Source organism: Tachypleus tridentatus, chromosome 4, assembly GCF_004210375.1.
Source record: "Tachypleus tridentatus isolate NWPU-2018 chromosome 4, ASM421037v1, whole genome shotgun sequence".
Taxonomy (NCBI): Eukaryota; Metazoa; Arthropoda; class Merostomata; order Xiphosura; family Limulidae; genus Tachypleus; species Tachypleus tridentatus.
The window spans coordinates 58,023,679-58,095,767 of record NC_134828.1 but is presented as its reverse complement, the minus strand read 5'-3'; the positions used below and the strand labels follow the sequence as shown (position 1 = coordinate 58,095,767).

The 72,089-nt window shown below is 32.5% G+C and overlaps 3 protein-coding genes and 1 long non-coding RNA gene across 4 annotated transcripts in view; all 4 read left to right on the top strand.

Annotated features, from left to right (window-relative positions):
* LOC143248131 (uncharacterized) overlaps positions 1 to 10,492 on the top strand; it is a 17,790-nt gene extending 7,298 nt beyond the window's left edge. Inside the window, exons 3-5 of the mRNA XM_076496564.1 lie at positions 1,631 to 1,663; positions 3,866 to 4,417; positions 9,755 to 10,492. Coding sequence (XP_076352679.1) covers positions 1,631 to 1,663; positions 3,866 to 4,417; positions 9,755 to 9,994 — 825 coding nt within the window. The 3' untranslated portion in view covers positions 9,995 to 10,492. The remainder of the gene's footprint in view (positions 1 to 1,630; positions 1,664 to 3,865; positions 4,418 to 9,754) is intronic.
* Positions 10,493 to 27,178: 16,686 nt separating this feature from the next.
* LOC143249198 (uncharacterized) lies at positions 27,179 to 44,914 on the top strand. The gene is made up of 4 exons (XR_013027624.1): positions 27,179 to 27,307; positions 38,232 to 38,363; positions 43,455 to 43,575; positions 44,232 to 44,914. It is a non-coding gene; the product is annotated as an uncharacterized LOC143249198 (long non-coding RNA).
* A 3,728-nt stretch (positions 44,915 to 48,642) lies between these two features.
* On the top strand, positions 48,643 to 59,442 carry LOC143248350 (uncharacterized). Its single transcript, XM_076496712.1, has 5 exons — positions 48,643 to 49,091; positions 50,190 to 50,277; positions 57,318 to 57,463; positions 57,907 to 58,013; positions 58,280 to 59,442. The coding sequence occupies exons 4-5, from the start codon at positions 58,007 to 58,009 to the stop codon at positions 58,579 to 58,581; spliced, it is 309 nt and encodes a 102-aa protein (XP_076352827.1). The 5' UTR covers positions 48,643 to 49,091; positions 50,190 to 50,277; positions 57,318 to 57,463; positions 57,907 to 58,006; the 3' UTR covers positions 58,582 to 59,442.
* Positions 59,443 to 64,154: 4,712 nt separating this feature from the next.
* Positions 64,155 to 72,089, top strand: part of LOC143248130 (potassium voltage-gated channel protein Shab-like) — a 14,749-nt gene continuing 6,814 nt past the window's right edge. Inside the window, exon 1 of the mRNA XM_076496563.1 lies at positions 64,155 to 64,529. The gene's annotated coding sequence lies outside the window, so the exon portion shown is untranslated. The remainder of the gene's footprint in view (positions 64,530 to 72,089) is intronic.

Genomic DNA, 72,089 nt, shown 5'->3' with positions numbered 1-72,089 from the left:
CAATAAAGGAGTTTCTTGATGTTGACTGGTTTAAAAATGATTATTAAATTATATTTTCCTTGAAATTCGCCAAGGCTGTGATGCGCGTGCCAGCTAACAAAATAAAAATTATTTTCTTTGTAAATTTTCTTTTCTTTTCTTGATTTCTTAAAAGCATTTTAATTTTAACTCTTATTATGCAAATCTTTGTAATTGCTACCAAGAAAAATACATTGGTAATTGATAATCCTAGACCTGGCATGGCCTAGCGCGTAAAGGCGTGCGCTTCGTAATTTGAGGGTCGCGGGTTCGCGCCCGAGTCGTGCCAAACATGCTCGCCCTCCTAGCCGTGGGGGCGTTATAATGTGACGGTCAATCCCACTATTCGTTGGTAAAAAAGTAGCCCAAGAGTTGGCAGTGGGTGGTGATGACTAGCCGCCTTTCCTCCACTCTTACACTGCTAAATTAGCAAGTAAAGGTTACCTACAACTAACTTGTTAACAGACAAACATTCTCGTCCTTTTAGCTGTGAGGGCGTTATAATGTTCCCTCAATCCTACTACTCGTTGATAAAAGAGCAGCAGAAAAGTAATTAGTGGTTGATGCTGATGACTTACATTACTAAATTAGGGACGGCTAACACGGCTGTTGTGTATCTTCCCGCGAAATTCAAAAAATAAACCTTTGTTACATTTTAACAACCTCACAAAAGAACTCATCGACCTATGATTTTACAAAATGTTTTAAAACTCTATAAGCTACTTAATTTAGTGCTCCCCGTGGGACAACAGTAAGTCTACGGAGTTATAACGCCAAAATCCAGGGTTATATAGCCCAACATTGTTTGCTGTAAACAAATACACAAGCAAGAAAAAGCAAACTTAGTTTTATTAAACACATACAAACATGTTTGTAAAATTCATAGCTACCTTAACGCTTAAGAATAGCATAACGTTTGTTTCTAATTTCTGCGGAAAGCTGGAAGAGGGCTATTTAAGCTAGTCGTTCTTAATTTAGCTTTGTAAGACTAGAGGGAAGACAGCTAGTCATCATCACTTATGGCCAATTCTTGGGCTATTTTCTTACCAACGAATCGTGGGATTGACCGTCACATATAACGCCCCAACGGCTGAAAGAGCGAGCATGTTTGGTATGACGGGGATTCGAACCCGCGACACTCGGATTGCAAGTCGAGTGCCTTAAACACCTTGCCATGCAGGGGCCTGCTTTTGGACAGTCGAACACTCAGATAAATACCGTGGTTTATAAGTATTAAACTTTGTTGATTTTTTTAATCTAAGTATACTGAATAAAAATGGTGAACTATTCGAAAGTGCTCACGTTTTGGGTCTCGTTTGATAACCATTACAACTTTTGTATTTGATCGTGTACATTAAATTATTAATAGAAATTGATACCGACTTGTAAAATATTAGATATTTGTGTCTTTACTCTAAATATAACACTAGCATTATTTATCAAACTTCATGAATAATACAGATATATAGTTCAATGTCGTATTTAATTTTGTAAAACCTTATCAGAAATAAGAAGTTCTAAAACTTATTATTTTGATTCGTGTATTAGTTTGTTTAATGTTTCTATTGCCTTTATTTGTTATTGATTATATTTTCATGCTTTCTTTTGGTAGCTGTTCTTTTTTACATCGGATTGTCATGAGCTGGTAAGTCATAAACTGTTTATATTTTATGTTCTTTGGATAATATAGTAATTCATACTAGAGGAGTCTTATAAAATGTTGTGTAAGTTATTGATTATTGTAATCACCGTCCTCGTTGTTAAGATATTAACGTGACAGATGTTCTTCTCATCAAATATATTATTTGTTCTCTTTGTGATTAATATTAAAAAGGAAACTCAAACAGATGTATAGATTTCCAAACACACTTGTTAAAACAATTATAAAACATTTCACTGTTCTCGAAGTTTTGTCTTATTAAAATCGTGTATATTGATAACTTTATTCGTGATATATTGTACTTTTATACTCATTGTCTCATTATATGTTACTCATGAATTAAGTATTGTACTTCTATTATACCATTCTTAATCATGAAATTACAAATATGATTTATATTTGTGTCAGTAGAGTCTCTGACACAGCAAATTCAGAGTAAGGCACTGTTACCAATTTCCTTTTCCTGCTTTTCACTGCATTTCTATTTTAAAATTTATCAGTCTATGTGTAAAAAATGTCGTGTTCAACAAATATCCTTTAGCAAACAACTGACACTTGAACACAACACAAAATTTCCATTTCTACAACATTTACATATGGCAGATGGCGACACAGATTTCATGTGTGTTTGTGACTACGTGGGGGAAAGATAGGGCCAGCAATTCAAGTTACACTTACAAATTATGTTTAATTTTTAGTAAACCAAATATCTTAAAATAATATTTCTGTATTAGAGCAGACGTTCTTAAACATTCGTTAGTAACCCATGGGATATTTATGGGAGGTTCCATAGTGGGTTTTACGGTAAAGAGGTGCAAACATCACAGACTTATAATTTGGGTACAATTAAGTCACATCTCGCCCTTCTACGTATTAATTATTCAGATTTCTAAAAGCATAGATTAATTTGAAAATGTACGTACGCTGTATGTACAGAACTGTATTATTCTAATAAAACACAGTTAATTTTCAGTTATCTGATAGATTGGTAGGTTTCGAATGTTTACATTTGCAGGGGTCTCGGAATTTTAAAATCTTGTACGAGGACAATAATTTATAATATTTTCATCAAAAGTAAGATTTGTTTGACGCCATTAAGGACTCGAACTAAACCCCGTGCGATGAGTTTGGTTTGTTTTAAATTTCACACAAAGCTACACGAGGGCTATCTACACTAATCGTCTCTCATTTAGAGGTAAAGGACTGAAAGGAAAGTAGATATTCATCACCACCCACCACCAACTCTTGAGCTGCTTTTTTTTTATCAACAAATAGTTGGATTGACTGTCAAAATATAACGCTGAAAGGGCGAACATTTTTGATGGAACGAGATTCGAACCCGTAAATCTTAGATTGCGAGTCAAGCACCTCAACCGCCTAGCCATGCTCTGTAAAGTGCGAGAGGCTAAGAATTTATAACACAATGAAAACCCATTTATATTTAACATATTTTGTTACTAAGTATACTTTCTAACAGACACCGTTAATCAAAACTCCAAATCAAGTCGCTCATATTAACATTATAATTGAAGAATGAAAATGGGGGTGGTAAGCCAAAGAATACAAATGAACTATAAATAAAGTCAAGAAACCTTATTAATAACATTTAGTTGACATGACACTATGTATTGCCCAATACTGCCAAAATTTACTCCATCTTCTTACTTTACTATAACTGATAGGGTACATTATCGTTCGCGTTATTTAACTATTTGATCACTGAAAACCAATGAAAGTATTAAGACATCGCCAGACTTACAAATTGTAGAAATAGATATTTGTTAAAGAGAAATACGAGGAAAACATCCAGAGTTTACTTGTTTTCCTTCTTACGGTAATTTTTTAAAAAAGTTGTTACAAACTGGCTTAAGAATGAAATCTAGCTTGAAAACGTTGAAGTTAGTAATTTGGTTGCTGATTTACAAAATTGGTTATTTAAACAATAGTTTATGGTCATATTTCAGTCAAAATGTGAACTCGTATATTGAGAAAAATATTAATCATTTCTTGTTGGTGAAACAAGCTGATTGTGTATAGTTTTACAATCATCTAAAGAAAATATTTTGGTTAGGTCAACAACAGTGAAAACTAAGTAAAGAGTCACACAGACGTTAAGTGTTAAAATGTAGATGAAATAAAAACTTTTCTTTTAAAAGAACTATTCATTATTATAATTTTTGTACTCAGAGTAAGAGACAGGTTTCCCGACGAGTTTCACAATATGGGAATCGAAGGAGAATCTCTAATAGGAATCAATTAGTTACGTCGACTAGGGACCCGGATTATTATTATTACTACTATGAAGATTACTATTACCAAGATGACCATGACAAAACTACCACAACCACTACCACAACGACAACACCGCCACCTAGACGACGGTTTCGAGGTCGCTTTCGTCGCCCTCGACGTCGGTTTAGAGTAAGAGTTCGTGACAACGAAAATCTAAACAGAAGGCCGTTCAGCAGGAGAAGGGGCAGGAGGCCCCCCACAAACACCACAACTACTTCTACCACCACCACAACAACAACCCCTGTCCCCACCACCACTCGCAGATATTACCCACCTAGGTATGACGGTCGATATATTGACTACCTATCCGATCCCAACCTTCCTAGAGAGCTGAACGGCGTCGACTTGAATGGATATCCTTTCTTTCCCATCCTACCAGATGACATCATTTTTGAGTGCAATGACCGTCATGATGGTTATTATGCTAGCGTTCCGCACAGATGCCAGGTAAAAATAACTTCTTACATGAAAGAAATGGTGATTATTTGATTTAATTTCTTGTTGTTTTTTCTCTTTCGTAATATATCATTAGCATTCATCTGTTTGCTGTTTCATAGTATATCATTCATGAGCATCTGTATACAGTCGTAGTAGCCATAACATTTTTATGAGACCTGGGAGTAAGGTGAAGAAAAATATGGTTTACCTTACGTAAGTACAGTATGTAATAAAAAAAGCAATATTTCGCCCCTATGAGCCTGTGATAATCTATGTATACCACTGGATGGATAGTAGACCATTATTTTATTTCATCACTTCAAAAAACAAAACAAAAAAACTTTAAGGCATAACAAAATTTGTAACATTCATATTAGTTTAGTTGTTATTGGAATTAAAAGGTTTCCAATCACTCACTGTGTAATGTTTACAAATCAATAATTATCTGAGGTTTCGTTTGTTCACACAAACACTAATATTTTGTTACTTTTCTAAATTATCAAGCTTGTTTGCTTCCGTACGAGTGTGTGTGTGTATGTTTTCCTTATAGCAAAGCCACATCGGAGTATCTGCTGAGTCCACCGATGGAAATCGAACCCCTAATTTTAGCGTTGTAAATCCGTAGACTTACCGCTCGCATTCAACCTATCTTTAAAGCTGAAGTTTTGTTCTCTCATACTTCGTTTGCTATTATTCATGCTCCGGTTTAACTTCGAATTGGCTTAAGCATATATTAGATAGGGGTTGCAAAATGTTCTTACAACAAATTTTAGCTGTTGTTACGTATTGTAATGTATTTTGGACATGTATTCAATTTATTATGTTACGTATTATAATTTGTTTCTGACGAGTTTCCGATTTATCATATTAGGTACGTTACGTATTAAGATTTCAAATAACCGAAATTTTTCATTTTCATTTAAAAACTAATTAAATATTAATATGTATAAAATTATATTTGCCAACAAGATTGATACACATAAGTTTCTTTTATAACACAAATAGATTTGAATTTACTAACAAAAAGCAATACAATTTATAATAATGATTATTACTAATATTTATTAAAAATGATATTTATATTAAACAATTTTACAAACTGTCAATCAATACTGAGTCTTATATCTGGTCTAGAACTGGATCATCAACGAGAAAATTAATTCTATGTTGATACATCTGTACACTTCTTTTGATGGCTAGCTAGTTTGAAGCATTCGTAAGTTTCTCACCGACGACAATATTTGATGTTCTCGTAGAGATACTAACGTCCGAAGTTAATTCACTGAAGTTAAATGGTTTGTAATGTTCGAAATATATAGAGATTCCCAGTCCAATTCTTTAGTTTTGCTATTAACAGGCATTAATTACAATTATAGCTTCAGAAGCCTATAGCATACTGACTGTAGCTGACGAATAATAATCTTCTTCTATTACTGTCTCTCGGTTTTTATATAAATCACGCAAGGCTCTCGAAGTTTCAACAATGTTCTAGCGCGTTTTTGTAAAACAAATGTTGTTTTTTACTGTCAAAAATCTTCTATAAATTTCGAGAACAGGCGACACTTGCGCAATACACAGTCAAGAATGTGTGTCACATGTGAAAAAGAAAACTACATTGAAACAAGCGTAGGTATTAAAATAAATGTATAACGGTAAATTCGTTACATCATAGAATATGAGAGTATTTTCAGCTGCTTGATAAAAGAATTATTTTAAATGCCTAACATATGTGAATCGTGACAGTATGTGTCAGTGGGCCCAGCATGGCCAAGCGTATTAAGACGTGCGAGTCGTAATCTGAGGGTCGCGGGTTCGCATCCCCATCTCGACAAACATGCTCGCCCTTTCAGCCGTGGGGGCGTTATAATGTGACGGTCAATCCCACTATTCGTTGGTAAAAGAGTAGCCCAAGAGTTGGCGGTGGGTGGTTATAACTTGCTGCCTTACATCTAGTCTTACACTGCTAAATTAGGGACGGCTAGCACAGATAGCACAGTAGCTTTGTGCGAAATTAAAAACAAACAAACAAACAAAACAAACAATGAGTCAGTGTTGCCACTTGTACGCTAATTTTAACCTATGTACAATCAATAACACAAAAAATAACGATAATTTTATGTCTATTTTCTACAACGTATATTAGTGTACACAAGACATTTTAATACTAGAAATGAATGACTTTACTGCACTAAATTTGTTACTTTCCATATGTTTACACTCATGTTTTGCTTTACGGCTTCTAGAGCGTTCGACTAAACACAAACGGTAACTGACAGTACAATGCTTTTAATTGTTTAAATAGTATTATTTGTTTGCTTTTGAAATTCACGCAAAGCTACACTAGGGCTATCTGCTCTAGCCATCCCTAATTTCGCAGTGTAAGATTAGAAAGAAGGCAGCTAGTCATCACCACCCACCGCCAACGCTTGGACTATTCTTTGGTGAGCATGTTTGGTGAGACGGGGATTTGAACCCGCGACCCGCGGATTACGAGTTTGAGTGTCTTAACCACCGGGCCATTTAAATAGTAAATAAAAAAAACTCCCAAATTTGGTGTTATAAGATTGTTGTTATTTATTTCTAGTATTAACTTTCCGCTATATCATTACATTTGACATATCTCCTCAAGTTGTCACAGCAAGATGCAAGGGGAATATTTAAAAAAAAAAAGTAGAGATACTCAGCTGGGTGAAATGAATTTGCTTTTGAAAAAGAAATAAACTACTTATGAACATATAAAACAACAAAGTAACTGAAATAAGTCCCGGCACAAGCACCGTCTAATAAAGTAAGTTTCGGTACTCAGTACCAGTGGGTGCCGTCAGTTCTACAAAAACACGGTCGGTAATATTATTATAATATAAACTTGGAGACAGACAAAACCAACAACCGTTCCACGCAGAACTACTTGATCGCGTGATCTATTACCTCAGTGTAGTTATGTGATGACGTTCAGTTTTAAAAGACTTTGCATGGTGTCGTATCATAAGTGCAGGGGTAAACTAGCACAGTTAACGTGTGAACGATTTCTAAAACTTCTAAGTAAAATACTATACTAGTGTTAGGTGAGATTTCAAAAGCTAAGGAAAGTCGAAAGAATAACCATACTAATCTCTCTTGTTGGTGTCAGGATTTAGTTCCTTATAGACCTGTGAGGGTCAGGTTCATCTGAACCCCTTGCTGCATTTCTTAGTTTACAGCTGTACATTACTTTAATTATAAGATGATGATCAAAAGTTGTGCTATTGCATCTATTATTACTCCTTTCAAGATCATGCCCCCAGTGGCACAGCGGCATGTCTGCGTACTCACACCGTTAGAAACCTGGTTTCAATACCCATGGTGAGCAGAGCACAGACAGCCCATTGTGTAGCTTTGTGCTTAATTTCAAACGAATTTCAAGGCCATATCCAATTATGATAATCAAGGAAATATTCTACATAAGAAACACACCTTCTCTTTGTTCGTTATTGGGTAAGAAGTCACACATATGGTGAATAGTTCCAGTTCCGTTTTACATATTTGTTTCATTAGTTTAAATACTGCGAGAGCATTATACATGAATTACCAATTTAAATGCTCTCTAAGCTAAAAAAACAAACTAACTAAAGATGGATATAGGCTTAGCTATAGATGGTCTTAACTTATATATTATTTCTCATAAAAGGCTAATTTCCTCATCTGTACAAAAACGCACTAATTCACAAAATAGGTCGTATTTATAAACCAATGTATGAGCTTATCAGGCGGTGTTTATTTGTTCACATACTTGTCTAGAAACGTAGACAACTTGGATCTTCGTACTCAGTGGGCTGTAAGTCCTGTATTTTGTATTGTTTGTGGCTTTTTTATACTTGTTTTGTGTTTATCCAAGCTGGACATGTGTATTCTAGGACTAGGCGGATATATTGCTTGAATAGTTTGAGTATACTGTTGGCTCATGTTCCATTGTTTTTGCTTGTTAGACACATTACGTAGTTCGTACGTTGCCAAACTTTTGCTTTTATGTTGTTAATATATTTAACCCTCGTTAACTTCTGATCATAGGTTTGGCCAAGAAATTTAGCCAATGTTTTCCTTTGTAGAAGTATAACATTCATGTAAAGTTTAAAGGGAAGTTTTGTAAGTTTTTAAAACTGCAAATTGATTTTTGGAACAAATATCTTGATGCGGTTCTTTTGATAGTATTTTAAGTATTCTATTCAATTGTGGTTTTAGACTGATGGCAGATATTGCTGGAGTCTGTGCATTCTTTCAGATGGAAACGTCATCTGCAAATAGTGATGCATGTTCATAATTTTTGTCGTCTAGGAGCATATTACTAACACATATAATGAATAAAATAACTACTCTTTCTTAAGTGACGCCTGCCTCAGGAGTGACTGCTCCGACTTTACGTTTTCTATCTTCCAGAATACTAGATAGCCAGCGAATAATATCGCAGTAGTTCTAATTCTGAAATTATAAACCTTAAATCATTATACCATACAGTGCAAAAATGCTTTCTCAACATCGAGAAAGCATGCAATAGTACATTCTTTTTCATTGAAGCTGTTTACTGTGGATTCAGTTACTCTAACTAAGTGATATGTTATTTGTCTGGATTTTCTTAGTTCGTTTTGGATTTCCATTAATTTTGATGTGACCTAAATAACACAGTCTGTTACTTATTATTCATTCCAGAATTTTTCCGAAGCATCTGTTCAAGCTGTTAGGACAAAAACTAGTTGGTTTATTGTTGGCTTTTCCTCTTTAAGAAACATTAATACATTTCCTTGTTTTCGAATGGGATGTATCCAGAATTTAATGATAAGTTAAAAAGAGACGTCCCTAAATTAGCAGTGAAGACCACTGCTACTTTTTTACAAACGAATAATGAGTAGAATTGACCGTTACGTTATAACGCCCATACGGCTGAAAGGGCGTGGATGTTTGGTGTGAAAGGAATTCGAACCCGCAACTTACAGAATGGGAATCAAGATCCCTAATTACCTGACCGTGATAGATCTTATTCCCAGAGTACAGGTTTAAAAAAGCGTGATAGTGGGCAAAATCGAACAGTTTTGCTCTTTACAGTACAGTAAAAGCTAATTAGATGTTATTAAAAATTACATATTTGTAAATATTTGCAATGTACAATTTTTAAAACGGAATAATTTTAAGGTTCCAATACGATAACGTCGTATCTTAGCTCTGGCAACACTGCTTATTATTTCGTTGAAACAGTTTTGCAATGTAAAATTGTAAGTTTAGTGATAATGTTTAAAATGTTTTAGTTGATGAAAGTCACAGACTCAATATATACTATTTTTACTTTTAGATAAATAACTTTATTCATTTTTCCAGCTTTTCCATTACTGTTTCGGCGGTCAAAGATTCGACTTTCTCTGTCCTAATTATACACTTTACGATCAACAAACGTTCACATGTAGATTTGTAAACAAAGTCGACTGTGCTTCGTCTGAACTGTTTTACCATAAAAACGATGCTCTGTATGTGGAAACAACAACATTATCTGACGAAGACCAGGAAAGCAAAAAGAAAGAAAACAAAGATGATGATTACGAATATTATTACGATGAGTGATTGTTTTGTTGTTGTTATTCACAGAGTGAAGTCAAGATCGACAGCCTTTAACCGTAAAGTGCTTCTTGTAAAATTATGTCGTATAATAACACACTGAAAGGAAAATATTACATGCCATTTAGATATTTTTAATCGTTTTATTGTGTCAGTGCAGCACCTAATAAAGCTGATATTCATCCATATTTCACTTTTATCCACCACTGAAACACTAGGAACATAATTTAAAGTTAGTATTACTTATCAAATCCGTGCCTATTGGTATACCCGAGAAAACAGAAGGGACATCCGAGTCTTCGTTTTTTGTATTAAACCTAAATGAGTTAAAATTGCGACTGAGTACTTGTTCATATCTTGACGCAAGTATTAGTTCCAGTGGTTATCAGGGAACCGAAGAATTGTAACCTGGTGAAGAAAATATCTTACTAATGTTTAGTTTTTTATCGTTGTTTGCACTTAATCTTTTCAAAGATATAGCTACATTAAATATTTGGTAGTGCACTTCCCATTGTTCTTTATTTCACGCAGGTCAACAACTGTACAAAACTTAAACGTATTAGTCAAATATTATACTTAGTAATTTTATTATTGTCACAAACGTATGTGTGAATTCTATAAATTTATTGACCTAAAAATCATAGAGTAAGCACTTTATTTAAGTGAAAAATATAAAACGATTTAATAGTCGTAAAAAGACAATTCGATGATAATAGAAATGAACTCAATATTTTAATTCACCACATCAGACAGTCAGACACTACTCTGACAGCACCCTCAGTAACATTCCCTACAAAACTAAACAAAATGATGTCCCAATAATGAAATGTCAGGTGGAGGTAATACTCGTTGTTGAATACCTATTTTTGTCAAAAGTAACTTTCAGACAATTGATTCAGTCAGAGAGGCTTTCACTTTAAAAAAAAAAAATGAACGTATTTGTGTTTATTACAGTAATTTACATGTTTTATTATGAACGAGCCAGAATTAAATAAAACATTGATAATAATTACTGATAACCGAACGATAAATTTTGACACCACTAAGTCAGTAGTGGATTTGGACGATATATATATATATCATGTATATTATTTCTTCTAATAATTACTAGTTGCTGTTACTTTTAAAAATTTCTCTCACAAGAGGAAAACAAACAGACAATCTGACTGTGAGATTTCATTACATTACAAAAATTTTCATAAAACATTTGATACCATATGTTTGTGTGTGATATTCAGATGCTTTGAATTTCAGCAAAAAAGTATTAAGTATCTGAAATATACAACAAATTTAGGAAGTGTGAAGCAGAGAGTAAAATTAATAAAAACATAACATAACCATGCGGATAACAAGGATTTTCAAGGCTGTCCTTACACACATACATCCCTTGAGAGAAGAAAATTGTAAATTCACCTGTCAAAACATTGTCGATCCTCATTTAATAAACACCTGTAAAGTTCTGCTATCCACTACAGCCGACGACAACTCATTCCACAAACCGTTCACCCTCTTCAAAAATAAAACTCTCTTAACTGGAGTCTAATTTGAAACTTGTGTCCTATCGCCCTATTATCTTTGGATTATAGCACACAGAAAATATACTGGTAAGTTTCTAAATTCCAATAAGATATTACCTTTCTTTTTCAAAAGAAAATAAGCTAAGAGATTTTTACTTTTCCCCATAACTAACCTTCCATCCCTTCCCCCAAGTCATTTTTGTAGCCTTCATCAAAATTATTTCCAGTAAATCAATAACATCTTTCAGATAATGAGACCGAAACTGTTAAAACAATATTCCAAATGAGGCCTGACTATTGATTTTGTATAGAGAGATAATTACGTGTTTTTACTTGTAATCAATATGTCAATACATAACTCTAAAATTACATTAACTTTACAATTAGCAACTGAGCATTGCTTAAATCCTTTAAGTTATTTATCTAACATTGTGCCAAAAGACATTTCTTTAGCCACATTAATGAAAATGTGCCCATGTACATTAAACATGTGATCCAAATTATGATAGCCCAAAAAAATATCTATCATTTTCTATAATTAAATGTCACTTGCCAAATGTTTGACAAATTACATAATGCTCCACTTTATTACTTAAGCAGCTGAATTCCTAATACAGCTAGAAATACAAAAAAAAGTTTAGTATAATCAGTAAACACTAGTAACGTATTAATTATGTTCCTATCAATAAGAAAAGCAAGGTTCCACGCCGTAATACCTCAGACACTACATTAGTAAAAAGATCCTAGTTTAGCTGAACTCCACTAATAACAACTACCCCACAATTCAACCTCCCTGCAATCTAATTAACTAATCTTTCTACAACCCCTTCTAGTGGAATTTTATTAATTAAATTTATGTGTGTCACAATGGCGCTGGAAATACAACAGAATTTGGTAGTGAGAGGTGGGAAAAGCAGTCATGTAAAAAAATGTGAAACATTTCTAAGTAAGTCAAATACGACAGCCATAACCTCAATAAACACCTGAACTATTTCATATCGAATGAAGCGAAAAATGTGCGATATCATAACACCAGCTTGTGAAAAATTATTTGTAATGTATCCCAACAAATTTTACCTAAAATAACGGCATAACTGAAAGGTTGAGACTTTAATTTTTTGAATTATTTTATTAAGATTTGTTTTTGATGAAATTATTATTAAAGAAATCGAACATTAGTCACAATTGTAGATTTTTGTTTTCCATTATAATTTTTACTTTGATCTTGGCAATAAATATATATTTGGAAATTCGTTCAAACATACGCTTACACTGTTAAAAGTTTCGTTAAAATTATCTCTCTTCCAGTTAAAAGTAGAATGGCCACGGATCCCTTTTTTAAAAATAGAAGGACAATGACCTTTTGCCCCACTCTTGCTCTAGTGTCCCTATGATATGGCACCTATCAGAAGCTTTTTGATTGTTTTGAATTTCGCGTAAAGCTACTCAAGGGCTATCTGTGCTAGCCGTTCCAAATTTAGTAGTGTAAGACTAGAGGGAAGGCAGCTAGTCCTCACCACCCACCGCCAACTTTTGGGGTACTCTTTTACCAACGAATAGTGGGATTGACCATCACATTATAATGCTCTCACGGCTGAAATGGTGAGCATGTTTGGTGTGACGGGGATTCGTCAGGTCTTGTATGGCCAAGTGGGTTAAGGCGTTCGATTCGTAACCTGAAGTTTTTGAAAATCTATGTACACCAAGACCACACTCTTCCAGAAGACAACAAATAATATCCAGAAGAAATGGTAAAACCTGGTTTTTAGCTGTAAAATCCTTCAGGCTTGCCACTGGGAGATGAGAGCTCAGCAGAAATGATTGAGAATAAACTAAAATAAAGTAGTAACTAACATTAAGCAAAATACACTGAAGTAACAAAAGAGGATTTTCTACATTTCAAAAAACAGTTAAAGATAATAACAAAATATGGATAGTTAATATTGAAGATATTAGTTCATGGTAACAAAATACAGAAGATTAAATAAGAGGTGCGTTGAAACACATTAAAAGCCTAGTTTTTCACCTTATGAAAAGGAATCTAGTAGATACTTTTCAGAGTATAATACAATTTTTGAAAAAACGAAAAATATTTAAATTTTTTCTTAGTGCACTCTTTCAAACCCTTCGTACTCTTTTCTCTTTATATAAGTATTTTGTGATATAGCTGACATTTTGATTTCTTAAAGAATATTCAATTAAACTTTAGAATCTTAAGAGAAAGTGATGTTCAGGTATAATGATTTACGAAATGGAAAGAAGTAAGACTCCAGTTGAAAACAAGCCCTAATGTAGATAGTACAGTTGAAATTTAACGGTAGGATTTAACAGGATAGTCGTAATAGTTACGCATTTCGTACAGAGAAATTAAACTTTTCCTAAACTACTGATAAGTTAAGTCCCCATAGAAATTGAAATACTTTATTCAAAGAGAAACTATGGTAAATTTGGATCCGGTAACAGGGGCTACCTGCATTAGCTATTTCTAGTTTAGCTCAGTAAGGCTAGAGGGAAGGCAGCTAGTCATCACCACCTACCGCCAACTCTTGAGCTATTCTTTTACCAGCGAATAATGGGATTGACGGTCACATTATAACACACCCACGACTGAAAAGGTAAGCGTGTTTAGTGGGACAGGGAATCGAACCCGCGACCCTCAAATTGTCTAGTGATTTCCACTGTTTATGAGTCATGTGTTTTCACAGTCATTGCGCTGTTGACACAGTTACAGGTGAATCTTAACTTGATATAGGTATACAACAACAACTTTATGCCATGTCGCTTAGCAACACAAGTATAACCTGATATTCTTGTTAATCTTTGTACTCAAAGTATAAAGTAAAATGTATGAACAACAAAATTGTAAAAATTACATATTTTTTACTGTATTAACATTTGGAAAGATATATGAAAGATAATTCTAATATGGCCATTTTAAAACGGTTCCACTTGGATAGAAGCTGTTTCAAATTATGGTTCTAAGCCCGCTACGGGGAAAGGAAGGCGTTTTATCAGTATTTTATCTCATGGTTTTCATGATCTGGTCACATATAAGGGAGACAATTCTTCATGTCGTTAGATATCTTTTCATTAATTATGAATTTACGTAAATTTCGTCCAGGGGACTAGTACTTGCGCTAGTATATAATAATATTTTCTTCATTACCATTCAAGCCGTCTCCAAACCTTTAGTAAATGTTTTTTCTATAGATTTGTACTGCATGACTCTATTTATGAGTCATTACCTCGTAAAGTTGGCTCTCACTCATTCCATTTAGTAGTCGAGAGACATATATGCATATGATGTAGAATGTGAGGACTTCCATCCTTCATATATTACAATTGCTAATTTAGTAGTGTAAGACTAGAGATAAGGCAGCTAGTCATCACCACCCACCGCCAACTCTTGAGCTATTATTTTGCCAACGAATAGTGGGATTGACCCTCACATTATAATGCTCCTACGGCTGAAAGGGCGACCATGTTCGGTGTGACGGGGATTCGAACCCATGACCTTCAAATTACGAGCCGAGCGCCTTAACCGCCTGGCCATGCCCGTACATTTATATTTGCTTATTTTCTTTTGCTGTTTAACAAACCGGCATTCGCCAAATTTACTTTGCTTGGATAACTGTAGAACTTTGATGTATCTTATCTGATGTTCAAACACCCCTTTCGTTATGCCAAAACTTTAAACAGCAGAAATTCTCTAACAAGTTTACATTTATGCTAGCTAGAAACTTTCTAATTAAAAACACTGGACTCATTTTCGCACCACATAGAGTTAAAAATGTATTTTATTTTACTTTTTATGAAACATTATTATTATCGTGTTTGTATTCTTCTTGCGCTTTAGTTCAAATCGATATTGATGAATTTCGCAGCGCCATCTCGATGTTAAACTGCTTCCAAACAAATATTAAAATATTCGAATTTTTAATACAAAGGCACCTATAGATTAAGGATATCTGGTGTAGCCCAGTAATGAGACCGAATACTTATAACTCTAATAATCTGGTATTAATGCTCTTGGTGAGCAGACACAGATAGTCCGTTTTGCAGTGTTCTGATAAAAAATAACCAACAAAAACAACGTAGAGTGAAATTCTCGATAATTGTAGCAACTAAATTAAAATATACATCACGCAATTTATCATTCTCAAAAGTATAGTTGTTAGTACCAACGTTTTTTTATTTCAATTTCTTTTTTAGTTTGATTATTTTTGAAATTCTCAAATTTCTAATAACGCTTGTTAGTAACTGATACTTTTTACAGAGTTTTCCCCGAAGTAAAGTTGTAAATTATTTCGATATGCATAAGATAAACATTCCCTTCCCTTTTTACTTATTAGAAATCAATTTATAGAGTCAATTAGTTTGCTCAAAATTTGGATATTTCAATAAAAGTGTTGTTCGAAAACGTATTTTAATTGATATCCACTAAATTGATATAGCCCAGTTATCGGTAGTTTCATTGTATTAATTTCCAAGAGGTAATTTCTATATAATGATAACTAACATCAACTTATCCTGATTCTTGTTATTTTTAGAAAGAAACAAAGGCGAATGTTTTTACCAATAAGAAGGACATCCAAAATAGTCATGCCTCAAATAAAATAACAAACATGATGACGAGTCTTGAAGGATCACATACAAAATATTTTATACCAACACAGACTCATAAATATCAACCAATAATCTCATATATATCAGAAACTCTTTTAACTGAAAGGAAGAAGGTATCTTCACATTGTAGACGTTACAACAAATTTAAGAAATATAAATCAATGAGACCACCTTACTTCAAAGAACTGCGGGATTTGTTTCACGAAAGGAAATCATCAGAATCAGAGTGTTCCGAGGACTAGAGTAGATAGAAAAATTGAGAAAAGTAAGCTCCTGAAACATATTTAGATCCACAAGAAGATTTTAACTAGTGTTTAACTGAATTAGAAAGCCAGATGCAAGACAACAATAGAAGAACTTCTATGATCGGACGATTTTCTTCACTAATAAGAGACAGTGGAACTCGATTTATGTTTTCTTGTCCCGAATTTTCACAAACTTCACATCGATAAAAAAATTAAAATAAAATCTATGTAAATAGAAAATAAAAAGTTATAGAGTATTTAAAAATTGCCTGTTTTATCGCGTTAAAAATCCATATTTGTTTCAAAGAAAATGATTATTTATTACAGAAGCTTTATAAATTATAACTTCACTGTAGACACACAAGTTGGGGAAAGAATGATTTCAAATTAGTAATTAATATTTTTTGGATATACAAAACTGTTTAGTTTAAGAGTTATTATTCACTTTATTTGGTGAGTTAATATTTAATGATTTAAAAAAATTAATAGCAAGAGTGTTGAAAGTGATTATTTAAGTTTGGTTGTATAACGTGGCAAACAAACAAACTTGCCACGTTATACAACCAAACTTAAATAATCACTTTTAACGCTCTTGCTATGATTTTTTGATAGCCCTCGAGTAGCTTTGTGCTAGCCGTTCCTAATTTAGTAGTGTAAGACAAGATGGAAGGCAGCTAGTCATCACCACCAACCGCCAACTCTTTTACCAACGAATAGTGGGATTGACCGTCACATTATAACGCCCCCACGGCTGAAAGGGCAAGCATGTTTGGCGCGAAGGAGATGCGAACCCGCGACCCTCAGATTACGAGTCGCACGCCTTAACACGCTTGGCCATGCCGGGTCCAACGTGGTAAGAGTCATACATTGTGTGAGTCAATTATTGACGCCAAGTTACTGTATTTTTTATGTTTCCTCAAGTTTATATTGTTACACTCAAACGTCACTGCGTAGTTTACAGAAAGTTTGAGGCCTCAATGAACAATTTATAAATATATGGGCGACCAACCAACTGTGAGCTAGGTTGAGAAAAATTGTTCTTTTCTCAGAAAATTAGTCAGTGAAAGAAAACGTGAAGTTAGCTGGTGTGAGAATAATTAACCATATCGAGCGATATGATAAAGTTAGTTTCAAAGTTTAATAAATATAATAATTTGTATTGTAAAAGGGGGATCAATAGAAATTGAACCATTCTCTGTGGATTTTGATGAGAAGTAGACAATTTTTTAAAGTTATGATTCAACTGTTGTAACCCATGGGGTACTTACTAAGTGAAAAATTTACTAATAGTACTGTGAGTAAAAGTAAGTACTGTGAGAAAAACAGTTTATATTGTCAATTATATTCTAAAGTAATTGAATCAGCCTAAGTGGATATTTGAAAATAAAGATTAATTATTTAGAGTTTTGAATATAACTGTGATATTTGATGGTGTAAATAATTTTTGTACATACGTTTGTCTTAATTTGAAGAGATTATTATTTAAAACAAAAACTGGTAGTTGACTAGAAACAGGAGTCTACCAAAGGTTACATGGGGTTAACAGACAAATGGGTAAAGAAATGTTATATTTGTTATAAAATATGTAACGTTGCGAAGGAATGGAATTCCATTACAAACAAGCAACAGCAAAAATCTCATTATAAAGCTGCTATAGCAACTTCTATAGATGGTGTTGTTAAGAAACTAGAAAAGTTTGACTGTCAGCATAGATGCTGCTACCAAATGAAACAGAATCAATAAAAGACGCCAGATTTACTATGAAAAGGAAGTTCCATTTCCATGGTTAATCAGTAAACGACTAACAATCGACTTAAGTTAACAAATGGATCAACAGTGCCAATAGTGATTGGAGCATGTTACAGATATTCAGAAGTACCAACAAATCACAACATGCCAGTGAGTGAAGAATATGTTGGGGACAAAAGAGTGAAGTGCCTACAAGAAATTGTTTGCAGTAGTGAGAACCAGTCTAATATATTATGACCAAATGAGAGGCAAACTACACATGTGAGTGTGTGTGTGTACTTATTGATGGGACAATGAGAAAGTGTCCCATAAGAAAATAAAGATAAATGCACTATATTATGTGGGAGACCTGGAGACAACAGTATAAAACATCCATATTTGACCAAATTGTTTAAAACATACCAGCTAGTAGAAACTCAGATACCAGACTGAAAGAAGATTGATGAACCATTGGTGGTCACCACTAGTGGTCAAGAAAAGAAGAGCAAGCAAGACATCAAGACCTTACAAGTGTCAAAAAGGGGACATCCCGAATGTAGGTTTGTAGGAACTGAAGGAATTATGAAAGAAAGTCCCTCCATTGCAGAAACTTTGGGACAATGCCTGGGAGAAAATTTAACAGACGACAAAGGAGACAGTACCAACAGAATAGAGAAAAAAAAGGAAGTGCTTTTTCAGACCTATCAAAGACTATATGTATGAAAAACATATATATATAAACGAAGAAGCATGGCAGTCACCAATAGAACTCAAGAAAATAATAGCAAACATAACACGAAGATCTTACAAAGGTCAAAAGGTGATATCACGAATGTTGGTTTGCAGGAATTGAAGGAAGCGTAAAAGAAACACTTTTCACTGCACAATCTTTGTGACAGTATATGGGAAAAAATCGAGCAGAAGACAAAGGGGTAAAGCACTTATAGAGTAGAGTATTAGAAGGAATTGCTGTACCAAATCAAACAGAGAAATTATACTGGGGAAGTGTAGCAAATCATAACAACAGAATACAGGACTCAACTGATGAAACAAATTCACGAGTTGACTGTGCAAGGACACCTAAGAGCAAAGAAGATAGCAGATAGATCCACTAGTTATGTCCATTGCCCAGGAATCATTAGAGATGTGAGCAGATCTTGCTGGCCATGTACTATCTGCCAAAGGACAATACCAGGAGGGAGGGTGGTTGAGGTGTTACTGGGGGAGATTTATCAATTAAAGATAAATTATTAATGTGATTAATATATGGTGAAGTGCAAATTCTTAATTAATATCTAAGTAATACTTTATTTAATTAAATATTAATAAATTAATTAGGTGATGTATATGTATGTGATATGCAAAATTAAATTAATTAATATACAAGTTGGAGTAATATCAATTTTTTTTTCAAATACTTAATATGAAAACCCATGTTTTTCCAAAAATGAGGATGTTATCAGGCAGCATAATATGATCATGTCACTAATGTCAAAGTGCTAGAAGTGATGCCTTCACCACAAGACAAAGTGTCAACATTGATCTTTTCATATAATAACACTAGATTTATAGTTTTTGCTTTTAAAGTCACTTTAAAAGTATCTTCTAATTGAAAACAATAACACACTATGATTTTAGTAAATGTAGTTTTACTCTATTGTAAAATAAGACTTCAGATATATGGCATATTTTACATTTTTAAACACGTTATTTTTTTACTTATATAAAATTCCACTATGTTTTATGTAGGTATATGTTAACATGTGTTACTTAAACAATGACTCAATGGCTTTCACTTCTATATTTCTGTGGACTTATAATGCTAGAAAATAAGTTTAGGTAAGCGTGATGGGCAGCCACAGATAGCCCATTGTGTATTTGTGTAGCTAACTTTAAACAAAAATAAACAAACAGTTCTACATTTAATTTGCATGGCATAGTTTTGCATTTATAACGTTTCATGGGTATAGCACTTATCGAAAACAAATTAGTTTACATTTCTATAATTAATATATGGATATCGAAACCTGGTGTCTAGCCTTCTAAATCCACAGATATATCGCTTTGGTTTGAATTTTGCGAAAAGCAGGACAAGGGCTATCTCTACTTACTTTTCATAATTTAGCAACCATAAATTGGAGGACAGATAGCTAAACACCAACCACCACCAACTCTTGGAATATGCTTTCACTAGCAAATAATGGGACTGACCGTCACATATAATGCCCCATGGACGAAAGGGCAAGTATTTTTGGTGACGGAGATTCGAACCTATGACCCTTAAATTCAGAGTCGAGCGCCTTAAACACAAGATCATACCAAGCATACAACAGCTGTATATAAGTTATCAGAAAAGTGTAGTGCAACAATTCACGACCTCTAACCTTGTACCTGATCTCAAAATGAAGGTTCTTGGGTTTGAAACGTGCGTATTCAGTTTTATAGTGTATTTATAGAAGTGGAATATTTAGAGAAAAGGATTAATGCTAAATTTTAATGTGATCATGATACCAATATCTGGATATATTTTATTACTCACAATCCCCAACTGTTACAGATCAGAAGTTTGGGAACAATGTATTTAAGACTATAGAGTGATATACGAACACCTGTAACTATTTATTGTAAGAAAACGTAATTTGAGCATATTTTTAATCAGGCAAGTGCTAAGGATCGTAACACACAACAGTATCTATCCAGGAAAATACTAGCGATCAGAACATAGATGATTGTTTATCTAAGCAAATACTAGAGATATGAACATTGGTTACTATTTATCCAGACGAGTACTAGAAATCAGTAAAACGTGCACATGCCATGAATCACGAGTAGAATTATGCACTCTCTTGGCTAGAACACAGCATGACATATGAACTATAAAAGCAAGAAATGAAAATACTTGTTTCTTTTAATTTCAGTTTGGAAGTACATCTAGTTCACATAATGTTATTCGTTACTAAGGTATAGTTAGTTCTTTACCTGGTTTTTTTCTTTAATTTTTGGCTTACTGTGTTTCTCCAAAGAACATTACAAGATGTAGCTTTCAGTAGGTCCCGGGAACTATGAGGAAGACAGCACCAATAAAGTTATTGAATGGTGAAGAAGGAAACATCATCGTATTTTGTAGAAAGACCACAAGACAATCTTTAGAATCTTGACCGTAGGAGTTTGTTTCTGGTGCTGTCATTAGTGAAAATGTACAGTCTCTTACCTTACTGGACCTGTTCATTTTCAGGTCACCACTTTAGTTTCATTGGTCAATGGACTTTCAGAATGACCAGTACGTTGGAATGATCATATGGAGGTAGTGAGAAGATTTGGCACCAAACTAATGACTAACACACTTCTGGTTTCGGTTCATGAAACAACAGTTTATCTGTTTACACGTTTTAAGAGCCAAACTAAAAGAAGAACTGTCTGAGCTGGATAACTTGGTTACATAGAGTTAGCCATTAACATTATGATGAGTTGTAGGTGTGACTGCAATGCATCCAAGAGAAGAGAACCTAAAACTTTGCACACATAGTAAGGGGATAGTGTGGGTGTGTACTGAGGTACTATGTGTTAGATTTGACTCAAAAATGTTCTTTATCCTAATTATTCTGCTTTGTAAAGGTCTATAGAAAAGTATCATTTTTCTCTCTCTTACTCAGTACACTATTTTCAACATAAACTTGGGAACTCTAAACATTTGAAGTAAACTAAGTTTTGGAAACAGAAACAAAGAATATGGCAGAATTCGAAAACTGAAAAAGATTCAGATAAAATCACAGTGATAAAATAATCGAATCTAAGAAACTAAAGTAAATCTATTTGTTTTTAAAAAGGGTTGGACTGAATTAAGATTGGAAAATCGAAAAATAAAAATCATTAAAGAATTGGTGCATTGAGGTAGCTATAGAATTAATTAAAATAAAGGAGACACTTAACTGGTATAGTAAATCTTAGTGGATCCACTCCTAGATTGTTTTAGTACTGTATATAGAGTCCAGGTTAAATGGGTTATAACTAAAATATTCCTGGTTGATCAAGTATGATAATGATTGAAAATGTTTCATGACCAATGCTGTCAGTGAACAATGGTCATGGAGTGACATTATTCACTGGACAAAGAATGTGAGTTGAAATTCTTGATATGAGTATGCTTTCTTTGTACACATTTCCATTAAATGATCAAGAAAAAAGTTGTTTAGCATCACAGACATTAATTTTGAGGTAAAGAGGACTGGAAGGTTAAACACCAACCATCTAGTGAAACAGGACTATTGTATTGTTTGAAATGGTAAATGAGTTGTACCAGTGATGAATATTAGTAGTTTTGTTCTCTTTATTATACTTTTAAAATTAAACAATAAGTTATCCTCTTGTAAACACTCTCAAACTCCTATATTTTGTTTTTCTTTAATTATTTTTTTTTTACCTAGTGTTTTCCTTACATCATTACAATATGTACCTGATTTGCATGTTTGTTTGTTTTTCTCTTTATCATTTAATACTGAAACTTGTGTTAGTGAACTTTCTATTTGTCTTTCCTACAAGAAAACATCTCTTAAATAGCAACTTCTATAACTTTTTAAGAAAAAAAATTCATTCAATGTTTTTAGGTAAAAATAAAATATCTACTATTTCTAAACTACTTGGTTCAGAGACGTCTCAAGAAATGTTTCTAGGAACAGAGGGTTAAAGTTAAGAGCAATGAATCTGCCATTACAGACAAGTGCTTACAATCAGACTTGATCATTTATGATTTGTAAGACTCATTCAAGTCATACTGTAGATTTGCAACTATATATACTCCATAATAGTAAATGTTGGTTTGTTCTTTTAGGTTCTTAACCCTGCAGGAGAATTTCACCCTACATGAAACAGCTGCTTATATAGGTACAGTAATCTGAAATTACATAAAGCACATTATTTCAATGGCATTTACTGTATATGTATACTAAGAACAATACATCTCTGTGGTAACCTGCTGCTGATATTACCAGCAAGCGGCAACAAGTTAATCCCAATCACATTATGTCAGGGCTTAGAGAATATCATCAAGACCGCATAGATTTCTTTGAAAATCTGACTGACAATTGCCATATTTTATATCCAAGAAGCTGCTGTGGTAGTGACATTTTCCAATATTAAGCTACAAGGTAGGTATCTAGAGGTTTTAAGTAAAGCTGCTGATAAACCTAGCAATTTTTATTGGAACTCATAATCAAGTATTCTTTATAAACATAATAAAGGAGAATCAAAATTAATTTAATGCATCACTTCTTAGCTTGCAGCCTGAGCAAATATAATTATTGTCAGAAAACAACAAAATTATAAACCCTGTCATTTTGAAACTCCTTCAAAGGTAATGAGCACATTGTTTTTTGTAACTTATAAGAGGGTAACAAATTGTAAATAATGGAAAAGTAATTAAAAGTTTTAATGACATTACAAAATCTAAAATATGATTAAATGTTTATACTCTAATACTTTAGTAGTATTAAAAAGGGTAAACAAGTTCTTGCTTTTATGACCCTGATGTTATGCACAAGAAACACTTTTACAGGGGCATAAAAACTGTCAATGCTGAGTTCCTTTAAATTTTTTCACGAGTAAAAATTGCTGAAGACAACAATTGCATAGACTCATGAAAAGTTAACAAATGTTTGAAAATATCTAGATATTATTATTTTTTACTAGAATTTTCATGATATCAAAGCACTGGATTAACATCTCAACAGGACAAAAATCAAATACTATGATTACATAATGCACTAAATTCATTCATACCTCACTAAAAAAACAAAATATACAACATGATCACTTCTGTTATGTTTTACCAGATAGGGAAGATCATTAACACCTAAAGGCTATAATTACCTTTCTTCAAGAAATGAAATTCACAACATAATCACTAAAGCAATGTAGTTAAACCCCACTATTTAATAAAGCATGTATCACAACTACTCAAAAAACATAGCTGATTGTGACCAGAAAAAAAATACATACCAGTACTGTTTGTACACTAAGTCCTGTCTAATGAGATAAAACATTGTACTGTAGCCAGCTGTGTTTTAATGTATAGAAAACCCACACAATGGCTCTCTATGGAGAGCATACGTCAGCTTCCACTTGATAAATCCACTACCACTGCTACATAGCCCATGAACACATTAGCAAATTTTTTATATGTATGGAATTTTTCCATCGTCCTATGACTCCTAAAAATAACCCTCAAAGTTGATAATGAAAACATAAGGATATGAGCTGTCTTAGATATAATTTTTTTCAGCTTTAAAAGATTCTAGATTGACCAAATGTTATTATTTTACATGAGTAATAAATATAAAAAGGTTCAATCATAAAGGAGAGATATTCTGATAAAATATGATAACTTTTAAATAGCTGTGTGAAACAAAATAGAGAAAAATTGCAAATAAACTTTAAGAATATAATATAACAAACTAGAAACTTAAAATCTCCCTCTGAATGCATTAATTATTATAAAAACTACGTGTACTTTGGACTTCAAAGGTTTATTACATGCATTAATGATCTAAAGATTTCATTTATATATAATTTCAGTCAGACAATATGGTGAGTGGATGGTGGATAATATTTTAGACATATCAGACAGAATGTGTTTGTTTTGTTATAGCAAAGCAACATTGGGCTATCTGCTGTGTCCACCAAGGGGAATCAAAACCCTGATTTTAGCATTGTAAATTCAAAGACTTACCTCTGTCCTACTAGGGAACAGACAATGAACACTTGTATAACAGCTGTTATGGAGTGAATGCCTTTTCTAAGTTAACATTCACAAACTTCATATTATAAAAACTGTTGTTCTAACAAACTACTTACATCAATAGTATTTCAACCACTACTGTAGTTGTTGTATGCCAGTGAGCCTTATAAGCTATTAAATGCAATGGTAGCCCACATCAAAATCTTATATCAAGGTTAAAATAGCCTTCTTATTTTCAAATTATAAATTTCTCTAAAAAAAAGATTCCTAATTCTTTTAGCTTGTTTCACCTCAGTCAAATACATTAGACTACTGAAGGTTTTTCAATGTGTGTAAATAATCATACTTAAATAATGTTAAACCTTTACACCACCATTATTTTCCAATGGGATTCCAAACATATTTATATATGGTGCCTTTGTTGTTAATATTTGCAATAATTTTATCAAGATACAAATAATAGTTGATACTATGGAATAAGAACCAGAATTTCATTTGATTAAGTAAGTGGTTCAAAAGTTGTATGAAGTTTAAAGTTAGGCAATTGAAAACAGATGTTTCATTTCAAAGAGAATAACTGATATTTACCTGTAAGACAGGAGTATTATGCAGTGAAAACAATATTTTATTGTTAAAAAGGCTCCAATGCATACAAAGATTCATTAAAAATCCATCATCATATCATATTATTTGCAATAGGAAAATAATTAAGTTTTAAAAAAATTACCTTTCAAAATTATGTGAGAGTGTACATGTTATCTTGTATAATCATAGATAACTCAAATGATAAAAATATTATACTTAAAATATTTTTAAAAATTATTTTATAAACTGCTATAGTTTATAACTGTATGTATACATATATAAAGTATATTCAGTATATACGTATTTTTTATCAAATTAACACTGAAATGGTGAAAATGTTTTTATATTACATTTCTATAAAATGTGCAAATATTTGAAATTATTTGTATTTTATCCAAAACCATCACAAGCATAAGCAAAATAAGTAACTGAACAATTTAAAAAATGTTTTCATCTTCTGTAATATTAGACCCTTTGGCTTCCTATTAATGGCCAGTGATCCCACAAGAATATATATGTGTGTGTATGAAATTTCCAAGAATGCTTCAAATGAATATCCTTAATGAGTTGTATTATATGCCACAACAGCAGTTTCTTTGGTACTACATTATCAATAAAAGACAAAAGCTTTAAGAATTAATATTTTTTACTTAATCTGCTAAATGTATTATGTCTATTATTAATACTCTTAAGGTAACATTTGAGGACTTAACTGACACCTAATAAAATACAATTTAGATGTTAGAAAAGTGCTCATACTGATGTCCAAGCCCCTAATGGCACAGCATATGTCTGCAGACTCACACCACTAAAATCTGGGTTTCGATGCCCATGGTGGACAGAGCACAGATAGTCCACTGTGCAGCTTTGTGCTTAATTCTAAACAAACAAACTGATGTCCAACAAATATTTGAAAAGTTTGTTACTATACTATGTTATAATCTAAAATTAAAATATACTGCTTTGAAAATGCAAGTCTTTCTATTCGAAATTTTGAGTAACTTACAAAATATTGTGAACTCAGATAATAAATGAGCCATTTATCCCAATCTCATACACACTTTGAAAAACTTTAATTTATAATTTGTATTTGCTATAATTAACTTACAACTACCTCTACTACCAGCTTTGAGTTTGATTAGCATCCGACATAGAATTTTAGCTTCACACATTTCGTGGGTATGAGCGCTAGTTCCAGAACTAATGCAATATATCAAAAATTACAGATTAAAATCATATTAATTACTTATTTTAGGATCTGGAGACAACTATTATGATATCAGTCACGTCCTATTTCTCACCTTTTAACCTAATAATACTACTAATATTACAAAATATTCTATTCTACTAACAATGATAAGAATATAAACATACGTATGCTTTTTTTATTTTCTTAATATGGCGAGAACTTTCTTGCAGATTCCGTGGCCTGGCATGGCCGATCGCGTAAGGCGTGCGACTCGTAATCCGAGGATCGCGGGTTCGAGCCCGCGTCGCGCTAAACATGCTCGCCCTCCCAGCCGTGGGGCGTTATAATGTTACGGTCAATCCAACTATTCGTTGGTAAAAGAGTAGCCCAAGAGTTGGCGGTGGGTGGTGATGACTAGCTGCCTTCCCTCTAGTCTTACACTGCTAAATTAGGGACGGCTACCACAGATAGCCCTCGAGTAGCTTTGTGCGAAATTCCAAAACAAACAAACAAACAAGCAGATTCTGTTGTACTCTTTGTTCGAAACTGTAGAGGTCGCTTGATAACACATATGGATAGCTAACAACGCAGGAAACTAACAATTTTTATAGTTTTATTTTAGTGAAGTGATGTCTCTAAAGAAAAAAACCAAACAAACCAGGAAAGAAGTTGATCAGAAGAATGAAATATATCAAAGTAAAACAATTTTAAATCTTATTGTTGTATACATAGGCATTGAAATTCTGAATTATGTAAATTGTAACCAGTGCAATATTTGTACTTTAAAGTAATATACTGTAACTTGAATTTACCGTAGCGGCTGAGCCTAATTCTAGTCTGTGAGTGTTAATACAAAATGAGTTAGTTAGCCACATAATAATTGTTCATGCTAATTATAAGTAGTATCTGCAATATTATTACAAATGTTCAATGTAAGTAGATTTGGACAACATTTTAAAATGAAATTATTAGTATATAACTCATTAGTAGGGACAACATAAATTGTAAATTTACGATTTTTAAACTTTAAAGGCAATGGTGAAATAAATGCATGTCCTATCACTTTGAATTGTGGCTCTATTGTAATAAGAAAAAAAGGCTTTTCCAGTTGTTGAGTGAGTCCTACAAATTATTATGGTTTTATTCTTACTGTCACTTGTCCATGTGAAGCAGCTAGTAAATCATCAAGAGTACTTAATAGGACAAGCACTTTTCCTTTTAACTTAATTGCTTTAGTGACTTTTTATGTGAAAGTTTTAAACTATGAAAAACTATTTTTTATTATATTAAATAGTTTTTCATTAAAACAAATTCAGATACAAGACCAGAAACAACATGGGTAGATAATTGTACTTTGCTGTCAATCTGAATATTTTGTTTATTGGCTGATGCCTTAACCAAAACCTCATTGGCCAAAAAACAGACAACTGTTGAACCTTCTTTTGTGAAAACTGGATCTACAGCTGGCCACAAAACAAATATCAACATGCTACAACATTTAGTGATTAAGTGTACTGATCTTCTATTGATAAAGTAACATTAATACAGGAAAAGAAGAAAGTGGCTTGTAAGTTCAAAGTAACAGTGCAGATACAATGGTTCAGACTTAGAGGTCAAAATGGCATAAAAAGCAGGTGTGAAAGAGCTGCAAGGTAATTTAAAAGTATGAAGAAAGAGAAAATGAAGGACTGATTTATCTATTCCACTGGAGAGTGATGAAGATGAAATGTCTAGCAGAACTTCTGAGGATTCCATGGAGTTTGTGACACTGAATGAATGATGCAGATAATCCAAGAATTGAAGTGTAAAAGCAAGACATTGTTGTGGTATTTCAACATGGCACAGGAGCAATGCAGATTCAATTTGGTATTGAATCCACAACAACATTAAACTTTCCAAATCAAGAAGCTCGGTGAAAAGCATCAGGTTTTAATGCTCTTTAAAAGAGCAGTTGATTGCTTGCATTCTGCATGGCAGGATTAAGGATTCTTTGTACTACGTTACTTCCAGGAGATCCAGATGATCTTATGAACATGATTGGAAATACAATTAAATCTGATGATACAAAACTATTCTCATATGCCAATAATATGCAACAAGTTTTGCCAGAGAAAGTTATACTTGCACTGATATGCTAGTCAATGATGTTTAAAGAAATGAAAGATAGATTGAAGAACAAACTTTTGAAATAGCTAGATGAGAACTATCCCACTGATATGAAGGTCATGGATTTTGTATCTACTCTGAAAACAAAAAGCAAGAATGAAAGCAAATAGTCAATAACACAACATACACATCTTCCAAGTTTACCACTGTGTACTATGGGAGTCAAAAACTTGCAATAGCATTACCAAATCTGCATATTTTTTTCATAAAACTTTGTGGGAGATTTTTGTTCAACCTGAAAACTCTAAAAGTGAGTTTTAGCTTATTCTAGAAGGATGTTATTTATTAAGGACAGCCATTCAGCACAAATCCTGGGTGTCTGACTTGTGGAAGCAGTGTTAAAAATTTGCAAACAGTCTAAAAAAAGTTGATTTATTTATATCAACCAATTGTAATTTTAATGTCTTTGAACAGAAAGTAAAATAAATGGGTATCTGTATTGATGGTGGTACTATTTTTCTCTCACTTTGGCTATCTGATTTAGATTTACATTGCTTAGCTTTAGGCCAGATCAAAAAATAACGTATTGTTGCAAGATTCATGGTTAAATTTCAAAATTTCTTAATCAGAATGAAATACAATTGTATACCTATGAGAATTGATTATATCAGTTAGTTTCATGCAAAGTAATCAATTAATTTTATGAAAATAAATGACTTGTGTGTCCAATTATTACTATCTTCAATATTCAGTAATCAAAAATTAATCTTTTTAGAGGCAGTTCACATCTTGCACAAAAAGCTGTCTTCTCTATGTCTGCCTTAGAAATTTCCATGCTACTTGTGAAGTTCTGCTGATTGTGTGAGTGACTAATTTCCTCACACAGGTTGTGTAGTAATGATGGATTATAGTCATGTTGACTAATTGTTTTTTCAATTACATTGTGATGATGCTTGTTTGGTGATATTGTTTTGTCTGGTGCACATGAGATGGTGTGTAAGGCAAAGGTGAGACTGTTTCTTGTTTCTGTTTTTTTATAGTATTCTTTGGCTAGTGTATCAAATCTGATTTTGAAATAACCAAATACTTTGTTGAGGTCAGAAAATGACTGATTTGGGATATATTCAGTGGTGATGCACACCAACACACACACACACACACATCCTGAATAGATCAGATGTATTTAAGTTGGGTCTGATAAAGGCAAATTCTGGGTGTTACTTATCTCATTTTACTGCTTTAATATCATGCTGAAAAGGTGTGGTCAGTTCTTATAAACTTCATGAGAAGACAGTGCATTAGCATTCAAAATATTACAGTCCAACAAGGTATCCAAAGCTACCATAACTTTTACCAGTGTTTGAAACTGCAAAATTTTCTGATGGCCTTTTAACATGTCTTTAACACTTTGTAATTTCATAATTATCATCAACATTGTCTGTAGGAAAGTAGAAAGAAGAACAGTATGAAAGGCTTTGTAAAATCATACTTCCATATAGTAATCTTATAAGTACCACATTAATGTCAAATTCATAAAGTGTAGTTTTCATCTTAACAGCTGTCACATTTTCTTTATTTTTAATGAACGTATATTAGATAATATGTTTTGAATACTTTAAAACTCTAATTATCTTTGTAATGCATAATTTGTTTACTTAATCAATGAAATAGTATGCCATGTTTATTGAAGTTATTGATACAAAGGTTCAAACAAATTGTTGGTAGTAGAAGAGTAATCACACTCTACTCACATTACCTCAGGTAGATCAACAAGTAGGAAGGAAAAGAAGGAAATTGAGGACCTGAACTTGATATTCAAATCTGTAACAACACAGAAAGGTAAAATACTACTCTTTATATTATGAAATAGGTTTTTTTCTGTCACCTTTCCTTGCTTGTGGAGAATGAAGTTAATGTTAGATAACACTGCACAACAAAGTTTTTGCTTCTTGAACACTGTTGGGTGTTTCTTATAGATTTTTGGCTGCTGATCACGAAAATCACATCCACATTTGCCCATTACGTACAGTTTCATTGAAATCTTCAGTTTTGCTGCAATGGGAAAACAATATCAGGGCAACTGAAATTTGTCAATGCTTGCTGACTATTGTTGGACACTGCAACGTGATGCACAGGACATTGAATACAAAAAAAAATCAGGAGCAAAACACTTTTAATTATGGTGAACTTAATAGAGTATTACAAACATAAACACAATTAAATAAGTTATTGCCAGTAAACAGTTAACTGTCTATTTCTCAAAGTTTCTACGTGATGAAGCAAAACCAAAACTATATTTGTGCATACCCACCAGATACCTGTCACAATCAGCAAAACCTTTTCAGGAAGCAAAACATTTAAAAAAAATTGTTGTGCAGTATAATTTGTGTATGGAGTTTAAAGGTTTATTTTTTTTTTACCTAATACAAATGTTAGATTAGACTAGCTTTCCCATAAGTTATTTCTATGTAATTCAATAGAGAGTGTTAGCAAGAAATTCTGAAATTTGTATGTTCCCATTGTTGTATGACTTTCCAGTAACATAACAAGTATGTTATATGTATCTCAGGACAACTGGTTATACCAAAATAAAACTGAGAACAATGTTTTGACCTTAGGTCATCTTCAGATTAACAAAGAAGGAGTTTGCAACAGTTGTTCTGAAATACGTTTTTACTTCAAGTTGGTTTCTCGTCATCACGAAATGCATGATATATTGTTAATCACTTAACCTCCCCCTACATGTTGATATGGCATGTTTTTGTAAATATATAAATACAAAAATTTTGATTTTTTTTTTTTTTTTCCATTATTGCTTTTGCTTGTTTTGAAGTGGTGTAAAATGAGCATGAGAATATGTCAATGTGAGGTTTCATAGTACTAAAAAACATAGGATTTTATAGTTAACTGAAGACTTTTAAGAATTACTACATAAGTGTTATTAATACAGATTATCTTTGGATATGTTAATGATCTGGCTGTCTGAGGAGGTCATAAAGGTTTTTAAGATTTTATTTCTTAGAAATAGCAAATAACATAAGTTGAATCTTTCAAACTGAGTTATTCAAGAAAAAGTTAAAATACTTTCCAGAATTATTATGGTTTTTATACCTTATGTATTATATAGAAACTGAAATACATCATGATGTATTCTACCATGTTAATATTGCTCTTGATATGTAGTCTTAAATGTGTTTAAAGATGGAACCTCTTTGCTTTCTACTTTTAGAGATACATTTCCCTGACATTGAAATCCTGACATAAGTAAGGAATTTTTTAGCATTAGTCATATATAAAAGAATTTCTCAAGTGTGGAACATCAGGTTCAATATTTCACCCACTTAAGGTTCTAAATATTTATTTTTCAGTATTTTTTTTAAGGTCTGGCACTAAAATTGTACTAATGTACAACTTGTAATTGTAAATATTTATTCTTTATCAGTGAGAGTTAAATATTTTCTTTAGGAGTGGTTGGAAAGAAATACAGTTTTATTGCATATGAGTTCTGCAGTTATAACACTTAGCAGAGACATAAATCAGGTTGATAATTGTGACTAACCAACAATAATGGCTTTATAAGTACAATGAAATTATTTACATAGCTAAAACTCATTCAAAACAAAAAGCATAAGCTATTATATTACTGTAACTTTATTGAATGTTATTTTTATACATTTTAAAAATGTATGTTGGTACATTTTATCTGTTTTTATAAATTTAAAAAAATTAAAACTTGTGTAACAAGTGTGTGGTGCAAGTATTGTGTACATATTAACTGAAAGCATGAATTCTTATACTGTACATAGCTATCTTTAATATTAAATTAGTTTTCATAATTTTTGTGTGTTTTTCAATAGTTAGGTCACCGATATTCTTAGGGTGAATAAAAACAAGTGATAAAAGTCTGCTTTATGTAAATCACACACTACAGCATTGAAGTGTTTTATCTTGTTACTCTCAACATGGCTACAGTTCAGTTACATTCATCTCTTGCAAAAAGGTGATATAACTATTTGAATTTCAGGAAATGATCCTAAATCTGCACTGTGTGTTTTTTATAAGTGAAAAGAAGAATATTTACGTAGACTTGAGAGATGAAGGTAATGTAGTTTATTTTTTTTTTTGTACATCTATTATCTACTAAAAACGTAAAGTATAAAGGTCTTTTAAATCAACTGTATGGTTTTCTGTGTTTGTATTATTAGTGTTAAACTACTGAAGTGTTTTAAGAGTTTAAATGGCAATCTTCAGTTGTACCTTTTAGAAAATTAATGTAGATAAATCTAATTCTGTTAAGGGTTTATATCTTTCTTTTCAAATATAAAAAGTTTAAATTCTATATTTTTTGGTCAAGATGAATTTTTATCTAATAAATAATTTGGATTTCAATCAGTTAATTATTACATACTGCACTTGATAAACCAGAATAAACATATGATGTCATAGAAGAATATTCTTGCAGCTTTCAAATAGTCAAAAATATTTTCAGAAGTAAAACCGCAACAACAAAAGAAACAAAATTCCTGTCTTTGGTATTTTTCCTCTTTTCTCTGAGCCTTACATTAAGAACATTTGTTCACAATCATGAGAGCTCTGGGTATCTAATATGTTGACAAACCAAATTACTGCTGCAGTAATATATGATCAGTGTATTGACTATAGAAATTCCCATTATAGCTGAACATGCTACTGGTAAGATTTCCCAGGAATTTAGTTCAACGTTATATACAGACTTTAATTCTCAGGAAATTAGATTCATGGGTTTGGCCAGTGATTTCTTCTTCTTTTCAGTGAAACAATGTTTCTAAGTAAGAATGTAATCAATGAGAAGACATTTGCACACTCTGTTTTTCTTTGTTTTGAACACTTTTTATTTTAGTCTGTCATATTCCACACCATTTCAGGAGTTTTAGTTTTCCACTACTTTTCATGCTTCCAAGTTGTTTGCTTTGGGAGAGAATTGCTCTTCTCATACTTTTGTTTCTGTTGATACCAGTTCTACCAGGGGACCAGTAAATGTTGATAAACTTTACCATACTTCAAATCTGGTTGATATGCCTATGGTAGTTGTGACTCAGATGCCATTTGTGTGGCTTAACTCTTATTTACACATGGGAGAATTGAGTATTTCATGTCATTAATGTATGGATTTTGGTAAATTAGATATTTATATGTCCTTTATCATCTGAGTTATTTTAAATGAATTATAAATGAGATGTTGATTATTACTTGTGTTATTACCAGATAAATTTAATCATTTTGCAAGTACATTAATGTTACATGCTTTGTGGTCTCAAAAAATTTCATGGCTTTGTTAGTTCATTATTAGTAATTTAACTAGGTATGTTTAGGCCTAGATTGTTTGTAAGTTGCATATTATTACTACTAGTAACATATAATTCTTTTATTTTTCAAAATTGTTAATTATGTGCTTAACCATTTTCTCTTCATAATCTACAATTTAATATTCTTCCCCACAGTGTCCACTTCATTGATATTTATTGCTCTAAATCATGTTTTCCATTTCAGGACTTTCCTGTTTGTTTGGACAAACCTCAGTTCTTTTTTTACTCTATGAGAATTTGTGCTCTTCTCTCTGTGAATAACTAGATAATGTTTGCTTCTACTCATTCACAGTCCATAGACCACACTCCACTGATTCTACAAGATACAACAGAGGGAGGATCCCTAATGACAGTGGGGGAAATTCATTCTTAACTCCTCTCAATAACCCATTCATTTGGGGGTAATTTTCTTCTTTTCAACCTCATTTGGGCCTAGCCTTCTCCTTTTCAGGTTTGGAGCAAGCAGTTCACATGTTCTTCACCTCACATTTCTTGCAATTAAATGTATTCTATCTTTGTGGGGATGTGAACTATGGATCAAACTTGTATGCATTCACTTTAGTGGGAACTGTGAGATCAGTGAAACTTCTCACCCATATAATAGTAACAACATTTACTAGTTCATGTCTTGCCTTATGTATTGTATGTTATAAAATGTTTTTCATTTTAAGTTGAATTTTCTTCATTAGTAAAACTTGTGATTTCTTTGCTTATGTGATGTTAACGTATATCTGCTTACAGAAGAACCGAGTCATTTAACCAATCAAAATAAGTGTTTGTGATAATTATTTTAGCAATCAATCAAAATTATGATTAAATCAGTTGTCATAAAAGTAATAACCTAATTGAAATTAATGTTTCTAGTTATTCCAAATATCCAGATGATCAAAATATTTGTTAGGTACAAACTTACATAAGAGGCAGGTGTGGGGATGCTTTATGACTTCCATTGCCATTAAATTTACTATTCCTGTTATTGTTATTGCAAAGCTACAGAAGCTATCTACCACTGCCCCAATTTTGAACCATTGACTGTCAACTCTCTGGCTATTTAAATAATTAGGTGTAAATTTATTGTATATTGATTTTTTTCTCACACTGTGTGATGTTTTTGCTTTACAATTGTATCACTATTATTTAAAGTTGTGTAAGCATGAGCAGATCTAGGACAGGAGCCCAAGTGGTCCAGTCATTCATATTTTTAGTAGTTAATAACTGTATTCTTCAGTTCTGTATGAGAGAATGCAGGTGAAGTGAAGGGATCCATAGGGGTTTACTTCATACACATTTTTCAGAGATTAATAATTAGGTTGTTTAATATTATATTTGAATAGGCATTAATTTAAGGTAGAGATAAGGGAGTTGAAACCCCATCCCTTCTAGCTATTCTTTTTTTCTTTTTTGAAAAGTAATACGTGTATCATTTAATGTTTTTATCTGTGGGGTCTCAACTCCTCCCTCCATTTCCCCCCTTAAATTGATTAGGAAAACAGTCAATAGTATTGAAAATAAATATTAGGTTTCAATATCTGTTTGATTGGTCTATTAATTACCTTTATTATTATTTATTTGAATTTAGTTTATTTTGAATCTATAGCAGTCAGGTGTAGCTTCAGCCATTAACTTATGAATACAATAATATGAACATCAACTAAATGTTTCCCTGGTAAATTATCAGGCCTTGGCTTTATTCCAGAAATTAACAGTGTGCATGCATTCTAGACTTTATGGAGATTTGTTTTCCTTAAAGTAAGTGTTATTTTTCTGAATTTATAATGCACAATGGAGGGGTTTAGACATTTTCATTGTTGGTTGGTTAGCTTGGCATTTTATGGTGCAAAGCAACTAAGCTATATGCACCAGACATTTTGGTAATGAAGTTATAAAAAATTTACCTTTTTTCTCTAAATGATAATAAAAAACTTTATTTCAACCCAAATTTTGAAATAACTATTTATGGTTGTTATTTCTTACATCATTTGTAGCCCTTATATTTGACACCTGTAGCTCTTGTAACATATGCCTACTTTAAAATCTGTTTTTCATTGTTTGAAAGTTATAATGTCACAAATGTTTTAGTACTGTTGATATCCAAAATAAGTAAAAATGCAAGAAATAAAAAAGAATTGAAAACAGACTGATGTTTGGAAACACTAAAATGTGAATATAGGTGTAGACATGGTTTTCCTTTCAAAATATAATAATTTATTTCAATTAAAGTTTTCAAATGTTTGTCTAACTGTTTTTTTTTCTAACTGATCACATTAGTAGAAATAAAGATATAGATTTTAAATTGTTCATTACAACCTATATGAACTAATAATAATAGACTTTCTAATTAATTTTATCACTAATTACTTGTAACACATAGGTTTTATAAATAAAAAAAACATTGAATGTGATGTACACTTATTAATTAAACTACTAGAAGTCTAATTAGACCCCCTCTTCATAAAAGAAATAAAGAGAAACTATTCTTGCTATGAGAACAGTTGTTGAGAAAGTTTAAATATGCTTGGATATAGCACATAGTTAGACTATCATGTGTTGATAAAGTTAAAATATAGGTTGTTTTTTATAGCTTTGTAAAGTTTCTTTTCTGTTCCCTTTGTTGTGAATTCTGAATGTATTTGTGTATAAAATTATGTATATTTTAAAGCTATAGAAATTTTCTTCAAAGAGAAAATATATGATAACTTTACATAAGGTAAGTAAGCTTATACAGTTTAAAGATGGATTGAATGGATAACAAATCTTATTAAAGGTTTAACATGATAATGAATGCACAGTTTTTGGAAAAGGTTTTGTCATCATCAGGTTTAATAATATACCTATACACTGAAATGTATGTTGTATGAAGCAAAGAGGTTGCATAACTTGAGATTGCTTAAAGCATAATAAAGTTATTTTGGTGATGCTCTGTTTATAATTACTATTTTTACTTTTTAATAAACACATTATGATTTTATTAAGTTGCAGTGTTTTGTAAACATATTTTTTAATATGTTCACCAAATAAAAAATTGTCATCAAATTGTAGAAGTTTACTATTTAGTGAATATGGTAGAAAATTGCAAAATATTGTGATGTTGCAAATATTTATTAAATGATGTTCTAGTATGTTTATTTTGTTCAAATAATGAAGATAAATATCTTGTTTAACTAAAATGACAGCTGTTAAAAAGATGAAGGCTGTCATGTGAAATTAAGGGTAATTTGAAAATTAGTGAAAAAAAAAACAACCCAGAGTGAAAGAAAAAATTAACAATGATACCACATTAGAATAATGTTGTGGTTGAAAAAATGTTAAGAAGTAAGCATGTGCCTTTTTTGTATGGGTTGTAAAAGGTGTGGTACTAATGGGTTGAGTGTAATTGACCAGTTCAAGGAATCAGTTATTATTTTCCACAAAGTAGGGTACACAATTATTATCTAATGAGATTATTAGGGATTTAGTAACAAAAAAGGGAAGAGGAACATTATTTAATGTTGTCCTTTGTATAATTTTTGCTTCTTTGACAAGTACTCTCAACTGGTGGTAATAAATACAAACTGTAGATGTTTAAATCCTGATTTGTGCTTAAACAGAACTAATTTACAAAAATTGTAAACTTGTTAAGCATTTTTAAGAAGAAACCCCCCACTAATATAGTAAGTTCAAATACAGAAAATCAAGATTTTCTAACTTGTTTACTATACCACTTGGATAGAAAGTACCTAAGTTATAAAAGACTTCTATTTAATGTTGTTTTTAAGCATTAAACACACAGAAAATACATTTTTGTCATTTAAAAACTTGACAGTCAGACATGTACAGATCATATATAAATTTGTAACTGTAAAAGGTGATGCATTTGGTTTGTTCTCTCAAAACATCTCAGTGATGGTATACTTAACATGTGGTGAAACTTATGGTTACCATGAAACACATTCATCTATTTAAAAAAACTGATACTGACACTAATAATGTATAAATATTAAAAACAGACTTATTTGTGAGCTTTCTGATATTCCAGTTGGTAACAAAACATTTTGTTGTATCATAAACTTAATACCTGTTTAGTTTAATAACTGACTGTATTCAAGAAGTATTATCTTCAAAATTGACTTACTGAAAAAGTATCTTGTCATAAAAGACTACTAACTATTATGGTATTATTTTTGAAATAGGAATCCTGTAACCCAAGCACTTTTGAAAGCTTCCACTTTCTTCCTCAGGGACAAAATGGGTGTGGTGGTATAATCGAAGAGTGATATGTATATTTGGTTTTCCAGGAAACATTTATATTTCTATGAACTATTGTAAGCATTTTATTTCTGGTACAATGTAGTCTTTGGCAAGAGTGTATGTGAAAAGGTGTTATGGATATTTTAGTTTAGAAATGGCTAAATATGTGAATATATATAAAATTGTGCTTAGGTGTTTAAGTAAAATAAATATGACACCTGGAGATTGACTGATAAAAATATACTAATCAGTTTATAAAAACAGGTATGAAAAATTATCTTAAAAAATGGTAAGTTTTAGGAAATTTGGTCTTCATAAAACTATTTAATGAATAAAGTTATTTTTCTGATGAAACCAATGAATGTAGATCACTGATTCCAGGATCTGTGTTAATTACAAAAGGTTTAACAGTATTTAGATGAACAATCCCAAGTAATACTAAACTTTCAAATAGAATTTCTCTTATTATTATCTATCAGTTTAAACTCAAACATTTCATGGATTTTGAAGAAACATTTTTATCTTCTACGGCTCAATCATTGTCATAAACAGATATTTCCTGAAGTTCTTGTTGCCTCCTTCCAAAAAAACAGAACTCTAAAAGGTATCCTTGTTCACAGAAAAGTGAATAACATCCTACTCAAAAATGAGTGTCGTCCATGCAATAAAGCCTTTTGTCAAACCTGCAAGTTCATAAAACCACTAACTCATTTTCTGACATGTACAAACAAAGAAACTTTATATAAAGAAATCAGTTGTTAAACAGAAAACACCATTTTGTTACACAGTGTAAAAAAATGCAGTCATCAATATGTAGGACATAAACAACCTTTAGAGAACATTTCAACAACCATAAATCTTCTATTAACACTGAAAATGATCTCCCAGTTGCTCAACACTTTTACCAACCCACTTGGGTTATAGGATTTACCATTTCACTTCTATCAAGACTTCTTGAACCTAGGTGTTTTTCTATCATGAATGATGTGTTTAAAATGCTTTACGTTTCTCAATGACCAATTATTAGAGTTGTGAGAATTATTGTTGATTTCTTGTTGCTCTAATTCTGAATTTTTACTATATGATATATATAGTAAATATATATATGATAAAAACTTATTTTAATTTTTTTTTGAGTGATAATATAATCATTTTTAAACAATCCACTTAACTCTGCATACAGTAGTAATTCTGTGTGCCTACTCTTTGAGTTTTTTCTCATGCCACTAACCTTGAACTATTTCCCACCTAAATCACATGTTTTGACATGAATTCCATTAGTACATAACACAGTCATCATATAGTAATATCCCTTCACCAGTAGGAAGGTCATACATCCTCCATGCTCATAGGTCCCTACAAGAACTTGCGCTTGAAATTATCTTTGTTCATAATTTAGGCACATTCATTTTTTAATTTTGAAAGATTTTGTTGAATCTTTGATTCATTCATTAATCTATTTTATCAAGTTACTATCTTTATGATAATATGAATTTCATGAAATTTATGATTGTTTCTTTTCATGGTTTCTGTGCAAGTGAGATCTATTTGTGTGTGACATACTTTTCTCTGTCATTTACATTCCCCAGTCTTCCATACATGACTTACGTCTTGCTCCACTCATTTGCCACGAGGTCTCAAGATGCTCTTTTTTCCTTGGAGTTTTGGGTGAAAGTTTCTTGCCATCATTTTATCATGTCTTTACTCTATCATCTTTACCATTCCTTGACCCATGTACACTTGTTATTTCATAATTTCCTCTTCTCACTTTCTCTGCCTCCTCTGACCATACTCTCCTCCCAGGGAATTATCCTTTGTCTATTCTACTGGAAGCTACCTCTAACTTTTGAACCTAGTTGACTTGGTTCCTGTTGAATTGCTTTTTTTATCTTTTCTACTCACTTCATAACCGACCTTTTCATCACTTTGCTTTCTACCCTTTGTCTATCGTCTCTTCCTCCTATTCCTCTCTCCCTATTGTTTTTCTTCTGTTTTTTGATCCTTAGCACCATTGTCTCAATGACACAGTGTTAGAGCTTTTGGCTTTAAGTGCCTTATGGAATGTTATTTTTCCCTTTATGAGTTACTGTTCCCACCTCTCTGTTGAACCCTGGAGACTGATGTCTTCTCTTTGTACTTCTCTAAACCACTTCTGATGATTCCCTTGTTCTAAGTAAAGGAGTTTCACTGTCTTAATAGGTTGTTTTCCCCCCAACCTTTAAATTAAGGTGGTCCATGTCTTGGATACCTTTCATCACCTTCCAATAATCCCATCATCACAATACACACTGTTTTGAGGTTCTACTTTTTGGTATGATTCTTGCTCCTTATGTCTCTAGCCATGTTATGAAGGCTTTAACTTGCTATATTCACAGTCTTGGCCTTTGTTTCTTTTCTATTCTGGACACATGGCTGCATTTTGCTTCTACCTTTTCTACAGATACATTCATTATTAATTAAGAAACAGTTTCTCTGAAAAGGCATGTCTTAATTTTTGGGTTGTTTCTGACTCTTATATTTGTTCCTTTTCTCTCCACTCTTTATTTGGGCTCATCCATTTTCATTTGTTTGCAAATTATGGAATATCTGGTTACCTGAGCTCTTTTGATTCAATGGTCACATAACGAACGGTCTGGCTGTATACACCATCTTGCTTGTGCTATTCATTTCTGTATGTGTTCCCTGTCATTTTTCCTTTCTCCTTCCTAGTGTCTTGTTGAAGTTCTGTAACACCCCTTGTCAAGTTCTGGTGATAGCGCATTATTGACCAGCTCTTTCTTGGTTTCCTCCTTTTCCAACTTTCTTTATTACTCTTTCATCTGGGAATGTTGTCCTTTATTGTTCACATGTGGGATTGTCCATTTTTTTTCTCAATTGGCACTTTCTCATGTTTTATTGCCCTTCTTTCATACTGCTTGATTCATCCTTTCACTTTAGGATCCCAAACACAGTTGGTAATGGTCTGTCCAGATGATGAACTCCTTCCTGTACAGGTAGTTCTGGAACTTTTTAATGGTAAGTATGATGGCTAGACATGCTCATTAAGTAACAGAGTAGTTCTCACTACTTAACAGCTTTTCACTCGTATATATTACTGGAAATGGTCCATCTCTATACTATTGTAAGAGCACTTTCCCAATTTCAATGACTGAAGCATCAGCCTAAACAGTCAATGGTTTGTTGAAGTCTGGAATGCAACCAGGTATCGTCATTTCTACTTTACTTTGTTCGATAAGCCTTTCTTGGTCAGGTTAGTCAATGGTGCACTAATTTCAACATAGTTTGGGATGAATTTCCTATAATATCAAATTAAATCCAGAAAGGATCTGACTTGTTGCTTTTTAGTCAGAGCTAGTGTATCTTGTATTTGGAATACCTACTTTTCCATGGCTGTCTTTCAGTCCCAGCACATAATATGCAGTGTAGCACTTGGATGGTCTGATGGTGAGATCTGCTGCTCTCACATGTTGTAACAGCTTTCTACATTTCTTTACATAGTCTTCCCATTTTACAGTATGTGTCAGGATGTCATCTGCATAGTGCTTGATATTGGTGGTGTTGCACAGCATCCTCCTTGTCATGCAGTTGAATGTTTCTGCAGAGTTGATTTGGCACCTGCTGAAATTGGTAACATCCATCTAGTATTAAAAATGCTGTCTTCTCTGTAATTCCTGTCTTCATTAGGATTTGGCAATAACCTTTACTGAGGTTGATCTTTGAAGAGAACCTGACCTGATAGTTTCTAGGTTGTCCATAGGTTCAGAGTTGAACTACATCACAAGATTCAGCTTTTGGAAATTTATTTAGAAATAGTTAACCTATCTCTAATTTTTGAGATTAAAACTGGTAAATGGTAGGCTGAATTTGAAGGCTTAACAATTCCAGCTTCCAACATTGCCTCAGCTTCCTGCTTTGTAAGGTATTTCATTGCATAAGGCATCTGAAAGGGCTTCACTTTAGCTGGATGCCATGTTGTTGTGTTGCACAAGGCCTATCTTTCCTGGTCTATCCATGAAGATATCTCTCCTCTTTCCATTCTTTTATCAAAATTTGGCATGATTATATATCATGTGATCTCCATGCTATTTGCACTTTTACTATAGTTATGCACATATTGGTCTATTTATTTCCACTGTCCTTCTCATTTTCTTCTACCACAACTTACCACTGTGTAATCATGTCTGTGGCTTACCAAATGTTATACAATTACTTAATAGTAATTTAAATTTATAAGTGTATTGGACCATGAAATTTTCTACAGTAGATATCTCTGACTTGCTGGCAGTGAAATTGACAAAAAATGAACAACATGCACTCCACTTGTTTTTTAAAATAATATATGTTTGAAACAAGTTAAATGTATGTACAAAATTATTTACACTATGGAGATAATATTTGTATCTTAGACACTATACAGTTTTCTTTTTATTGTCCAAAGAAATGTTATTAAGGAATGTTGCTTAATTAAACAGTATGTGTTTTATCCAGTTCATCAATATCATTTGATATCATAGTTTGTTTCTTCAAAGAGAAAAAAAAAGTTGTACAGTGAAACATTTATATATTTTTATTTCTGTCTCCACATTACAGGCTGTGGTATCACAAGGATATTGTTAGAATTCTCTTTATAGAAAAAAGACATAATATAATCTCTCTTTTTTGATTAATACCAGCAAACTTGGTTGTTGGTGTTGACACATCAGTGAACAGTTTTGTGTATTTTTGTAGCTGGGAAATTGAAAATTTGTTTTAAAAGGCTTTTATAGTTTTGGAGGAAATAAAAATACACATTTAAACTCAAGCCAAAGGTTTAAAAAATACATATATTAATTTATTTCATGTTTTTAACCATCATTTAAGAATCAGTCCCAGTTCCAGATTTTTCTTAACTGGAAAGGGGGGCAGTGAGACATATGCTGAGATTAAATCTGAAATTATGGTAAAACTAAATTTATGGATAATAGTAGCTTTGGGGTTGGAGAACTATTTTAGCCCCTCCAACTAGTGCTAGCTCTGTTAAGAAATATAATTATAGAATTAATATATATAAATATTACTTTTAAATTTTGTCTATATCAATGCTAACATGTATGAGATATATTTATCATAAAATTTGAGGGCATTGGAACTTATAAAAATTTAATCTTTGTAAACTTTCTTTGCAGTTGCAGAACTGTGATTCATATCTGGAACTAACAGCTGAGACCCTTATCCTGCAAGCAAATGTAGGATTAACATTGTTACCTAATCTTCATGAAGTGAACAGAAGAAAAGCAAACCTATATGGTAAGATGTACTCAGTATCAAGTATGTATTACATTAAGAAAGTAACTGTTATAGTAGGGAGTTGTGCCTTAAATTTAATTCAAGTGTCTGTTGAAGTAGGAAAGTTATAGTTAAGGTTTAATATGAAGTATCTATTTTAATAAGAGAATTATTGACAGAATGTTGAAAAGTATATGTTATAATAATATGAAGTTAGAACATAATATAAATTAGCTGTTAAAATAAGATTTTTGTTAACCATTATTATCAACTGTAATAATAATTAATTTGTATTTAATGCTTATTAATTTAAAAAAAAGATGTTTAGACTTATTTAATGAAACCACAAATATTTCATTTTTAGAAAAAATCACAACATTGAAAATGTTAAAGGTCTGTCTGTGAAAGGTAGTTTGCAAATTTTTTTACAGATACTAAAAAGCCTGAATAAAGCTTATAGCTAATAAGAATGATAAATGTATTGATGTATGTAAAAATTATATATATGCTTTGTTAATTATTGTCAATGTTTCAAAATGTATTGAGAAAAATCAGGACAGATTGTGTTGATTAAATATCATATAGATAATTATAGCAGTAATTGTTGGTATCGTTGTTAGTGGTATTTTGTACAAACATGGTGTTCATTGTGATTGTTTTATTAAATAAATTTGTAGGAGAGGAGGGGAAGCTCCCTGAAGCTGCTGATTGAGAAGATCATCTTGCTGCTACAGTAGATGGAGAAGCTGTTCCAATCAATGAAAACCTATTTGATGAAGATCTCCAAGAATTGGATGTGGAATAACCAATGCATAATAAGTAGAAATCCTATAAAGTTACAATGTTTGAAACTTAACTGTAGTATGTGTAACTGAACATTGACAGTGACTTGTGTCTCCCAGATTCTTCTTAAAGATAATTTCAAGATTGTTTTACAAAGTGCTGATGCCCTACCACAGATATGATCTGTACCACTAGTAGATGTCTGCTCTACATTTATTTATTACTTACCTACCTATAGCTGAACATTTTTTGTTAATAGTTAAAAAAAAAAACACATTCTATTGAACCTGATGTTTTGTTCAAAACAAGTTACCAAGTTTGGTTTAAGCAGTTTATTGCTCAATGCAGTGATTAATATAGTGTTTCTAGAATTGAAATGCTAAAGTTACCTTAAAAACAAAAATTGCATAAGATTGATAAAATGTTTTAAGTAAAACAAGATATAACAGGAGTAAATGTGATTTTTAAAGAGCAATAATTTTTTTATCTTTAGGAATTTGGTTTTGAAATGTATATTTTTCATTGAATATCTTGTTATAAATATTCATTATTGCAAAATAAATGGTGAAAAAATGAAGCAGTGTGAGTTTAATTCATTGATTGGCACATATCAAATAGTGTTTTTAATTTTTGTAAATGCATAGTTGTATTTACTGAATACAAAAAATATTTAATCAACTTTCTACAAAATTCACAGAAGGATATAAACAAAAGCAAACATAATGCATTTCTGACAGTTAAATAGAAATAAAAAGTAAAAGCAGATGTATTGATATTTAACCCACACAGTGTGTCTGCACTGAATTACTAAGCTCAGATTTAGACCTTGAACATGAACCAAAAAAACAGTGAGAGAGTTTGCAACTGATGAAACTACATTCTAATTATAAAAGTAATACAGTCTGAACACTATATTTAGTTACCTATGCTCATAACTAGGTATGTTTTTATTTCTGATCTATGTAAAAGACTTGCTTTGATCAAAAGTTAATATTAATTCTATACCAATTTCTTGTGATATCCTGATCAGTTTTTAATTTAATTATATTTACAATAACATCAAGTTAATGCATACATATTTTACAGATTATTGAATGCTACTAAAAGTTATTTCTAGTCCATGTTCAAGGTTTGAAACTGAGCCTGATCCCCAAACTTAGTAATTCAGTTTTTAAGTGTACAAATAGTTTTTCTGTATATTTTTATTTTAATTATGGAATTTTAAGCACAATTCTAACATAGTAAACTGTGAAACCTGAATACATTTATTTAATGGTTTGTCTTATTTTATTGCAAACAAACAACTACTAGATGAAATAGTTTCAAACTTCAAAATTATTTTTATGAATTGTATAACTTGCCCAAATAAAAGTTAACATTTTTATACTGAAACCATATTTCAGACAGGTATTTACCTCTTCTCACCTCAAAGCTGTTTCAATCTTGATTTGCTCTCTAAACATTGCAAAAAAAAAAACGTTTCACCTAGCTCATCAGTCTTTTAAAACATGTACTGATCGTGCAACTACCTTCCAACAATCCTACTGTATCAGCACAGCTAATGCAGTCTATTATTCTAGCATAACCCTCACGTTCAAGAACTGTCATATTCAAACAAGAAACACTGGCAAATCATTGAGGAAGGAAGTGGTTGAAGTGAGGCAAGTATATATCAATATACATTGTCAGGATTAGAAAATTTTAACTTATGAAATGGTCTTACTTCTCACCCTAGTTTGAAAAACTAGAGGGGCAGATGAACATGCAAAAAAACAAAATCAAGCAGAAAGTAACCACACTGAAAGAACTGGTGTGCAAGATTAAAAACAGAAGTCACATCTGTGTGGTATAGAACTATTTCTCAAATGGGTATGTTCTTTACCCAGTAAAGAACACAGTACCACAAAGAGTGAAGAACAGAATGGGCTAGCACCTACTTGCATTGGGGAAAGACATACCGTACCAAATCAGTATAAGTGTTGGAGAACAAGACTTGAATACCATGACAAAGTTGAAATATCTAGTGTGGAAGTGATAGCAACTCATATAAGTGCCAATTGTACATCTTCAGGTTACACTGAATTATGACAAGTGTAATCTATCCAGTTGAAACACCTCATATGAGATACTGTAAGCAACAAGTGCAGCTTATCTTGTCAAAATGCTTTGTATCAGATATTGTGAGCAATAATTGCAGTCCATTCAGGCTAAACAGCCAGAGAAAATACCTTTGATGTGCAGCTGTGTTATGAGGATACATATAAATATAAATACATATATATACGAGTGTGATCAAGAGAACTGTCATAACTAGCTCATTGTCAGCATACATATCCTACTTATGTCACTTATGCAGCAAACCAAAGTACCAAACATAATGACAGTGATGAAACATATAAAGGTACAAGAGAGGCTAGGACTAAAGGACCATGAAGGGTACATGAACAGACCAAGTACAGTCTGCCCAGGCAGAAAACGTCCAGGGGAAGTGTCTTGGAATACAACAAATAATGCCAAGTGAAGTACATCTGGGTAAAAACATCCAGTGGAAGAACTTTACATGAGTTTGCAAGATCAACAAGTGCAGTATTCTCAGGTGAAAAACACCCAGGGGAATTGTCTTCGAGATAAAATATTATGGTCAAGAGTAATCCACCAGGAAAAACATCTAGAGAAAGCATTTTAGGATATGCTAGATAATGCCAAATGCAGTCCATCCAGGCAAAAAACATCCAGTGGAAGCACCATGCATGAGAACTATTTGATCAACAAGTGTAGTCTGCCCAGAGAATCACCTTAGATATACAATACTGTGGCCAAGTGAGGTCTACAGGGAAAGACATCCATGGAAAGCACCTTAAGATATGTTGGATTATGCCAAGTGCAGTCCATCCAGGCAAAAATCTTTCAGTGGAAGTGCTTTGCATGAGAACTATTTGATGAACAAGAGTGGTCTCCCCTGGTAACACCCAGGAGGTAGCACCTTTGGTATAAATATGATCTGGTCAAGTGCTGGAATAAAAACATGCAGAGAAAGTGTCTTGGGTTAAGACAGATTATGTCAAGTGCAGTCCATCTGAGCAGAAAATATCCTGTGGAAACACCTTTCATAAGAATTTTGTGAGCAACAAGTGCAGTCAACCTGAGCAAAAATGTTCAGGGGAAGTGCCTTGGATCCTGATTGTTATTTTACAGTGTAATCATTGTTCAGTATCACAGTAAGAATAACAATGCTAGCCCTCTTGTTGTTGAGTGGGTACACATAGTCTACAAATTCAATTTTAGTTTATTGTACAAAAACTACTCAGGAGGAATCTTCCTTGGTCCACCACTCCAGGAAGTGGAAAGGACTCCTCTACTCCACTAAAAGAAAAGGGAATGGAATACATGTTGGGGAGTCTAGAGGAATGACACAGCAGATACAGTGCTATGGGTGTCTGCAATTCCCTATACAGTAGGGATAGGCAAAAATCCTTATCTGCTTTTCTCCACAGACCACAGTTGTCCAGAAAAATAACAAACCTATAAACTATGAAAATGGACTTAAAACAAAAAATAATAAGCAACACCTAAAGTACAAAACCACTAAATGAACTTAGAAGGAAAAAGATAAATAAACATCAAACTTGTTAGTCCTCTCAAAAAATACAAAGAACACAAAAATAAAACCTATCCTGAAGAACATGAGAAGAAACAGGCAACCAGTTAATAATAATAATTATTTGTAAAACTCAAATCCAATCACAAATTAGACACAACTGGTAGTAAAGAAAAAGCAACTTGCAAACATTAACAGTGAAAGGAAGTACAAATAATGAGCCAACACACCCACAAAAGTGGTCAAAGTTATAATTACCCAAACAGTAATGATCCTGCACAACTTGGACATGTATAGAAAATTAAACAAAAACAAAACAAATTGAAACTAAAGTATCTGAGATGATAAAAGAAGTATAATAATCTAACTTACCAAATACTGAACATATAAAACATGAAAGAGCAAACTTTATAGAGTGAGAAAATTAGACTAATCCAAAAGCTAAAATGATTTGATAAATGTGGATATACCTACTGGGAGAGAGTAAAACTTACCACAGACCTTCTGGGAAGAATAACAATACCTTACCCAGGAGATTACATGAAGGTATAAAAAGTTGGAAAGTACAACAGAAAGAAATCATACAGTAGTTAGAACCTTCCTACAAAAAAATCCCCAAAAATCAAAGCCTGTGTTTCCCCAACAGATATCAACCCTGAGAACTGGAGATTGTGTCAAAACCATGGCTACTATGGATGGAAATTCATCACCTGCCATAATAAATCTCATATTTATATGAAAAATCAGAATTTGGAAAATGGAATTATTTCTAAAACAAATGAATAGAAAGAGCATAAATTAAACACAGGAAGTTAAAACTGATAAAAATTTGTGATTAAGCATAATCCAAATTCTGTAGTCACATGTACAAATTAAAAACACATATCTATACACTACAAGGTGCCCCTTAAGTCCCTACCCATCCATATGTTATTATGTTACATTCAGTTACGCATGTATTATAAATTTCTTTTTTTTTTTTCAGAGAAATATGGCCGATGTAAGCCCATTTGCACTTGAAGAGCATATTGTGACAAATACGTGGGTACATGAGTGCAGCGAGAATGAGATACAGCACACAGATACACTGGATACATAAGATATATGGATGGGTAGGGACTTACAGGCCACCCTGTAGAATGCTGATCAAGAAAGTGTAAGTTGTGCTAGAATAATAGAGTGACCTAGCTGTTCTAGCACAGATGGTGCAGTATACTGTACATATGGTATTATACAATGGTGGTAGGAATTGCATGTAGCTATTTGAAAACAATGGTTAACAAATGAGATTTTAAAATAAGCTTTAATATCTTAATATCAAAATGAAATATTTAAATTAATTGTCAATTTTCACTTTTCTTTATAACACATTTTTGCTCCAAATTTCACAAATCAGATAATCTTTTAACCCCTATTCTTCAGTTTTAATACTTTTAATGCAGATTACAAACTTTTATTATAAATACTGCACAGACAACATAATTTTGTAGCCTGCAATTACCTTGTTTTACTCGGATATAAATAAGTCAAACCTACCCACAACGCCCTCTCTTATTTCAAGTTTGACTGCAAAATGTACAAGATTCACAAATAGTAAATTACTTCATTTCTTCTGTATTTTTTACTTGTTGTTATAAGAGTAACTAAAGTGTAAAAATTATAAAACTATTTGGATACAGGAATATCAATGTAAAAATAAATAAAAAAATAATTGATTAATTTATACAAGAAGAATGCAAGCAAGAAGCTATTCTGCACCATAATTTGAACTACATATATGTATATACTGACAAGGTGATTTCTAGCTTGTTACACAGGTTTATTGGTTACATATAGTTCAAACAGCAATAAAATAATAAAATGAAAGAAAATGAGATGCAAAGTGTTACAAGCATGAGACTGTTTATGATAACTGTAATTTTATGCATCATTCTAGAAAGAAAAAAAGGATAATTTATATTTATTTTACATTTTGTGTGGTGGTTACAAGGTCAGTTAACTGGATGAGCCCTGTACAGTGTTAGGGTAAATAAAATAACAAAAATATAACGTTCTATGCAAAAGAAAACTTCTGATATTCATGTAAGAACTTCTAGAAGTTATGCAAATAAAATTTGAAAACTGGTAAGACGAAAATCAATTTTAATCCTGACATAAAATTACTTTTACTCAGACTAGTCTAAGTCATATTCTGACTCTATGAGTTCACACACAAATTCCAGTGAAATGTTTCCGTATAGTTTTTTTCTTACAGAAGTAACGTTTTTTGTTGGATGTGTGTTGCCAAAGTATCATCAGTTCTCTAAGTTTGTAGAAGATTCTCGTCCCCAAGAATCAACTAAGTAAGTGTTGCAGAAGATGTGGAGTGTTGTTTAATCGGGTGCTTAAAGTGTATGTTGCAAAATCTTTTATCATGAGAAGATGTGATATTTCTATGCTAAAGTAAACGATTATGCCTCTGCTGTTTTCAGAGTAAGGTATACTGTATGTGATGAATCCGGGGATTGTAGTGTTTTGTTTTTCTGTACAATGTGTTTCAGACATTATGACGATGTTGGTGTTAACATGTTTGTTTATGTTGTAAATTTCTATTATTTTATATTTGACGTTTCCTTGACAGTTGATGTGTAGAATTTTAATGTGTTTGACCATTTTGTTGTGCTACTTCCCTTGCATAGATTATAAGTGATAAGTGATGTGGTTTGAGGTTGGGAAGGTGGAAGTAGTTTTTGGCTAGACTACAGAGAGCCTTGAGGGATTCGTGTCTTGGTTCGAAAGTGGGGAATTCACTCAGTTCAATTAACATGGCTAGGAAGTTTGTAGTGAATTCGGTGGGGTTGAAGGTGTGAGTTGTCTTTGTGCGTGTATCTTCGGCATATGTGCCCGTTGTTTGAGGTTGGGTGGCTGTGTTTGTGGTCTGTAAGAATGTTGGAGTTTCTAGTAGTGGTTGTTTTGTGGTATGAGTTGTTGAGTGAGTGTTGAGGGGCTGTGTGTTGGTGTTCATGTTTTTAAATAGAATTCTGTTTCTGATCTGTGTGTATTTGGGACAGCCTTTGTAACTGGCTGCATGAGAGCCCTGACAGTTTGCACATATGATTTGATTGCGCTCATTGAGGCACTGAGCCACCTCGTGCGGTCCTTTATATCTCATACATCTGTCTTTGGTCATACAATTAACATTAGTGTGTCCGAACGTTTGGTATTTGTAACATTGTAGAATTGGTTTTTGATGTGGTTTCTCTGGTTCGATCGTGTGTTTTTTAAAGAATGGGAAGCAACTGTCTTTTAGTAATTTGTTTTGTTCACCTTTCGTGTTTACGGTTACTTTGACAAGTAGAGTTTTTTGGGTTTTTTTTGTTTCGTTTTAAATGAGATTATTCGTTCGGTTTTTGTTATGTCGTAGCCTTGCATTTTAAGTTCTTCTGTGATTTCGTTATCTTCGATGTCAACATCGACACCTCTGATATCGATATCTTGTATCGTTAGTTTCGTGGTTCTTAGAGCTATTAGAATTGTTTAAAACCTCACTTACCGTAGTCTTTTTCCTCTTTTGTCTCCATTTTTAGTCGACTGGCTGATTTGTTGGTCCGGTGCCGAATCAGAGTTTTCTCTGTCCGAGGCTTTTTCTTCAATTGCCTTGTTCAGGATTTCTATTATCTCTTCATTTGATATGGCTTCTCATGTTGACCTCGTAACTATCTTGTTATTTTTTTCTGATTCTCATAGTTTTACTAGTCCTAATAAGAACTGAGGGGTTGCCTTTTTAGAAAAACTAAAATAATTGCTTGTCCTCTACACTATTCTTTCTAGTGCACACGTCCCTTTCCCTTCATGATCGACCTACTCGCCGCCGACCGAACGCACCTCCTCGCGAAAGCTTCGCCAGGACAACGCTGCCTACCCTACACAAACCATGCCCTTTGCACAGGAAATCGCCGACGGAAGAGTACCTCCAAAACGCCACATTTCCTATACGCCAGATGGAACGCGGGACTTGAAGTCTCTCTTCAATATGAAGACTGTTGCGAGAATGTTTTTAAATTGATCGGTCCATATTAATAGGCCTGGCATGGCCAATCGTGTTAAGGCGTGCGACTCGTAATCTGAGGGTCGCGGGTTCGCATCCCCGTCGTGCCAAACATGCTCGCCCTTTCAGCCGTGGGGGCGTTATAATGTGACGGTCAATCCCACTATTCGTTGGTAAAAGAGTAGTCCAAGAGTTGGCGGTGGGTGGTGATGACTAGCTGCCTTCCTTCTAGTCTTACACTGTTAAATTACGGACGACTAGCACAAATAGCCTTCGAGTAGCTTTGTGCGAAATTCAAAAACAAACATCCATATTAATTTTCTGTTGAATGTGATGCCTGGAAATTTAATGGTGGGGGAGAATGTGTCCAGCATTTTAAGTTTGATATTTGGAACGGATTTATTTTTCCGAGTGATTTTTCGCTTGAAGATTATAGCTTGAGTTTTGGTTGTGTTCAGTGCTACTCGCCAAGTACTAGGCAGTTACTCTGTTAAGGATGGTTTGGACTTTCGAGGGAGCCAGCAGGGATTCATGTAACTTGCTCCATACTGTTAAATCGTCAGCGTATTAAGAGGCGTTGATATACGTTAGCTTCGGGAAGGAAATGTTATTAACATACATGATATATTCTACATATTTGAGTACAGAACCTTGCCGAGAGGTAAACGGTGTGAGATGTTGCAATATTGATTTTGACTTTGGTTGTTCTGTTGTCTAAAAAGCTTGAAATCTATCTTGTTAAGGTTGGCGGGAGATTGAATATAGACAGTTTCTATTTGAGACCATGATGCTCGACTGAATCGAAAGCTTGTTTCACGTCAAGAAATAATCCCACTGTGGTGTGATTTTTATTCAAACCCTGTATGACTGAATTTGTTCTCCTTACTAAGCGGTCAGCGGTCTGTCTGTTTCTTCGAGAGGCGTTTTATATTTTAGATAGTAGCGCATTGTTTATCAATACTGTTAATCAGGCTAATGGGAATCTACACCGCGCCCAAATTCGGGTTCCATTTGGGACACCTTAGCGGATTTTTTTCTTTTCGTAAAAGAATCAAATTTCATGTTATCCAAATATAACATTATAATTTTGGAGACATACCATTTTAACACCATTTTCGTTTATTTTCGAGAACAACTAGAACTACAACTCATGTTAGTTTTGTTACAGGAAGTTCAGAAAATATGATTTTATATCATTGTTATGAGATAAAAGGCTGTTAAGTGTAGATGTTGTTAATTTATTTTGAGAGTAAATAGCTTATGATTGTTCGTAACATGACATTTACAAACTATTAATTTAAAGTAAACGTGTTTCATTACTATGTCTCCGGATTTGCAACGCTAAAATCAGGGGTTTGATTCCCCTCGGTGGGCTGAGCATATAGCCTTTGTGGCTTTGCTAAAAGAAAACACACAAACACACACGTGTTTCATTACGTAACTCGATAATAGCTGCACATTGTGTTTGTAACCCATTGCTGTTGAGATTATCGATTGTCGTGTGAAAATTATTAATGACAAGAATATAGCGAACAGACGATTAGGTAATAAAGATAAATAGTGTGAAAAGTAGACAGACCGCAAAGAAACGGTCGCGGGTTCGAATCCCTGTCCCACCAAACATGCTCGCCCTCTCAGCAGTGGGAGCATTATAATGTGACGGTCAAGAGTTGGCGGTGGGCGGTGATGACTAGCTGCCTTCCTTCTTGTCTTATATTGCTAAAATTAGGGACGGATAGCGCATATAGCCCTTTAGTAGTTTTGCGCGAAATTCAAAACAACTCAAACCGACGAAAAACAGGCGGAAAGTTATGAAACGGAAAGTTAATGATCTTGGAAGGTCTGACGATTAATATAGGCATAGCGGTTAATATATTACAGTAAGTGTTGAGAAAAAGTTAAAAAGAATCATTTATTTCGTCAAAGGGAGTTCTCAGCATAGATTTATATCTTTGATATTTTAAAAATCAAAGTTTTTAGCTTAATTTCTGTAACATGTATCTTGAAAAATCCAACTAAGCCTAATATTACCATTAACCGACTTAAGTCTTACCGAAATAATCTGACTGTTATGGCGAGATAGCAAAGAAAAAATTATTTTATTGCAAAGAAATTGATGAAATTCAAAAAATATGCTGTTAAGTTTAACGTTTCTAAAAGAGTTGCAAATGAGAAAAATTGACACCAACCTTCCTTAAGGTAAAAATGAACCTTCAGGCAACCAAAAAAATAAAATATATAATTGAAAAATCCTAAACAAATCGTTTAAAACAAACTATAAGAGAGAAACATAGAGCTGAAATTTCTCTACAAAAATGAAGTGAATTTCCGAAGCAAACTTACAAGTTTAACTTCCTCTGACGATTAAACTTTCGTCAATACATAAAACCAACTACAATAAAGGCTTAGCTATCAATTGGAGGCTAGACAGAGAGCTAGAAAATCTGTCCGTCAGTTAAAAAAACAAAAACATCCAGACACCGTAACGAACAATACAGTCCAGTTTATGAAGTTTCAATTCAGTGAACCTCACACTACAGTCCTAAATAAATGTGTAAACTACGCAGTAACTCATTTCACCATTCCAGTGTTAAATTTAAAAAATAGCCTTGAAGACTTCTGCAGAAGAGTTATTATAGAATCAAATCGTAAATCCAATCGACAACAATTATTCCCAAGTCAAAGACCACAAAAAGAATCTGCGTCTAATTCATCTGTGGACAAAGAAGAGCCATCAGAAACATTTAACATTCCAAAAAACAAGAATAATTTAATGAGCAATTTCCATAACAAACCAAAAGCGGGTCTATTAGTAAACTTTATTGATTCATACAGTGAAAAACTTCATAAATACTAAACAGAAGTAAACCTATAAAACAAAATTTGACATCAGAAGAAAAAAGAGGCTTAAAACGTTTTAGGAACAAAGAAAATAATGTCATTCAAAGAACCGATAAAAGAAATTCAATCTTTATTTTAACAATCAAACAATATTGTTCCTTAAAGGAAAATGTATTGAATGATACGTCTGAGTTTGTTCAGTCAAATACTGACACTAACCCAATACACAACAAAAGAACCAGGAATCTACTCAAAATGCAATTAAAAGAAAACTATTAAACTTTTTTTTTTTTTTTTTTTTGCATACAAACCAAGCTAGAACAACAAAAGCAACGGTTTACCATACATTCATAAAACATTACCCCCAATCATGTATCATTATAACTTTCTGAACTGCAACTTTCATAAACACTTTAACTGCATTTTAACAAGTTATTTTTCCAAAATAAGCACCCGATTAAACAACACTCCACATCTTCTGCAACACTTACGTAGTTCATACAATAAGGTTATTGTGTTTAGTTTTGATGTCTTAAACCTATTTCTTCAAACCCCTTGTCACGAAGCAATGCCACTTTGCTGAAGAAAACATTTCACAATATTTCAAAAAGAGAATCAATATAAAACATAAATATCTTATTGCAAAAATTCGTACATAGTTCAGTCACACGGAGAAGCCGTGGGGGAAATACATTGTCCGGTAGTTGAAAGTTCTTTTGTTGTATCACATTATTGTGTAGCACGAATCAGTCACTTTCAAATAGAAACCTGCAATTTTGTTTAGATATACACATGAAGTTTTCTTTGATTTTGCTTGTCAAGATGAACAAATATATTTTCTTGAACATAAACAATCTACAAAAAAACAAATATTTCACAGAGAAAAACGATACGATTAATATTTCAAACATTAACATCGCACGACCCCCCCTCAAGATTTCAACACTAAAATTAATAGAAAAAACACATACAACGAAAATTACACAAACTGATTTTCTAATCATGTAAACCACCAAAATCTAGGCACTTTAAAAGGCACTCTAAATTCAGGATACACTATGTACACAACAGAAAACATCGATAAAGAAATTATACACTAAACTAAATGTTTCATTAACGTTAACTACAGTAGTTATTGAACCTGTTAATACATTAAAACACACACACATACTTGAATGTCAGGCCAAAAGAACAACAATAAACACCTTCCCAATTCCATGAAAATATTACTGAAAATAAACAGTTTTTTGAACAGAACAAAATCAAACAATCTCATTGTTAAAAAACACCCAAACATGTCTCTATATATCTTTGATAGTTCTTCCTCATATGTTCCTTAGTTTATGTATTTTGCATAAAATATTACACAGATTTTATATTGATTCGTCATTCTATTGTTTTTGTTTAACTATACCTAAATAATTTTAAAATTCATGGGGAATAATATTTATTTGACAAGAAACTCACTTAAAATAAAAATGTATCTCAGGACGGTTGATGTGAGTGTCAACACTGTTGCAAAACTGTTCTGAGATACATTAATATTTACATGAATAAGTAACTACAATCAGTTCTATAATTTAAATACGTTGTTAAATTTTTAGAATTGATTTAAATACTAAAACGTTCTTTACTATAAAAACTTGGCTTATTTATAATGATCGCAACAGTGATCGAAATATCGCACCTATTATTAAAATTAATATTACTATAAAAGCTGTATGTTGTTCTAAAATATACTTTATCAGTAAGTGAACGTAAAATGAAACTATTAATATATTCAAATTCAATGTTTTATTTCAAAACTTGTTCTGTATAAGTAGGAATTTACACATTTTGATAAAAATTTAGAAAAACTACATATTTACACCTTGTCCTTTACACTTGTGTCTCCACAACACGCAGTTGTCGTCCATTCTGCAAAGTTTAATCAAAATCTACTTTCTTTATACTCCAGATATATATGTACTATTATTATTATAAATCAAGAGATTGTCGTAACGTGCGTTCTACAGTATATTCACAGAGTTGTAAACAGAAAGCTCTGATCACGTGACTGTGTGACGACATCGGGAAGTCGCCGCCATTGTCAAAACGGGAAAATACATCCAAATGTTACTGACGGTTTGTTTGCTTGTTTTGAATTTTGCGCAAAGCTATTCAAGGGCTATCTACGCTAGCCGTCCCTAATTTAGCAGTGTAAGACTAGAGGAAAAGCAGCTAGTCATCACCACCCACCGCCAACTCTTGGGTTACTCTTTTACCAACGTATAGTGGGATTGACCGTAACTTACCCCCCACGATTGAAAATGTGAGCATGTTTGGTGTGACGATTATTCGAACCTGCGACCCTCAGATTACGAGTATAGCATCCTAATAATTCGACTATGTTGGACCTTCTGTTTTAGAAGTGTTCTCTCTGTCAGTCTGTGAATACAATAAAAATATTTCAAAACGTTTATTTAAAAGAAAGCTATAAGTGTTCGCGTTTTCATTTTTTATTTTTCTTTACAGATTACGAGTCGAACGCCTTAACCCACTTGACCATGCCGAGCCATCACCGACGGATAATTGCCAACTTCTCAAACAATGCTCGAGAGCTATTATTGTTTTAATTGCACGAATAAGTGTAAAAAGGCCTCAGGAATCTCCTTCAATGAGTAAGTATTCATATTTATTAAATTTTCTTTCAACATGAAGGCGTTGAAGCACGAGCAGTTGCAAATTATCGTCTGCTTTGCATCTCTCAAGGCCCAAAGGGCCAAACTGTATTGTAATGTATTAATTTCTACTAAATCTACTAGGCTATACACCGTAGGCCTAATTAAGGTATTGGACGTCAGAAATGAATTTGAAATGGAACTGATGTATACTGAGGTATTACATATACCAGTATTTAGGTATGAATAAGCGATCAAGTAGCCAAATCATGAATGACAATGGCCGCTTGTGAAAATTAGGCGCAGACTAAGCACGTTTTTGGTCCTAATGCTGTTTTTTCTTGTCCAATTTTAAATTTGAAAAGAAGATTTTAAATAGATGTAGCAGAGAGATGTCAGAAAGTGTATCCTTAAACTCAGTTACAGTACAATTTTATTTTTAGGTTCCCTTCTGATGAAGCACTTCGTCAACAATGGTTGAATAATGTAAGTCGTGAAGATTTTCAGGCATCACAGGGTGCGCAGTAAAAACCTTCTGGCAAAATGAGAGGTATAAATCTACTGTCAATACTTGTTAATCTTTTTTTAAAAGAAAACTCATATTTTTATTTTTGAAAAATAAACTCAATGACTTTACGACTTCTCGTATAACATATATAAAATATATAATAATGACTGCCTATGTTTGTTACTGTTTACAGGACACGTATATTTAATTTTCGCTCTGTTTAAAAAATGAGATAAGAACAAACAACCAATGGCTTTTTTTGTGAAAACCTGCTTAGCTTAAAAAAAATAATTTTCATCTATTTCCAGGAGTGCACCCAAGAGACATAAAAGAAGATGACATATTAAAGTCTGAACTGAAGCCTCTGGCAGTGCCTACCATCATCCCAGGTCATCCTCGATATAAGCAAGTTGTACAATCACAAGGTAGACCACTTCCAAGAAAACGAGTTCCTGAAATCAAGCAAACATATCCAGTACCTGCCAAGAAAAAGAAATCATGTGTCGAGCATTCATACTGTTCAATTGTCCCAGTGGAAGATCAGCTTGAAGCAGTTAAAGACAAGCTAAAAAAGTACAAAACTATTAAAAAGTATGCAAGCAATAGATGAAAAGTAAAACTGATTCTATCGCAAAACTGCTACAAATTCTAACATGATGCCCTTTCAAGTGTTCGTCTGTCTGTCTTCGGTGAGATGACTGAACATTGTGCTGATTATGACCCACAGGAGGAAGATCATCACGTCGCACAAATTGTCGGGTTGATCAGTAGACTATTTTACAAAATACTCGTGCATCACCATGGTTGTTCGATATGTCAATAACAGAGAGGTCTTCCGTCGTCATGAATTGACGAAGACTATTTTATTCTTGTATCAGTGATGAATCTGCATTTTCGACAGAATAATGATGAACAATTGTCTACAGTAGTTCATTTGTTATATAGATGTTAAAATCAAAACTGGATGTTGCAATAATTATTTTTTTATTATTGCAGAATGTTATAATTCGAAGAACTCCAAAAAGAGCAAATATGAATACTTTGTGTGTGTATACCAAAATAGTTACTATTATGAAATACTTGGTGATCAGTTAAACTATTAAAAATGTTATGCATAATGTCTTCCTTTTATGTATGAGGCCCTGAGCTCATCATACATTTACATTTTATTCTATTAATTTATGTAAAAATTGCTAAACCGTGTATGTCTCTTTAAAGTTGTTATATATATATATAATACTGCACAATAATGTGACACTGTAAAAATGATTTTATATTTAATATATATAACGTTCACACATATAGGATGTACAGTGTAGTAGTATTACTTGAAACAAAATAGATACTTAATTAGCTGTGCTGTTACCTTATAAACAAAAAAATTGTCAATAATATATAATTATACATATAATTATAGTGTATATATTTTATAAATTAGCTGTGTTGTTACACAGGTGTTTCTTTTGTTCTGAAGGTCCATACATTCACCTGCAAGTTGTGTAAATTCTTTCCTCCTATATGCCTATTCTGAAATTAACATTGTAAAATTTAATACATCTTTGACATTGTACACATGTGATGTAACTAATGCCAGTTGGCATACCTTCCAAATAACAGTACATATTACGACTTATTTTTCAGTAACATACATACATGTTGGTCTGACTGTATTCTTCACTGTTATGTCACGAAATGTATGCGATGTAATGAGTTGAATATAAAACTCAACAAAGTGATTGACGATTTTAAAAGCCAGAACTATGATATGCTAAATATCCCGACTGATCACAAGTCAAAATTACCCCTTGCATCGTTTTACGATATACTAAACATGGCAGGTTTCCAGCCCGGGTAAGATTTCCAGAAAGGATTTCCGGGTCACAACAGCGAGGGCCGAAACAGCACCAGCAGCATATTAGTCTTTATCATTTTTTTTTTTTTATCTTCTTGTTCATTTAATATCAGCTTCTACAAGATGAATAGGAATTAGCACGCAATGAACGGAAATAGCACCCAGCCGCATATTTTGAAGCTAACGAGCCATAGGGCCTAAATTCGCCACTGGATTTATAAAAGTCTGTAGATAGGACATTTCAATGTGGAATTTGAACATTTTTGTATTCCAGACTGCCTACAATGCTTTTCAGTCACAAAAGTATGGGAAATTTATATGTTGAAATATATATAAACTCATTGGCGAATTTAGACACTATGGCTCGTACTCATACGTAAATATAGACTGAATTTTTACGGAATCAGGTACGTTGTGATGCCCACTGGGCGTTATTCGACAATAAGGCTGGCTATTAACTACGCAAGTTTACTTCATGCACGCAACTTGCTTCGTAATTGCTATAATTGCAGACATGTTAAGACAATTATATAGTTTTCTCAGGTAATTCTCACCCCCTTCGAAACTCACACGTGCTAGCGTGTTGTTGACATTATTCCTGTTTTAGCGGCCGTTTTGAAACCTCTATTACGTCACAGTCTGTGATTGGTCAATGTGTGAGAGTGCTCTCTCTCTCTCTCTGTGTCTATAACTCTATGAATACACGTATTAATTTTATATTTGGTTTGTTGTTGTTTTAACATTAAAGTACAATTGTAATACTTTGTACTTTATACTTTGTAGCTATAATGTTATAGCTACACTAACATATTACATATATAACTATTTTATGAGATACAAAAATAGTGAGGACTACAGTATATTTTATGATGAGCTTTAAAAATAAATAGAATCAAAATAGAAGCTGTTAAGAAACAATAATAATTGGAAAGGATAAAAGACAGTGTTAAAAATAAATTGTGAGACTGTGTGATACTCCAGAATATGGAAGTGCTAAATAGTTTCAGGCCTATTGATATAGTATGTTGTTTCTTGAATGGTAGTTTACTTTTAAGTTCCATCCATTGTCTCTGTTCATTTATGAATTTCTTTTTATCCAAGAGTATAGATTATATATATTTTCTCTCTTTAAAATATTTGGTTGTTTGTAAGATAAAAACTTTAAATGTAAGTTAACGTGCACGTGTCACGACGTTTGCAGTGTTATTTTCAAGTTTTATTGAATAACATGTTTACCACTTAAGTCAATGAGATTGGCAGCAAAACGTAGTTTATAATTTGAATTTTAAAATTATATACGTTTTAATTATTTAATTTAGAAGAAAATATATAGAAAAAAGTATCGGTTATTGTGTCACATAACACGTCCAGTTGTCTTACTGCTCAGTTTCTAGTTATTACGCCCACCATATAATATTTACAAGTACCGGAGGATTTAGAACTCGAATATGAGATATATACAAACTGAATATAAAATAAGAACCTCCAGCCTCAAAAGCGAAAGAATTTTACCGAAACTGTAGATGTGTAATGAAAAAGTCGTTGCTCTGAATAGGAATGGGATTTTTTCAACCCATATATACTTTACTTAGAGACCGTACTAAATCACAGGGATTTTGAGGATACTAATTCAGTAATTTGATATATTTTTCATTTTTAAAAAGTTAATGTTTGAAGCCTACAAAAATGATCTCCACACTTTATTCACAAGGCTAAACAAGGCGTAGAAACGCACGTGCTGTTGTTCTATGCACGAGCACAGTATTTAGAAATAATGTTTTTCAATGCATTTCTCACTTACTTTCTATGTTTTAAGAAATCTAATTAAAATTTAAACATTTATGATTAATTAGTAATATGCATATGTATAAACATACGTGACGTACGGTAACCGAAGTATTACTGTAAATTCCAGTATTCTTTTGTAAACTAATTACATAGTTACGTTGTTGTTGTTTTGAATTAAGCACAAAGCTACACAATGGGCTATCTGTGCTCTGCAAACCACGGGTATCGAAACCCGGATTTTAGCGTGTAAGTCCGCAGACATACCGCTGAGCCACTGGGGGGCTACATAGTTACGCTTACTGCATTTGTGTTATTCTAATTTTATAAACTAAGGTAAATTTAAAACCACGTTCAAAAATTTACAACTTTAAAATAAGAGGATAGCAAATTTTATAAGTTCGTACCCAAAGTACCATCTTCATACACATACGCTGCGAAGTTCCACAGACATCAAATAGCTGAGCAGTAGTATTGAAACACCTGCTTAATATTATATAAACTAATTTCTTGAATATTCAAAACCAAAGATATACGTCTTAGACACTTGTAAACCACATCAGGTTAAGCCAGAGTCTGAAAAGAAGCGTATGACACTATATTGTTAACCAGAACTTAAACATTTTACACTTTAATCATAACATAGATAAAGAAAGTCTTCCAGATTAACCATAGCACACCATAACAAAAATATTATAAAATAACCAAAATGTGTTATTAGCAAAAACCTTCACCATGGTCAACTCTGTATCATTACAGAATAATACATATATAAATGAAATAATAAAACACTTCATAATTATTACTAAAACTGTAGAAGTAAAGTGATAGACATCTAATACTGATCTGTTTAACTAAAATAGTAGGTTGGGTTATTTTTATTATTTTCGTCTCGTTATTATATCTTATACCAGGGTATATCGTGTCAAAAATGACTGGGCAAGTACCACCACCCTACTCCATAGTATACCCTACCATCACCTTTCATAGCTAACTAAAATATGTACATTTTGTTAAATCAAGCTCAACCAACACAGGGACGGAAAAGTGAAGTCAAGACAGTCAAACCTTGGTAAATCACTTAAATGAACCAATGAAAATTAAGATAATTCATCGAATGAATTCGTTGTATTTATAAAATAATTATTGGGAAAAATCATTCAGATTAACAAGTTTTAATATTTAGTAAAGCCAGTTCGTTTTGGCAACATTTCATTCCAACAATGACGTTTATGTTATGTTTCCTCTGTTCTAAAATGCGATATATTATGATTTTAGAAAATTTTAATTATAATAAATAGTTCAGGTATATCACATATTTTACATTTTCAAACATTATGTTTTCACTTTTTTTTTATAAAACACATTGTTTTAAGCAGTTATTTACAATATATGTTAGTTAATTCACAGACTTAATGAGACATGAACAAGAGTGCTCCAATGGTACAGTAAAAAGTATACGGATTTGCAATGCTCCACTCGGGAGTTCGATTTCCCTCTGTGGACTCAGCAGATAGTTTGATGTGGATTTGTTGTATATATATATAAAAAAAACACACACACCCTTTCTATAATTCATGTGTATTGTATAAAATATTCACGCCAGAGACGTTGCTTACCTATTTCCCTAAATAATACACAATAATAAAATATTCACGTTTTCTTTTTTTCAGTTGATGTGCTTCACTAAACTTTGCTTTTAAAAGATCTATGTAAATAATTATATTTACTCATTATCAGCGTAGAAAATTATATCCTAAACATTCTGTTGAAGTTCTTACAAAACTCTGTATAGAGCTTATTTCTTGTTGGTTTTGAACTTAATGTATAATGTTAGCTAATTCAGTTCTTCATATAGACGTGCTGACAACAATGTACTTTATTGAAAATCACACTTTAAACAGAACTGTTGTTTCACTTACCACAACACATATTCACAAAACTTCAATATTAGATACAGAATTTCATATGAGATTATGTGTTCAGATTTATAGTTCTTCTGAAAACGTGAAAGACTAGAAAATAGATTAATCCTGATGTTCATTGTAAATATTAGAAGTTGGAAACCTTTCTCATCAGTAGAGGTAATATGTGTAATCACAGCTTTCTCTTTACCAGGACGTGGTGGTTTGGATAATAATCTTTAAATTTTAATTGTCGATTTCTTCAGATTAATTACTCTTGTTTACCCCGTTATGTGGACATATTTGATGGTATACCTATATCCCAGTGTAATAATTAATATCGTATATCCAAGCATGTAAGACTCAAATCTTAAAAGCACTATCAGCAAAGCATAAAGAAAATCCCCGAAGGAGATTTGATATAATATACAGCCTCAGTAGCAATCTTTTCTCTGTTCTAAAATTATTATATTTTGCAGCCTCTGTAGGAATTTTGTTTTTCAGTTTTACATATAAAACAACTTACAGATCAAACATTATCTTCATGCAGTCTAAATATACTGTTAACCTATATATATATATATACATAACTTTTTATATACCTAAAGCTGACACATTATATTTTAATGACTCCAATACTTGTTTCCTTCGAAATCCTTCCCAAAAACTGACAATTTTGCCAAAGCACCACTCGAACGCTATAATACTTTATGGGGCCCTTGGATGTTATCTTCTGGTAACCATAGCAAGTCGAGCTTATGCTTGGTTTTCTTCACGTGACCACGCTAATGTGAAATTCTGCTGAGGCCTATGCACAAGAATATTCGTGTAGACACGATTAGAAATGGCTCTGTTTGGGTTTATTCAGTGACTTCTTCCTATAGCTGTGGAAACTGTTTATGATGGCTTTCTTTACCAATTAGTGAAGGAACCTGTTAGAAATTGAAAGTTTAGATTTTATTGCTAACTCCAAATATAGAAATGATCAAGAGGGTTGAAATTTGGGAACGTCTGGAAGTAAGCTATCATTCCTATGTTAGGTTTAATATTTTCCTGCATATGAATATAAGGAATAATGATATTCTGTTTACAAACTGCAAACAAAAAATTTTTGAAGGGATGCAACAATGATTATATGTTGTGAATTGGACAGCTGATCAGATGTAGAATATTTTTAAAGACAAATTTTTTATCAATGCAAGGAAAACATATTCTTTATAGAAAGAAAATGACAGAAGTAAGTTTGTGTAAGAAAAAGTATAGAAGAAAAATATATTAAAGAAAAGTATCATAAATTAAAAAAATGGCAGTTGACTAGTATGGCAGGAGACAAAGATTACTTAAGATCAAGAAAGTTGGAAAAACAAAAAATTAGATCATAAAAAATAGTGTAAGAGAAAAGGTTGGTTAGAAATATAATTAAGAGTAAGGGTAAATAAAATGTTAGGATTGAGACAGAACCCTAAATGAGTCACTTTATATTTTGTCTCAGCCCTTGAATAGTGGGCAGGTACCAGAATACTGGAAGTTACCTCATGTAACTGTCTTTTCAAGGCAGGTGATAAAGATTATCCCAGTAGTTACACTATTAGTCTTACATGAGCTGTCAGAACATTTTGGGATGTCTGTTAGATGTTTTACAAAGCCATTTAACAAATTTTAGATTTTTATAGAATAGTCAAGATTGTTTTATTGAGGAAAAATCTTGTCTTACAAATCTTTTGGCATATATAAAAATAATACATGTGGGATATCATAACTTGAATTTTTAGTATGATTTGAATGGGAATAACCTTAACAGTGTTAAGAAAGACAGAGATCTTGGTGTAACAGTTGATCAGTCTCTAAAAGCAATCCAAGCAACGTGCTATTGCAGGTGGTAGGGCAAATAGGATTTTTGGAAAGGGTTACTAGAATGGTGCCTAGGATGAAAGGGTTGTCATGTGAGGTAAGGCTGAAATTTCTCAAATTGTGTTCCTGTGAAAAAAGAAGAGTTAGTGGGGATCTCAATGAGGTGTTTATGAGTGTAAAGAAAATTGAAAGTGTTGATGTATCTTTTTTCTTATATCTAACAGAGAGAATAGTAAGTCTTGGGGACAAATATATAAATTTTGACAGGGTTAGAGCTATCTTCAGCTGAAACAGTTGTATTTTTTTACAGGTGTTTGGCCTTTAGAAAGGATTGGATTTGACTGTTGTAAAGGCAGTAAATTTGAGTTTAACAAAAACTTGATTAGGGTATGAAACAAAGAACTTGCTCTAAGAGTTATTTATTTTAATTTAGTTTAGAGGGTGGAACATCCAAGATGGACCAACAGATCATATGTTTTTCCTAAACATAATTTTGTGTTTTTAAAAGTAGCATGACTGTTGTTGAGATAGAATAATTATCAGTTCCAAGTGTACTATCTTAAGAAATGTATGTTGAAATCTATAATTATAAATATTATTGTACAGTATGGTATGGTTAAGAGTCTTCTATTGTACAGCCAAATCAGTTAGGTGCCTCTGTAGATGGAAAAATAATTAAAGATTTATTTGATGTTGTAATTAATAATTACAGAAGAAAACTGCTATGCAGCTTTAGAGAAAACTAAATGCTGATCTCACATTTCTTAAAACTAAACTTGTTTGTATAGTTTAATTGTGTAATTCTTCTTTAAATATTATTTGGAAAACTTGACCAGTAATTATCATCTTTGAATATGACTTGTTCTTATTGACATTATCTAGTTTGATTCATCATTGTTACTTGAGTTTAAAATTTCAGACAGTTCATGGCCTGTAACCTTCATTCAATACCAAGTCATTGAGTTTATAGCATGTATTCAGTCTTTCCATTAAATCTATTTGTCTCAAATTTATATGATAGTTTCAAGATAACTGTCTTTTAAAACCTTAAGGAACCACAATAAGCTGGAAAAAATTGGTAATTTCTGAAAACATTCTTTTGCAGACAATAGTCTTCCATTGCAATAAAAATTACTTGATCATAGGTGGATATAATTTTCTTGCCTTAATTTTGTCAAAGTTGTCAACAATGCCAACTTTTGTGAAATATGACTTTTATTATGTGACCTAGATACATAACTGCAAAAATTGAATCTGTTGAGAACTCTTGATTTTCTGCTTTATCTATTTAACTTTTTTTTTGAAATGATTTTGATTTGTATCATCATGAACATTTATGACATAAAACCAAATTAGTTTTTTCTAAAAGATACAAAAAATCTGTGCCTAGCTTGTTTGTTACAGTTTTATTGTGTTCTATATATTTTTATATAGTAATCTTTCTTTTATAAAATAATGCATTTTTCTTGGAATATTGTATATTTGACTTTATAGAATTTCTAAACTCTTCATTAAATTGAGACATTTGTTATTTAAAGTTGTCATGTGAGTAATGTTTTTCAAGCTTGAAATATGTGGTTTGTCAGTAATGTTACACTTGTATGTTGTATATTTCAAGGTTTCTAAAAAGTTGCTTTATTCTTACATTACATAAGTGATAAATTTATTACATGTTAAAAATTTTGAAAATGTTAACTTAAGTGGAGTTTCAGGTCATTTTAAATGAATTTCTTTCGAAGCTGCTTCCAAGAAACTTTTCTTTAAACAAAGATTCCCATTATTCATTGATAATAATCATTCCCAACAATGGTTCTAATGTTCACTGTGCCTACAAATAATTATTTCTACATTTAAGAAAATGAGTAGTTGTTGTAGTTAATAATTTGCTTGACAAATTAATGTTTTCTACTTTCATTTTCCAATATGTGGTATATTTAGTTTAGAAATTCTATACATATTATTCCTTTCTAGTTGGTGGCTTTCCAGAGAATGTTTAGATAATGAAAGTATGCTACATTATTATTTTTCAAATAAAGTACGCAAAACATTTTTATCTTCTTTCAAAATCTTGGTACGGTTTTTGTTTAGAGAACTTATTTGTTGACATCTTTCTTCCTAAGTGATTTGAACACTTACTGAATATTGTAAAAAATTGTTTTTTCAAGAAATGAATAATCTCTGGAAGATACTTTTATTTATTACTGACTTTGGTGGATAAGCTTTACAAAGTGATAGTGTCAAACATCACCAAAGTGAATCAATAAACATTTTCTGAACGTAGTTAACTCAGGTTTATTTCTGTATATTTTGGTAAACTTTATCTTACTATGAAACAATTAGGTTTAATTCTTTTCTCTTTATAAAAGTAAAGACAAAGCTAATTTCAAGATAAATCTATATTAGGTTTAGACCATAAATAAAACAGTAAAGATGAGAGTAAGCATTAAGTCTGCAACAGTGACATCTTCAAATCTCTATTTTGCAAGCATTTAATTCCATTTAATTTAATTAGATGATTGTTAATTTTCTGTCAATATTTTCTGGTGGTTATGTCTATTAAAAATTTCTTTAGCATTACTATCATCATACAATTACCATTATATTATGTTTGTAGTCCCCAGATGTGGCAGTGTTAGTTCACAAACTTACAGTGCAAATTCTGTTGTTCAGTTCTCTGCATTAGACACAGCAAATAGCTTTGCTTTAAAACAAATAATGTATTGACTCAATGGTTCGTTGTGATTCTGTATTAATTAAACATTTACTTAATATTTAAGTAATCATGGCAGCAGCATTATTTTAATTTAAATTTTACTTTTACAGTTCATTGAATATCTTTCCTTCCTTAGACTTATTTCTGATGGCCTGGCATGGTTAAGCGCGTAAGGCGTGCGACTCGTAATCCGAGGGTCTTGGGTTCGCGCCCGCGTCGCGCTAAACATGCTCGCCCTCCCAGCCGTGGGGGCGTATAATGTGACGGTCAATCCCACTATTCGTTGGTAAAAGAGTAGCCCAAGAGTTGGCGGTGGGTGGTGATGACTAGCTGCCTTCCCTCTAGTCTTACACTACTAAATTAGGGACGGCTAGCACAGATAGCCCTCGAGTAGCTTTGTGCGAAATTCCAAAACAAACAAACAAAACAAACTTATTTCTGGATCGAAAAATAGCGGTTACCAAGAACGTCACCAGGTGAGTGAAAAAAGTATTAAAATATTTTAAACATATAATAGAAGATTTACATTTCAAAGAAAGAATTATACTAAACAAAAATAAGAAAATATATGTAGGTTATTTTAAAATTCTTACAAAAGCTAAGTCACTGGTAAATAAATACATACAAAAATACATCTAATTGGAGAACCACCTCACGTGCAATAACAAATACTTCTTAAACGTCACTGTATCATAGCAACTTAATGGATATTCAAAAAAAAGGAACAATAATTCGTGTCTGTTTGTGTGTTTTTATTTTAGCAAAGCCACAAAGGCTATCTACTCAGCCCACCGAGGGGAATCGAACCCCTGATATTAGCGTTGTAAATCCGGAGACATACCGCTGTACTAGCGGGGGGCCGCAATAATTCGAATCAAGAGTGAAGTTTAAGAATACAGCTGCAACAGTGTTAGAAGAAGCAATTATCCATATTAATAAAGTTGAAGAAAACACAAAAGAAACAAACTAATCAAGACTTATTAATATAAACAAAACAAGGTAAAACAAATTGATTTATATTTTACAAAATTCTCTAGAGGGAATTAGCTGGTAAAATATACCTTAGGTTTTGTAAGCAATTACTAATTTCGATTAAATTTAAAAGGCGTAAAACAACTAAAATAATAAATTAATGCAAAATAACCTTATCATCGTAATCTTCCGATAATCTCGACAAACGCTTTAGATGTTTCCATTAAATAAAAGAATGGTTGTTGTCTTAATAATGAATTATTATAGATCTAAGTTGTTATTTAGATAAGCCATGAACAAGTGACTTTTCTGGAAAGAATTTTTCCAAACAAGTGTCAATGTTCGAATCCAAGAGATTGTTTGTGTTTTTGTTTTGTTGTTTTTGGAATTTCGCACAAAGCTACTCGAGGGCTATCTGTGCTAGCCGTCCCTAATTTTACAGTGTAAGACTAGAGGGAAGGCAGCTAGTCATCACCACCCATCGCTAACTCTTGGGCTACTCTTTTACCAACGAAAAGTGGGATTGACCGTCACATTATAACGCCCCCACGGCTGGGAGGGCGAGCATGTTTGGCGCAGATTGTTTGTGAATAAATAACTTACGTCAAATCTACCAATATCCATTATGAGGATGTAGATCTTTAATTATTTAATATAAGATAGTGAGTCGCGGAAAGTACACTCATTAAATGTTAATAATATGAGAATAAGTATAAGCAATTTGGTCGTTTTATAGCTGTGCGTTCTGATTGCAGAAAGTATCGGGGCCTTATGATTTGTTTGTTTGTTTTATTAATTTTCAGCAAAGCTAAACGAGGGCTATTTGCTTTAGCCGTCTGTAATTTAGCATTCTGTAATTGTTCGACAATATCTACCTCTTTCGGATTGTTTCTAGAAGTTTGGCTTAGAGTATTTGATTACAATTTCCGCAGTATATTTTACTTTCTTGTCAATTTGTTCTTTTATAGTTGAATTTTTCTCTTTGGAATTATCTTAACTTTAAACTTTTACTGAAACAATGTTAAGTGGTTTTGCTAGTACATTTTCCACAAGACGATAACGAAAAGCTAGCAACGAATTTAAATTTCTTGTTCACCGAGACACAATGCAACTTCGAATAGATGGACAGTTTGTGTTTTGGAGACAATAACTCTGATGTTGTAACAGTTATGTGTCAAGGAAAGTTGTTGCTTTTTTATTATTCTCACAACCATCGCCAGTATTTCGTGCTGTTAGAACACTACCTTGAATACTTACACACTTGTTCTCTCTTTAGGTGTTATAGAATTTGGGAGTGTTCGTGTTATTATATTGTTTTGTCACGATGTTTTTTATCAGCCTCATTGATTCTTTTGTATTTTGCTATTTGTTGCTTCAAATTTCAAAATAAATTTACGTATTTTATGCCATAAATTCAAACAAAATATTAAAAAAAACGTAAATAAGTGTATTATAGGAAATATTATACGTCAAACAACGTTTTTCAAGTACTGCAATTTTAACATTATTATGAAACAAAGTGTAGATTTGGCTTAACTTTAGACAAACAAAGTTTTGTTGAAATATATATATATTTGTTTCACTAGGATCACATAAAGCCAACGGCTAGCGACAAGCCTAAAAATTTGAATTATGTCCATAAAAGCTTCAAAAAAATATATAAAATATTTCTATTTTTTAGTTGTTTGGTATTAAAAGTACAGGCAAAATATTTTAATATTTCAGTGAAAAAAATTCTACATTGTTTATTTTGTCTGTAGACCGCCTCTTCGTCCCTTTTATCAAATTTACGTCAATTACAAAACTTCAAAACAAGTATCCAAAGTATAGAATTAAAACCCATCCCAACTTTAGTTACTTCTTTTCGACAAAACATCCATAATAAAGGTTTCTCAAGCAATTTCAATTCAAAATCGCAGAAAGCTTCAAAGAATAATTTCATGTCAATACATTTCTTTCAAAGCCTCAACTTCTTTTTAAGAACTAGACCTCTTCCTTCGTTTCAAGCATTAAACAAAGTCAGGTGTTTTAGCCAAAAACGAAGCAATTGGTTTATCTTTACGAAAGCAAACTGAACCTGAGTTTTGTTTCAACCTTTTACTTAATTAATATGCATGCCGTGATGATGACAATAATTATATACTTGTACAGGTCGTGTACAACTTCCAGTATCATATCCACCACGATGAAATAAATCAAACAGTAGTTTCAAATGATTCAATGGAGAACAATCATTACAGCTACATCTCCTTTCTGGCTGTTATATAAAACCTCATTACGTCTAAAACACCTGAATAATTGGTGTAATAGTTTTAGAGGTAAAGCAACATTATCATCAGTTAACAACAATTTCCAACAGTTATTTAAGAAGATGAAAAAAGTCACGTTTAATTTAATTGAAAACTCAATATATACTCGGAATATTCATCGGATAAAAGCGATTGATCATGTATTAATAGTAAATACATATTTTGAACCCTTTCCTTGTCACAGTAAAGTTTTTGTTTTATTTGTTTTTAAATTTCGCACAAAGCTACTCGAGGGCTATCTGTGCTAGCCGTCCCTAATTTAGCAGTGTAAGACTAGAGGGAAGGCAGCTAGTCATCACCACCCACCGCCAACTCTTGGGCTACTCTTTTACCAACGAATAGTGGGATTGACCGTCACATTATAACGCCCCCACGGCTGGGAGAGCGAGCATGTTTGGCGCGACTCGGGCGCGAACCCGCGACCGTCAGATTACGAAGCGCACGCCTTAACGCGCTAGGCCATGCCAGGCCCTTGAAAACAACCAGACATCTTATATTCTGTACACCTAACCAGGTTATTACCAAACCAATGCTACTTATAAAGGATCAAAACGTAGAAAGCAAATCATATTTATTGCAGGCCTAAAATATTAAATACGAAGGAAAATCTTGTTCAGCATCTCATTGCGATCTAGCAGATATGTTTCTTTAAAAAATGTATTTCAGATAAAACAAAAATTATGAAAAGTCTTCACATATTTTTCCAAAGAAATGCATCTCTGTTTCACAATT